We start from the raw sequence: 68,212 nt of genomic DNA on the forward strand, positions 1-68,212 counted from the left end.
CTTACACTGTGTCCCGCTCTGCCTGCTGTGTCTTCAGCCTTCAGGGGGTCTGAGAGAGCTCGCGCGTGCAAGGGAAGAGACGATGCATGAGGAAGAATGCAACAGTGGCTGACAATGAGACACTCCCTATAGGAGGAAATTGTTCATGTTCAGAGCAATTTTATCAAAACTCAACAATTCTCTCTAAATAGCAAGCTCAAGGATGTACAAATACCACTCTCATAAAATCAGTCTGAGTGACTTCAGAGAACTGTGCCTCTCATAAAGTCTCAATTTGTCTTATCTGTGGGCTAATAAATTTCCATCCCCATTAGAGGACCATCAGGTGTGGAGAATGTTTACTGTAACATGTCCCCATAAAAGCCTTGGTAAAAATCCCTGCTGACTCACCCCGGCTCTTTAGGAGCACTCAAAATTCACTTTTTACCTTTAGAAAAATAAATGTTAAAAGTCGCCTCCAGAGAGCAGTTCTTTTAGCTGTTGAGTCAACCGGTTCTGTTGGGGCATGTGGAACATTTTATTCTTGAAAGCAATCTGAGGTGCAAGCAGCATTCCCAGTTCATCTTGTGCTGGGGACACAAAGGGTGTATCCCGGGGCGTTGTTCCTTCACTCATGCCTGAAGACAGCCTGCTCTTCACTGAAGTACCAGGTGGCCAAAGACAAGAGCGAGGCCTGCAGAGCCATCCTGACCCCTGGGAGCCAAGGGCCACAGGCAAGCTGGCCTAGCTAGAGAGGCAAGCCTGCTGAGGACAGTCCTGGGTGCCTAGAGAGAATCGGGGTGTCAGAAATGGATTCGGTACCCACATTCTTTCCTTTCTTCCTTCTCTCCTCAAATTCACTTTAAAATCATTCTAGTTGTTAACGCTTCACAGAGCATTTACAACAGGCAGTGCATCCGTCAGGATGGGAGTAGTTAGTTACTCAGCAACTCTTAAAGGAGATGAGGTATGTTTTAAAAAAAATCTTTAGACAATTAAATTTAACAGAGTTTAGTTGAGCAAAGAACAATTTATGAATCAGGCAGCCCCCCAGAACCAGAATAAGTTCAGGGTGACTCCGGGGCTGCCGCACAGTTGGGTAACATTTATGAACAGAACAAGAAAAGCGACATACAGAGAATGGAAGTGAGGGACAGAAACTGCGGATTGGTTAAAGCTCCCACATTTTGAACAGTCAGCAGCTGGGATTGGCTGAGACTCCGTTCCTTGTTCCAAGAGTAGGTCACCATCTGTTTACACATCCAGTTGGGTTACAGTTCACTCTGTACAGAGAAACCTTTAGGCCAAGCTTAAAATATGTAAGGAGGCAGCTTTAAGCTAAACAATTTAACAGGTGGATCAATATGAAACAATGGCCAAATATATTATGTGAAATGAGCCATTTTCAGTGTGAAGAACTTGATACAATTTTTGTAAAAACAAATTCTGTGTATATTTACATATATTTGTAGGCACAGGGAATTGCAAATGGCTTCATCCCCAATTATTTATATTAGTTATTACCCGTAGGAGGTAGGGCTAAGGGTGGGCGAAGAATGTAGGACTTTTATTTTTTCACTTATACATGTCTAGATGAATTTTTACATCAGATTTACAATATTGAAAAGAAGGCACTGCAGAGCAGAGAGTGAAAGGATGGTCTTTACCATATGTGCTGCTGAGACAACTGCATATCCGTATGGAAAAAGTTAACCTTGACCTCACCTCACCCCACGTACAAAAATAAACTGCAGGTGGATTATAGATCTAAACATTAAAGGCAAAACAATAAAGCTGCTACAAGGTATTATTTTCATAACTTTGGGGTCATAGTTACATGGGTGTTTATTTTATAATATTTTGTTAAGCTATAAATTGTTTTACAAACTTTTGTGTATATTTCACACTTAAAAAGGACAGTTTAAAAAAAAGAGGAAGAGAGCCTGGTAGAAATCTGTAGAATGGAGAGTGGGAGGGAAATGTGGTCAGAAGATGTCACAAAATCAAATAGCCATTGGCTGTCATGATGACTCATAGGCTTCTCAGTGCTTTCCAGTATGGTTAGGAATCATTTTCTTCACTGAGACCCCACAGGAAACACAAAACCAAAACAGAACACAGGTATGGGAGACTATTCCAGTTAACCCCCTTTAAACTTCCAAGCCACTTTGTATGTTGGTAATCCTGAACTTGGTGAGAAGTGAGAGGATGCAGTAAATCTAAGGTTGGGTTTGTTTCTCTCCCCTTTGCAGAAAACAAAGGGGGGCCAGAGCTTCAAAAGGCACCAAGGGTCTAACAGACAAGAGTGCTCGGATGAGGCAGCACTTCAGAGCCAGCGGTGTGGGGACAGCGCCTCCTGCTCCATTTCTCAGCTCTCCCACTGACCTAGAAAAAGGCTCATCTGAAGCCAGGAGGGAAAAAGACATGATTAATTCAAACACAAAGTAGATCAAGGCTAACAGGATCGTTTGCTGCCTCTTGGAGGCTTCCTGATGCCAGCCCTAGAGGTGGAAATCAACCAGGGTCACTCAGGAAACAGGACACCACTTAGTGACCCTGGTGAGGGGAGGCAGAGACAAGCTCCATGGACCAGGGGGGGATTTTAGTAAGGTCCTTTAAGGGTACAATTGATGGCAGGGATGAAAGTGGGACGAGATTGGCCCAGTGTTTCTTCATTTCAACTGTCACTTCAGAAAACACAGTTCTGGAGGTCTGGACTGAGCTATTAAATGTAGGAGAAAAAGGAGTTAGTGTGGAAATCCTTCTGTAAACCTAAAGGTATTCACTCTCTATGTAAATAAGTCCAAGTGTCTTTTGCTAAATTACACTGAAATGGCTAGGTGGCTTTTAACAAATTTCAGAGGTCTAACTTAAAATATATAGGCTGCATGGTGTAAATAAAATGTGCCTTGGAGGACCTCAGGGACATCTCAGAGAGTGAGTTTTTCTCCATAACAGCTGAAACCGAGGTTCAACTAGAGGCCCCAGATGAAGGCTCAACAGGCCATATTCACTAAGACTACAGAAGAATAGTGGTCTCAAATATGAGCACCAAATTGCAAGGAATGAGAACAAGCCCTTCCATGGCAGCCACAGATCTGGCTCCTTGCAGTATCCCAAGGGCCGATCTGTGCAGCAGGTCCCAAGGTGAATGCAGCAGGGATTTAGTAATTTAACAATAAGTAGTGATTTTCCTGTGCAACACTGGGTATGTATGTCTCTAACATCACCTACACACTTTACTTTGAGTTTTGAAGCATAACCATTATGTCCTAACTACATTCCTGGAGTAAGAAGAAACTACTGATAGAAGTAAGGGAATGAGATCCTGAGAGATAAAGAACTTGACCCAAATCCAGAGGTGCCCGTAGAAGAGCTGCACTAAAACTTCTCTGGTGGGGGCTGAGTGACCAGCAGGCAGTGGAAGCGTCCCTAGAGACATCTGCAGGATCACGGAGTGGGGCTCCTGAATGTTTCTCAAGCCATGAGATCTAATTACATAGAGCAGAGGCCATGGATAGGCACTGGGGCAGGCGAGGGAGAAATGCTCCTTTCTAAACTTTTCTCAAAATCTGACTGTGATCCAAAAACCTTTCTGTTCCTGGGCCTTAACTCATTCCAAAGGTTTTTCCCTAATGAAATGACTGTGCTGTTTCCATTAATGAGCCCCTAAGACTGCAGAAATCCATGCAAGCATCATACGGGAAAAATTCACATACAATTTTAGCATTTCTTTTCATATAGGTTCTGTCTGCATTGGGCCACCTCTGACCAGGCCACCCAAGCCATGAATGACTGTCCTTCATAGCTGCATTGATTGCAGGGCCCATTGCAGATTACAAACCTCCAAGGGTAACAGCCATGAAGCAATGTACAGTCATGCGTCACTTAACAACCAGGGTACATTCTGAGAAATGCCTTGTTAGGCAATTTTGTCGTCATGTGGACATCGCAGAGTGTACTTACACAAATGTAGATGGACAGCCTACTACACACCTAGGCTATGTGGTATAGTGTATTGCTCCTGGGCTACAAACCTGTACAGCCTGTAGCTGTACTGAATACTGTAGGCAACTGTAATATAATTTTGTTATTAAATTTGTGTATGAAATGTAGGAAAAGTAACATGTTGTGCTACAACGTTACAATGACTATGACAACACTAGGTGATAGTGACAGAAATTTTTTAGCTCCATCATAATCTTATAGAACCGTCCATCATTGACTGGAAGTTGTGGTGTGGCACACGACTGTCATTGGCTTTGCAGAGCAACCACTCACAAGGGGACTTACTAATAGTATAGCTTATTGATGAAACCGCAGCCATTGCTTTGTTAATTGCTCGTAGAAAACTATTTAAACTAAGTGCTTGTTTTGGACAACATTATAGTAAAATTTAGATGGACCTAACACTTGTCCTCTGGAAGCTTCCAGCAAGACACAAGTCACTATTGTAGACAAAGATGTCAAACTGGTGTATCTAACAAAATTAAAAACAGAGAGCTAGGAGTGAGAAGATACAGGACAATTCAGGTGGCCCAAAGGAAAGGCCAGACAAGGAAGGTGTTCTCCCCAGCCTTCCGCCCTGGACCAGGAAGGTGTTGAGGAGACCAAAGGCCTAGTCATTAATGAGAACTGTAGGCACAGCAGAGCTCCTCATGGCAGGGTAAGCTGCAGGCTTAACTGCTAACCTCCACCATCCTTCTCAGGAAGCTGAGAGAAGCAACCGATGCTGCTTAGACTCGGGTATCCAGGCTGCACCTTTAGGAAGAGCTGCGTCCCGAGGAGCTGCTGGCAGCTCAACTCAGTGACCAGCTAGAAGCATGGCAGCCACACACCAGGCAACAGGGTGATCCTCTGCAGGTTATTTCCTGAGGCCAGGGCCTGACACAGGACATGGGTCCCCCAGTCCAGACTGTGCTGAGCTTCCAGGAAGCCTGCCCTCTCAGCCCCCAAACAACAGTGAGCGGGGTTGAGTGGCCCTCAAAGATATATTCCCTCAACTGGAACTGTGTGGAGGCCCAGGAAAGGGACTAAGAGGAACAGGAAAGTGGTGCATTCCAGGGTCTTCCTGTTCTAGAGTTTGTTGCAGAGAGCCAGGCAGCGGGCTGCAGAGAGGTCAGTGCAGGCTTACAGCCAGGGCTGAGCCCTTCTGGAAGGGAGCCAGGTACCAATCTCAGCTAATGGATGGGGTGGCCTGGCTGCAGGTCCTGCTCCGTCACTTCTCACCTGGACTCGACCAATCCACAACATTACTCAGCTCAATTTCTCCCTCTGTGCAATGAAAATTTTACTACCTTCTTCTAAGACGGGGTTGAATGTGTTAATATACCTAAGGTGCTTAGCCTAGTGCCTGGCACCTGGTAAATAGTGCCAAAGTGAAAACTATTTTAAGTCTAACAAACAAATCCACACAGTATCACACCAGACCAATTAAGCATCTTTCATTGCTGGCATGAAAATTGGGCTAACTCTAAACTCTAGCTTATATCTTGCCCACTGTCTTCCTATAATACCAATCAAAGTGGCAACTCCTTCCTTTTTGAAATACTTTTTAAAAATCCCCTTCCTGGACACCCTTTCTGTTTTTTTTTCCCTTTTTTACATTCCTGCTTGATCATCTGCTGTGAATGTTGGAGTGTTCTGGGGGTCCATCAGAGATGCTTTTCTTCTGAGCCACCCTTGTCCCCTAGGTCAGCGGTCCCCAACCTTTTTGGGACCAGGGGTCAGTTTCATGGGAGACAATTTTTCCACTGATGGTGGTGGGAGGGAGCTCAGGCAGTGATGCCAGCGATGGGAAGCAGCTATAAATACAGATGAAGCTTTGCTTGCTAACCTCCTGCTGTGTGGCCCAACAATTTTTCCACAGTGGGGTGGGAGGGGGTGCGGAAAGGTGGGAGGGGGCAGAGCTCAGGCAGTGATGTGTAGCTCGGTTCCTAACAGGCCACAGACTGGTACTGGGCTGAGGTCTGGGGTTGGGGACCACAGCCCTAGGTGATCTCATTCAGCCCCATGACAATAAACACCATTTATACCTGGTCAGGCAGAATCCACAGCTCTAGTTCTGACCTTTCCCCAATCTGGACTCACATATCTGACTGTCTACAGAACATCTCCACTTGGATCTTGCCAGAGGTTGGGTTTTCCAGAGGCAGACACCAAGACAGTTTGGGGCACAAGATGTTTATCAGGGATCAATGTCTGTGAGAGGAGGAGGAGGAGGCACACTGGGCAGGGGAAGGCAAACTGTGATGCAGGTCTGCAGGAGCCTCGGGCAATCCTGAGTGGGGAGCTCTGCAGCTAATAACGCCCACCAGAGGTGACCTGCATCCAGCCAAAATGGTCCAGCCTCCATGCCATCTTGCCCGGTCATGGCTTTCTGCAAACTAAGACAAACCTGGCAGTTGTGGCCAGGTGCAGCCACCTGCAAAGTGCACTCCCTGCAGCTGGGCAAGTCTCTCCTGAAAAAGGAACTGGGTGGAGTGTCCCTGAGTCTACTACAGATTGATCCCCGCCACCTCAAACCGAACAAGTCCATGACCAAACCCTCAATTTCACCCTGCCCCCAGCCTTCCCTTCCCCATCTTTCTGATTTATCTCTTACCATTTTGCTCAGGCAAAAACCTAGGTCCCAGCCTCTTTCTCAAATGCCCCATGGTCAATCCATCTTCTAATCCTTTCAGTGCTCCCTTCAAAATACATCCAGAATCTGACCACTTCTCACCTCCTCCACACTGCGACCCACACTCAGCCACACCTCAGCACCCCGCCACAGATGGCTGTGATGGCCCAACAGCTTCCTGCCTAATCGTTCCCTCTGCCCATCCTTCCTGGTCTACTTTCTACACATGCGTCAGTGTGAAATATTTTTTACCTTTAGGAAATATAATCAGATCGCCTCATACCCCTGCTCAAAACCAGTCGGTGGCTTCCATTTATACTCAGAATTAAACCCAGATTTCTTACCACGATCTGTGAGCTCCCCATCCTCTGGCTCCCGTGTCTGCAGCGTTATCACCATCGCTGTTCCCTGCATGACGTTCTACTCCCTCGTCACTGTCCACACCTGAGCTGTACAACATAGGAGCCACCAGCCACCGTGGCTACCGAGCACTTGCAGTGCTGAGATGCTGCTAGTATCAAATACACAGTATTTCAAACTCAGCACAAAAAACAGAATGTAAAATTTCTCATTAATAATTTTTAATATTGTTTATAAGTTAAAATGATTGACTATATTGGATTAAATAAATTATTAATCTTTTAAAATTTTTTAAAATGTTCTATTAGAAAAATTAAAATCACATATCCAGCTTGGCCATGCTACTGTAAACCAGGGATTGGTAAACTATGGACAATGGGCAAACTCTAGCCCAAGTCTGTTTCTGTACCGCTGGTGAGCTAGGAGTGGTTTTCACATTTTTAAATGGCTGGAAAAAGAATCAAAAGAATAATGTGTGACACATGAAAGTTAATGAATTTCAAATTTGTGTCCAAAAAAAGAGTTTTATTGGAAGACACAGCTTATAACCATTGCTTCTCCCCCTGTATAAGCTCTGCAAAGGCTCATACTTTTTCTCTTTTGTTCAGTGAATTATTGCTGGCACCTAGGACAGTGTCTGGCACATATTAGGTGCTCTATAAATACGTTATTACATTAAAAAAAAACCTAGATTTCAGGGATTGTGTAGGAAGCACATTATTTAAATAAAGAATGTGAATTACCCACTACTACAATTTGCTGTCTCCGTTTCTAAGCCAGAAGAGCCTAGGTTAAGCAAGATCCCCAAGCAAGGCCACACATACACATAATACAGTGGCCTGGGATCCCACCGATCCTGGAGACACACACAGGCACTGCTGCAATGACAAGAGAAGCACAGGGCTTAAAAATAAAATACCTTAATTTATTTATTAATCCCATGATTATTATTATTATTATTGCTGTTATTATTTTACCCCTTTTACAGGGGAGAGGTAAAGCTGTCCCAATTATCAAAAAATTCAAATCTTCTTTTCTTTGGTGGACTGGCTGTCAGTGTGCTTTCATCCATGGTGTCCTCTGTGTCCTGGGAACTACTTCCTGGGTCAAAGGACTCTGCTGCCTCAAGGAGCTCCGCATCACTTCCGTCTTCCTCAAAGGACTTCTGGAATAAGTCATAGATCTTCTTCTGCTTTGGGTCCTTCATTAGAGAAAGAAAAGAAAAGATAAAAGGAAGAACTCAGGCTCCATCACTGACTCTCCTCCACGGTGGCTGGCAGGAGAACAGGAAGGTGAGAGATCGCACATTTTAAGTTATCAGGGAGCTACATGCTGGTGAGTGCAGGTCATCTCAGCAAACTATCACTAAAGCAGCCTTGCTGCTTTAGTGTCTGACATCTTATCTTCTCTGTAGTTCACTGGGTTAGTAAGAAAAAAAGAGAAATGGTTGTGAAAGCAACAACAAAGCTGTTCGTATGCTATTAATTTATGCTGGAAATGTTTTCTCCCTTATAACTTTCCAAATCAGTATTTCAATACTGAACTAGCTCCCAAGATCTCACTTCCTCCAAAGCCCTTCTCTACTGCAGGGTCAGTTAACTGTAATTCGACTCCCAAAGCATGTGTTCAGCTACCACTTTTGCCTAATTGTCACCAACTGCAGCTATCCATTGTGACAATGGTGCAGTGCTAAACCCAAGCCCAGAGGTTATAACCACAACACAGGATGGGCTCACCATCACCCCTGTGCTGATCTCTCCTAGGTCTTAATTCCCAGCCCTGATCATTTTTCAATCCAGAGGTACATTTTCAATTTTCCACTGACATTCCAGTTTCATAAAACTAAACTTATTTAAAATCAAACCATTTCTCATCTTACTCCTATACCCCAAACCAGCTTCTCTTCCCATAAGCCTGGTTTTGACAGTCTATGAACATTCTTGCAGCCTCCCTGCTTGCAATCACCAGGCACCCTGAGTCCTTAGTTCATGTGAGTTTGTTCCTCCCATCTGTTCCTTTTTCTACTTCCAGGCACCCTCTTTACTAGGGCCACACACTTTGTACCATGTGGATTTGTGGTAGCTCTACTGCACTTCCTGCCGCAGGCTTCCTTCCATCTCAATCAGCCACCGGTCTTTGCCAGGCTGATTCCCAATCCCCCAACCCCATCCTTTAATAAGAGTTTCTTTGTCAGGTCATTGGGCTCCCCTGTGTCTACCTCATCAAGTTTACACTTGCTTTCCTGGCTTTTCAGGCTTTTATAATTAGGTCTCAACCTAACTGGCCACAATTCCATCACTATTGCTTAGCAGAATCCCTCCACATTGGTGAAGTTCCTTGAAAACTGATCATGGGAGCATGTCAAGTAAGAACTCCAGATTATTCAGTTAACCTACACCCCACATATCCTAGCCTTTCAGGATCCCAGCCTTCTAGAAGTGATGTTAAAGATCAAGGCTGACCCCCCAAACACTGCACATGTCTTCCTCTAGGACACCCTCATCAGTCTGTTTTTCAACAACTGCCAGTCAAGGAAATGCCGTCCTGCAGGGCAGCCTGTTCTGAGGAGACATAGCTGTTAATGTGCAATTATGAGGGCAATAGTATATGCTAACTTGGAGCATGTATCATTAACTGGAAGCAAGTTCCAAGATCAGATTAATATTTCATTTCCCTTCTCAGAAAGCTATCTTAGTGAGACATAACCTCTTCTGCTTTTGTTTTCTACATAGGAAGCAACATTTTTGTGTTCTAGTAGTTAATAAAATTTTTAGCCCTATCTTAATAAAAAAACAAATTGGTATAGGTATTAATCAAAATATTAATAAATCTCACTTATATTATCTTGCACTTGTATTTTAGACAGAAATTGTTAACTAACTCACAGTAACTGAAGGAAAGGCCAGGATGAATAAATGAGTTCAAGTGAGAATCCTTTAAAAATAAGGCTCTTTCTTTTCAAAAGTCATTAGGCTCTGTTAACATATTTACATTCAACTGAATTGGAAAGGTCTTTAAAAAGCTTAAAAATATGGTTGTCTTAAAATTGGCTTATTAACTGTTTATGTCTAAAAGGTAATTTATCCTCTGCATTTAAAAAGATGATCTGAGTCTTATTTATCCCAATAATCACATTAAAAAGAAAGGATTTATTTGCTAAGTAAATGTAAAATGAACAATCAATCTCATTGTCAGCTACAAGACTTTGTTGGTTTAACTCAGCTTGTGATACTCAGCAACTCCATGGAAGGAGAAGGCACCTCAGTTTCTTGATGAGCTACACTGGACAGCTGCCTTTCGGCATGAGGCTCAGACCTCGTCCAGACTCCCGTCAGAAACAATCCACCCACAATTCTCCACACTCCGGGAGGTAGTTGTCGCCTTCGTTGCCAAGCACCTGAGCTGGTGAAGGAAGACAAGCCTCGTAAGTCTCTGCGTTTCACTGACACAGAGGAAAGAGGCCGTGGATACGACGGGGCCTGAATGCTGAGGCCAGGGCAGATACGGTGGGCCCAGGGCACGTGAGCCTTCCTCTCAGCACCTCCGACAAGGCCCGCCTGGTCATGGAGGGATGCTTGGCAGCCTCTTACACTCCTTTGTAATGAGGGGCTGATGTCACAGGAGGGCTGGGCCAAGTCGGGAAGCCTGCTCCCTTGGGGCTTCACATGCCCTGCAAATCTGTGCAGGTCCTTTTGCCCTGCCTGGTCTCAGTTTACCCCTCTATAAAATAGAGAGACACTGAGAATAAAATGAAACGACAGAGGGGAAAATACGCTATCTAAACCCAGTACCCTATTTGAAATACTCCCCCTTCTGTGCTGGGGACATGTTCCTGTGGTGGCCCTGCCGTGTGGTGGTTGCTATGTACTTTTCACAACAACTCAACAGTTGCCACAGGGAGTTTTCTGTCAGTTCCTAACGGCCTGATGGAAGAGGCAGCATTCAGCATCCATGAGGGAATGTCAGAAGCTGTGGGAGTTGGTGCCCTCGTCTCCCCATGAAGGGACGCACACGTGGACCTGAGTGACTGCAGGCCTGTCGTTTACAGCTCCAGGGCTGAGGGAGGTCCCAGGAGTGACTCACGCCCTCCCACTCAGGACCCAAGGGCTTGGCAGGCAGCTTAACGCCTCCCCCTGCTCCAGGGGCGAGGTGCCATTGCTGGTGTTACCTTGTAGAGGTAATCAGTGGCTTCTGTTATTTCTGAGAAATTGGTCTCAGAAAGCCCGGCTTCCCCCAGAACTTTAATCTTCTCTTGAATCAGGGGCCTGTTGGGAGAAATGAGCTGCAATGAATACGACCTGCACAGAACCAGCAGACTGATGAAAATGAGGCCACCCTCCATGTTCTTATGGGACTGCAACTTGTTTACTGTTTCACATCTTTGTTCTCTCAAGGCACAAACACCCATCCTGAAATACCTGCCCCCTCCCAACTGTAAAGCAACCTCCAATTTAGGCCTAAGAATATCATCAGGTTCAAACTTTGAATCTGGTGATGTTATGAGCTGCCCAATTAACAAATCCACTAAACAAACAGAGGGAGGTAGGGGTGACCCACATATATTGCAAAGGTGAGACTCCTTGGTCATAAGGTAGGAAACAGAGACAAGTAGTGGAAACTCATGAGGTGATGAAGAAACTTACTATCAGGAAGGGGGAAATGGGATTGCAAAGGAGCATTTACTGACACAAATCCCTGTGGCTGAAAAGTGACCCAGCTCTGCTGATGAAGCACTACATGGTGCAGGGTAAGACACTTTCTCCCTGTGGTCCAGCAGCAGCACTGTGAGGTGTGGCACACCACACCAATGCACATTACAAGGAAGCTGTCACCCTGTCCTAAAAAGTGCCTTCACAGCTGGGAGCAGAGTGTTTTACAAACTAAACTCCATCTTCATGTTACCAGTCCGTTCCTCACCCTGTCTCAGACCAGTGGGAAAGGAGCCACATCTCCTTATTCCTCCTGTGCCCTGCAAGCCACCAGTGAACGCTAGTGAAGGAGGCCAGATATGGTCATGATGACAGTGAGAGGGCATTACTGAGTCTTCTATGTGGATCCCTGAAGCCCTCAGCAAAAGCAGAAGCACTTAGGGAGCAAAGAAAACACATCATCGGTGGCCACCCTTGCTCAACTCCAATGCCAGGCCACCCAGCCAAGCCATACCAAAGGTAGTCGTCAGCCGTGCCTCTCGCCACGAGGTAGTGAATGCCCACGGAGCTTGTCTGTCCTATGCGGTGCACCCGGTCCTCAGCCTGGATCAGCACCTGCGTGCCAAAGGATCAGAACTGCTCGACAAGGCCTGCTGCAGTTGCAGCCACCATGACAGGCAGACTCTGGCCCGAGCCCCACTGCAACCCTCCCTCCTTAAAGCATTGACTGTCTCTTAGACCTACAAATGACAGAGAATCAAACAAAACTCTGACTGAGGGAATAGAATCTCAGGCGGGAGGTCTGTGGCTGGCCTTTGAGTGTCGGGCACTGTGCTGGGCACTGGAAAAGGACAGCGAGCCCAGGCTCCGCTCCTGGTGTGCAGGGAGGACCAATGAGGGTCCGTGAAGTCAAAACAGTCACCTTCTGAATAACTAAAATGATCACATCCAAGGTAGACGCGCACTGTATAATCAGGGGCAGGGTGGTGTCTTTATACAGTGGCAAGCCCTAAAGTCATGAGCATCGTTTCTATTGTAGAATGGTCACTGATGCATGGCCAACGACAGCCACACTGTATGAGAACAACCAGTGGGGAAACACGTTCTTTCTGCAGCTTAGTAGAAAATTTTATGAGTTCAAGCAAATGTCTTCTATCTGCTGTCACAGCCCTCAGTTGGTCAGGTAAGGCCAGCGGGCACAAAGGTGATGCTCGGGGAACACCTACTGCTGTCACTCTGTGGGAGGCCCGGTTGGCATCCAGCTCAGGATGACGGGCACTACACAGGGCACAGGCTGGAAAGCCCAGGGCCTTGGCTGGCACCTGGTGCTCCACCTGCTCCTCTTAAGGCATCGCTGTGCAGTCCTGGCTCATGACTTTAGCTCTCTGTGTTTCAATTTCCTCCTATCAGAGATGAAGCCTAAGATTCCTTCTGGCCCTCTAAAGCTTCAATCTTCCCATTAATAAAATGAAGTCGAAAGTCCTACAGGTTGCCGTGAAGACCTAGAAACTAGCCAATAGATGTGCAGTGCTTAAAAGAAGTGAAAACTGACATATGGAAAATATAATGAATGGAAGAAAATGAAACCATGTCTCTCTGCCAACACTCGCTCCCTCCTGCCTCCAGCCATGAACATGTCCAGGGGAGTCCAAGTCTCTGGTGTCCCTTACCCCTGGGTTCCAAAACAGCTCGGCAAACACCACCAGGTCAGCAGAGGAGAAGGTGAGGCCCATGTTGGCGGCAGTGATGGACAGCACCGCTACGGCGTGCCTCTCGGACAGCTGGAACTGCTGGCACAGGTCTTCCCGGTCCGCGGAGGGGGTGGAGCCATCGATGCGGATGTGCTGCACGTGCTACGGGAAAAGGGAGGGAACCAAGGTGGGCTGCAACAGCGCCAGGGGCTTCCGAGCAAGCTGCACCCAGCGCGGCTCCGAGTGCAGAACCAGGCTGCAACCCAGCCCACTGCCTTCAGAACCTGTCTTTTCTTTCTTATTAAACTGAAATTTGTATTGAGATAGTTGTATATGCTCACATGCCATTGTAAAAAATAATACAAAGAGATCCCTTATACACTCTGCACAGTTTCCCCGATGGTAACATTTTACAAAACTATAGTTTAATACCACAACCTGGATATTGACTTTGATACAAGCCACTGATCTTCAGCTTTCTCATTTTACTTGTGTGTGTGTGTTCTACACAATTTTATCCCCTGTGTATATTTTCATGTATTCACCTCCATAGTCAATTTACTGAACAGCTCCCACATCACCAGGATCCTGTAGCAGTCCTTTCATAATCACACTCACCTCCCTCCCCTCCCCCCAGGCCCAAGCCTAGGCAGCCACTAATCTGTCCAGGATTTCTAAATTGTTTCAAGTATGGTATATAAATGTTCTATAAAATCTATAATGTATAACTTTTTGGAATGGGCTTGTTCACTCAGCATCATTCTCTTGAGATCCATCCAAACTGTTTCCCGTTTCAGTGGCTCACGGCTTTGCATTGCTGAGAAACTGCATGGTATGGATGCAGCACAGCTTAACCATCCATCTGCTGAAAGACAGCTGGGTTGATTCCAATTTGGGGCTACTACAAATAATGCTGCTATGAACATTTGTGTACATGTTTTTGTTTGAGCTTAAGTTTTCATTTCTCTGAGGCAAATGCCCAGGAGTCAATTGCTGGGTTATATGGTAACTGCATGCTTACTTTAGCTATTTTCTTTTAAGGGGAATTTATTTATTTTTGCTAATCATAAAGGTAAATATTATAAGAAAACTAAAAATTTTAATAATCTAACCAATCTATTTTTCCTGTCACTCTTTTCTCAGTGTGTATATCTTTTAAATAAAAAAGTTGTATATCCTTTTTTCTCACAATAAACACTGTAAATAAATGAAGTTATTAAAAACTTTTCTAAAACATCCTTTTTAATGGTTCTATAATATTTCATTATGTGGCAATAGTATAATTTAACCATTCTATTTCTGCAGATTCAAGGAGTTTCAAATTTTCCCTATAAAGGATGAGTTGGCAAATGTTCATCAATAGGCAAATGGATTTAAAAAAACCCTTATAGTACATCCAGTCAATGGGATGTCACTCAGCTCTAAAAAGGAGCAAACTATCAATATACACACAACAACATGGAAGACTGAAAAAAAAAAAAAGAGTGCATAACATACTGAATGATTCTATATTTATCTAAAACTCTAAGAAATGCAAACTAGTCCACAGCAAAAGGTTGCCTGGAGACGGGAGAGCATGAAGGGGCAGCAGGGACACAAGGAAGCTCTAGGAGCTGATGGATATGTTCACTACCTTGATTCTTAACAAACTGTTCACTTTATGTACAGTTTATTATATGGCAATTATACCTCAGTAATGCTATAAAAATAAAAAAAATTTTAAAGGATGAGAACATTTGGTTATTTCCTTAGACTAGATTCAAAATCAAAGTACTATGGCAAAAGGAAAAAACTAAATTAAGGCTGCTGTTATTGCCAAATTGCTTTCCAATTTGGAAATCGCATGTCCATCTAAGCGCACTTTTATCAACAGTGAGCAGTACACATTCTTGAAACCTCTGCTGATTTGATGGGGTAAAAAAAATTCTTATTCATTTCTCACTTATTTGATTACAAGTGGAATTGAATCTTTTCATATTTTTTAGTTGGCTATCAGTGTTACTTCTTTGATGAACTAACTATCTGTTCATATACTTTTTCCATTTTTTTTCTACTGGGAGTTAGTATCACCTTTACAGGTAAAGGCTATTATTTGCATGTCATATAGGTTGCTAACAGTCTCTCTGGCTTATTTCCTTATATTAATATACCTGTCGTTTTCCAAATGTTCCTTTATTTTATTTTAAAAAATATCTTAAAATTTTTCTGATTATAAAGATAATACTACTCATTGCAAAAGTACAGAAAGACTAAAAAGATAATGAAGACCACTTAGAGATGATCATCATTAATGTTTTGGTGTATATTAGTTAGGCTTTTTTTCTATGCATGACAATTTTAAAAAATTATTCTGTGAATAGCTTTTTAACAATATATCATGGACATCTTCTCATACTAATATATACTAACCAGATACCAATAGCTTCAATTTTAGAGCTTCCTCAGATTCTTAAAGGGTCCAATGAGCTCCAAAGTTAAGAACCACTGATTCACATTATTATTTTTTATGGCTAAATAAACTACAATTTATTTAATGGTACATCTGCTGATGCACATTTAGGTTTCTAATCACTGAGTATTATAAACAACATGACTAATATTCATGTACATAAATCTTTCTGCACTAGTCTGAATATTTCCTTAGGACAAATTCCTAGAAGTGAAGTATAGAAAAGTGAGTGCATACATTAAGTTACTGGCAAATTGTCCTGCAAAAAGATACCAAATATACAAAAAAACCATGACTTTACCACTTGGTAAGTGTGTGACAGAATGAATCAAAATTTTAAGCAATTTCTTTGCTTTTATGCCTAGAAAGTCATTTCCCATCCAGTGATCAGCTGTATTTTCTTCTAGTACTTTATGGTTGCAAAGATCTTTGATTCACCTGGAACTTAATATACTAAACAGTGAGGTAAAGTTTCACTTAAATCCTCCCTCTTTCCCAGTTACTTAGCCAATTACTCAAACTTTATCTGTTGAAGAAATTAAGCCTGATTTGTGTTGCTTCTTTGATCACTTATTTGTTTTTCATTCACAGTAAAAAGCTATCCATTCTATTCCACTCCTCTGGCCACCAGTTTTAGGACCAGCATGACTGAGTTTTAATTTCTGGTGCTTTATATTAGATTTTAATATCTGGAGGAACAAGTCTTCCAATATAGCTCTTCTTTCTCAAACAGCTTATTTTTTGAGATATCCTTTGGAATAATGGCATAAAGTTCCCTTAAAATCCAACTGGGGTTTTTATTAGAACTGAATTAAACCTACAAATTAATTTGGGAAGGACTGGCATTTTTGTATTATACTTTTTGGCCTTTTCACAGAGAAGCATGGCACAAGTCTCTCCAATTCTTCATTAATTTCTATACTCTTCTCGGTGAGATTATTGGGTACTCTGTATTTTTTGTTGCTGTGAACTTGATCTTTCCCCCATTACTTTTATTAATTGGTTATGGCTAGTACATAAAAAAGGCAATTTATTGTAGTATATTAATTTGGGATCCAGGTACCCTACTAAACTCATGCATTCTAATAGTTTTCTAATTAATTGTCCTAGGTTTCTTGAAAATAAAGATAGCTCTGGTTTTCCCCCAGGGATTTCAGCTTTTAATTTTATTGGCTGGCTTCCTGCATCATTTTGTAAGCAAAAATCAAGCCTATGCAGATTAAAGATCCACCTCTAAAATTTTCAGACAAAAAATCATACAAGGCCAAGTGCAGTGGCTCATGCCTGTAATCCTAGTGCTTTGGGAGGCTGAGGCAGGAGGATTGCTTGAGTCCTGGAGTTTGAGGTTGCAGTGAGCTACGATCACACCACTGCACTCTAGCCCTGACAACAGAGTGAGACTTTGTCTCACAAAAAAAAAAAAAAGAAAAAAAAGAAGGAGAAAAATCTTCTTGACCTCAGGTAGGGAAAGATTTCTTAAATCAGTCACAAAAAGCACAAACCATACAGGAAAATACAGATAAACTTGAAATATAATTAAAAATTAAAGTAAAAATTTAAAACCTGTTTGGTAGAAACAAAGTGAAAAGATAGAAGCATACTGATAAAAGATTAATATCCAGAAATTGATAAAGAAATTTTTCTAAATAAGAAAAAGACAATCCAACAGAAAAACAGGTCAAAGGATACACAGAGAATATTCACAGAAGAGAGCTACAGTGGTCAATAAACACATAAAAGAATACATATTTTACTGGTAGTCAGAGAAAGCAAATTAAAGCGAGAATAAGATGAAATTTCATTTCATTGGATAGGCAAAAGTAAAAAGTCTGATAATAACGTATTGATGAGCACTTAAAACAGCAGGAGTTCTTATATGCTGCTGGTGGGACTATAAACATGAATAACCACCTTGGAGAGCAATTTGAAAATACCTAGAAAAGCTGAAGATGAGCCTATTCAATGACTGTGCAAGATCACACCTGCACATAACTGGACACACCAGGCACATACACAAAACATGCAGAAATACTGAGACACAAATATATACACATATACAAAAATATGAACACTAATAGCAAAAGCTGTAAATAAAACACAGTGTCCTTCAGCAGGAGAATGGACAAACACAGTTATCCAATGAGATACGATTCAGCAGAGTGAATGAACTACAAATGAAACGCTGGATGGAGAAGTCTCAAAAACAATGTTGAGCGAAAAAGTAAACTGCACGATGCTTACACTATGCTACCATTTATTGAAGTTAGACAAAAGGCAATTTATGGTTTTAAATTTAACCAAAAATGAAAAGGGAGTGAAAATATGATGTGTTTAGTTTTAATGAACATCCTTGGAAATCCTTCTAGATATTTTTCACTCAATTTCATGAGCGCCAGAAAACACTGTACTGAAGTCTGCACACTGCCATGTGCAATTAATAAAGGCGCTTTGGCAGTAATGAGGAATAAAAGGAAGGAAAAGCAGAGGGCACTCATACAAACACTTGTCTCCACACAAGAGAACAATTTGGCTATCTCCTCTCTTGCCAATTTTGTAATTAATTGTGCAGAATAATGGAAGAGCCACTGGGAGATGTCCCTAAAGCAAGACTCCTGGGACATCTGTTTAGAGCATGAAGTTAAAATGACACAGCTGGGGAAATATTTTGACCCCACTGTGGTTCTACAAGTAAGAACTCTTCTTCAGAAAGTCTTCAGCAATATTTCCAGAAACCATCACTTCGCTTTGCTTAGATCTGACCCAAGCCTACTCAGAACAACTGGCCTCTAACAACAAAAGCACCCTGTGTTGAATTTCAAAGGGAGCTTACCTTTCTCTCAAGCTCTTTAGTAATTGCATCCAGAACCACCTTATGGTGTGCAAACACTAGAAACTTTTCTCTTCCACTTTCTAGTAGGTCCAGGATATATTCGCTGCAATTGAAAAAGACAACAAAATAGATTAAAGATATACTCATCCAGCTGAGGTCAATTACTTAAAAATGACCACATCTGTAGCAAACTCATTTAGGGCACCTGCCCTCGCCCCCCTTCCCTCACATCAGGTCGTGCGACTAGAACATGCCACGGCAGGAGCTGTGGGGAAGCCCTCTGCTGCCAGGCGAGGAGAGAGTAGTTCCATACTTTTTAGTCATCTCACATACACAAACAAATCAAAGTATTCTTATGTTTTATGTGTCTCTGGTATGTTACTGAAACATTCTCATTATCTGGGATCACAGAAGATAATTAACAGTTTTCACTTTAGCGGCTAGTATCACTATAATGTATTTTCAATACAACTGAAGTGTCTCCTGTAGATGTGAACACACCTACGGAGGTTAAGGGATTCTTCACAGTACACAGATTTCTAAAAGCTCAACACTGAGAAGTAAGTGATTACACTGAAGAGACATTCAGGAAGCTCTCCAGCTCCCGCCCACTGTAGACTTCAAACGGCAGGGCCAGCGAACCGTTCAGTCAGTGCTAACCCAATTCCTTTCCAAGGCAGAGGAACATGGAGAGGGAAGCATCTCGTTTGCTTGGTCTCCCTTTAATTTACTTCTTCTCCATCCACTGTGTTTTTCCTTAACTTCCCACAGCGTATCTTTAGCCCTGGCCTTAAAGGTAGGCAGCCACCCCCAGGGAGCTGTGGGGTGGGGTGGGGAGTCCCACCTGACCTGCCGGATTAGTACCCTGCAGAGGGTGCACAATCCCAAAGAAGCAGTAAACTGAAACAGGCAAGTGCTGGACACAGGGTAGGGGAAGTGAGCTCCCTGGCTCTGCCTGAGGCCACCCCCAGACATGGGTGTGTCTGGGCAGAGAGCAGACTCTGCCTTTTTTTTTTTCTTTTGAGACAAGAGTCTAGCTCTCTTGCTAGGGCTAGAGAGCCTTCCTTAAAGAGGACAAATCTCAGGTCGGGGAAAGGTTAACCCGACTGTCCTCTAAACATCTAAGAATCATTTTCAAACAACACTGTGACTAACCACGGTACCAGATTTGAGTTCAATTTGTGAATTGCTGATACTAATAGAATTGACTTTAATTATTTCGAGAGACATAAAATTTGCCATGATATAAGCAAAAAAGTTTATTGCCATGGCATCAAAAAGTCACAAGGCTACAAAATCAACTTGGTGGTCTCATTAAAGCCACTGGCCCCCATTTTCCTCAGGTCTCTTCCCCTCTACATCTCAGACACAGCTTTGCTGCTCTACACCCTTCTATAAGGCCCTAAGTTCCCAGGCTGGAAATATGTGCCTACCACAATAACCTTGCCTTTTATGTTAAAAGATGCCCATTAAAATAAAAACAAACAACAGCAAAAAGAGGAAGAAAAATAACAAGCAGAGGAAAGGGGTTTTTAAGATTTACAATCTAATTTCCACTTACTGGCTGTGTGACTCTGAGGTCCAGAGATTTACTCAGTTGTCTACATTTTTAAAATGGAGCCAGTATGACTTATATGATCTCACAAGGATGCTTGTAAATGCGAAATGAGTTAACAGACGTAAAAACTGTTTGGAAACTATAAAGCACTATACAATTTATCATAGAATTTTGAAAAAGTATCTATGAGGTACGACCAAAGCTTATTTATGAGGTGGTAAAATGGTTAGTTTTAAAATTTCTAAGGGAAATGGATGGTTCTGGGCCAACACCCGATGAGAGGCACCCCACAGACCCTGAATTTTGTAAGGAGCGAGGGAAGGAACGAACGCACACCCTCGCCATCTGTCCTTAGCAGCACATGAGAAATGGGTCGGGGGCTGGGGAGCAATTCAGGTTCATTTCTGAAAGAGAAGTTTCCAGGCCATAAAAACCACATCTGGAGTTCATCAGTCCCGTAACAGTACCATAAATGAAAAGGGCAGTGCCCAGGGGTGAAGGAGAGCCGGCCGGTATTCAGCAGTCTTTTTATGGGGCATCGTAGATTTGAGTGATGCCGGGAACCCTGTCTCCCCACAGTGCAGGGTATGGAGGGGAGGTCAGTGGGCCGAGCGAAGGGGTGGGGCGGGCTGTGTTTTTTAACTTAGCCCCAGATCTCAGTCCCCACAGCCAGCCTGGCTCCGCTCAGCCCACACGGAATCCATTTTCATTGTAATTCCATCACTTGGACTGTTATCCTGCCAGAATCTCACATGAATGTTAAACAATAAAGAATTAGGCAAACTGCACATCATTAGAATTGCCTCAAGTTTCTACCACAATGATATCTGAACATGAGTGAGTTTTTCTTTAAGAAAGGCAAACAATTGAAATTTTTAAAAGTCAATGAATAATTCTAAGAATAGAAATCATTGCTATACCTTTAGTTTATTAGGTGGAGAGAACTAAGTGTGACAATGTCTACTTGCTCGCATCTTTTGAACAAACTTTGACATTTGCCTTTTTATTTTTTAACTAAAATTTTTTTTTTATTACTTTTTAAAATTTTGTTTGTTTTTTTTGAGATAGGGTCTCACTCTATCACCCGGGCTAGAGTGTAGTTAGTGGCTCATCACAGCTCACTGTAACCTCAAACTCCTCGGCTCAAATGATTCTTCTGCCTCAGCCTCCCCAGTAGCTGTGACTATAGGCATGTGTCACCACACCTGGCTAATTTTTTTTTATTTTTGGTAGAGACAGGCTCTTGGTCTTGCTCAGGCTGGTCTTGAACTCCTGACCTCAAGTAATCCTCCTGCCTCAACCTCTGAGAGTGCTAAGATTACAGGCGTGAACCATCGCCTCCAGCCAAATTTGATATTTGTCTTTTAGGTAAATAAAGGATGAAACCTCATGTCTTTGGGGAAGTCCAGAGTGACCCCACAAGGCAGCTTCTCCCTTTAATTTTCTTCCTAAAGGCAAATTACCACAGTTGTAACAAGAGGAAAACTCTCCTTTTAGTGTTAGTGACAACCCCACCCCCACCTTTTAAGTAGCAGCAGCTCCAGCCTACTTGGGGGAGGACAGGATCTCTTAGGAGCCCAAGCACATCCTGGCAGTGGCTCTAGTTACAGGATAACTTATGCCTTGTGGGTAACGAGCCCACAGTGCCCTAAACTTTATTTTCAAGGCAGCTATAATTCTAATCTCCGATCACTTCTTAGAGAGCAGTAAAACCATTCTGGCAGACTAAAGTAATAATTATTTTTTTGGTTTTTTCCCAAAGAGAGAGAGAGAGACAGACAGAAAGATAACGACACTTAGTGACCACTTACATGACAGATGGGATTTTAGCTTCAGCTGTTCTGTTGAAGAAGAGAATGAGGGCTTCTTTCTGCTCCTGTTTCTGTTGAAAGAGAAGTTGCAAGTTTAAAGTCCCCCCACTCTGAAATAGGCTGACCGAATTATCGCTACTATGAGCTTTACAAATCTAACTACCAATCGCCAGAGTCAGGAGACCCTGGCACTGACGGTGACTTATCCTTCTGCTTTGGCCAAGTCCTAGGAACTGCCTGGTCTCTGCTTTTGTCCTCAGAGACAGAATTACAGCTCCTCTGTCACTCTCCAAGAACTGTTGTAAGGATCCAACAGGCAAGCAACACAAAAGCTCTTTGGTAAAGCATTTTAGGTAGGGCTTCACCATACACAGCAAACCCACGTGACCCACTGAAATGCTGCCTTGGCTAGGCACACCTATTTACTTCAGGCTGGTGATGACGTACATGTGACATCTGCCCAGCTTGCTTTCTGCCTCCCCCTTTTCTTCCCCAAGTTGTGTCTGTACCCGACTGACCAAATTTACCTCTTCCCAAGACTTACTGAATCAATTCCAACTAACCCCAACTAGTCTATCCTAGTATCATTTCAAAACCATTATTCATGATTTTGGTCTGTCTCCCACGTAAGGTAATTAACTTCTCAGAAGAAGAAACAATGTTTTCTTTAAGGTTTGCATCTAAATTATTCCTAATAAAGAATGCTAACACAGGAAGTGCTCAAATAGTTTCATACTGGTATGAGATAACACACTATTGCTCTGGCCTCCCAGAGGTGATACTCTTACCCTCATTGGTAGGATAGTGCTATGGTCTAAATGTTTGTATCTCCCCAAGATTCATATGTTGAAACTTAATCTTCATACAGCGGTGTTGGGAAATGGGGCATCTGGGAGGTGCATAGGTCATGAGGGAAGAGCTCTCATGAGTGGGATTATTGTCCTTATAAAAGAGGCCTGAGAGAGCTTGTTTGTTCCTTCTGCCACGAGACAATGCAGTGAGAAGACGCCACCTTTGAAGCAGAGACTAGGCCCTCACCACACACTGAATCTGCTGGCACCTTGACCTTGGATTTTCCAGCCTTCAGAACTGTGAGCAATAAATTTCTCGTGTTTATAAATTATCCAATCTAAGGTGAATGGACTTAGATTGAATGGACTGAGACAGGCGGCCATCTCCTTCCACCATCAAGCATGGGTTTATAGCTGCACCCGTCTTCTCGTGCCTGGGCTCTGTGAGACCAGTGACTGACAGGACAGCTGCCTCACAGAACAAAGAAGTGGTTCATCAGCAATACTACCCACGGCCCTGGACTTGTTCTTCCTGGGTTCTCAATAACTCAGGAAAGCAGCCACACCCAGACTGTACTTAAAATTACTGACACGATGGATGGTAGAAAAAGCTGCCTGGTCCAAACAGCTCTTGGCTTTAAACAGTGTCTTTCCTCTAGGACTTCCCAGGAAAGAAGAAAAATACCCAGGACCACAGGAAGCGGTGAGGGCACTGACTGGACAGTAGATCCCATTGGTATCTTACATGTGTCGTGGCAGCAGCAGCCACCAACCTTCCTACTTTGTGACAGGCTCTGGACACACATAACAACTCTTCACCTCTGGCAAATGAGCTCACAGACTTCATGAGTCCACTCATGGACCTCTAGGGGTCCCCAGCAGCAGGTTAGACCCTCTAACACAATGTGGTCCCTAGCAGAGTACGGTGACCTCATGCACAGAGTGTGCATGTCATTTGGGATGTACGCCAGCCGGCCTCAGTCTGTGAATTTACACCCTCGTCCTTCAGAGCCTGTCCACTCCCCCTACCCACACTCACTCCACGCTTCCTAAGAAAGCAAAGGGCAAAACAGATGGAGACACGATGGGAAGCACTTTCAGAAACCTTGCCCCAAGAGTCAGCACCTAGAGCTGAGGAGGGTGTAAAGAAACAAGCACCTTTATCACACACGGTTGGTGGGAGGGTACACTGGGCCAACGCTTTTGGGGATGACATGGCAATATGGACCAAACACCTATAAAATATGCCCATATCCTACATCCCAGCAACTTACTCCTGAAAATTTACTCTCGTGATATAATCAGATGTGCACAAATTCGTATGTTAGCTACTTTTATAGTATAGTATTACTCACAATAGTGAGCAATTGAAAATATCTTCAAGGTCCAACTAAAAATGATTGGCAAAATTATAGTCATGTGAGAAAACACTATGCAGTCTTTACTATCTTTTAAGAGAACCTTTAACAACATGGAAACATCTTCATGAGACAGTTTTGTAAGCTGTTTTCCTCCTATTTGATGTATGTTTGTATGATCCCAATTCTGCTTTTAAAATATATATTATTGCTTATTATACAAATAATACATATTTATATATGTATTTATATACAGATATATTTTAAAGCAAAATATATATAACTATAGAAAAATACCCAAGTGATATATGCCAAAATTATGTAACATAAAACATGATTCTTTTTTATAGTAAAGTAATAAAAATAACAACACACTCATATAATATTAATACTTATTATGGGCCAGGCAGTGTTCTAAGAATTGTATCTGCATTAACTCACTGAAAAATCAACATTGCTGAGGAAGGTACTACTATCCTCATTGTTAAAGATGAGGAAACTGAGGCAAAAAAGTCAAGTGACCTTTCCTGTCACGCTGCTACTAAATGGCAGAAGCAGAATTTGCAGCACGTGTGTCAGCTCTGAGGCCCTAAATCTGGGCAGAGAGTGAGAATTACATGCACCTAATATAAAGCATCATGCCTGGCATGTAGCATGTGTTCAATAAATATTACTTATTATAAGTACTTTTATTTTTCAAATTTTATATAGTAGACATCTATTATATTTTTAATGTGGGAAGACTCAATAGTTAAAAAAAAAAAAAACTCCCTCAAACTGTGTAGACATAATACTATCCATTAATGATCTCACTTTTTTCAGCCAGGAAATTTTAAATAACCTGCCTTCTTTGTTCCTGCCTAGACTCTTATTAAATTAGATCCACTGGAGTTTTTGCATTTTTCTATGTTGGAAATTTGAATGGATTGTCAAGTGGCAAGGGGAACTAATATCGTCACCAGGAAATCTGCATGGACTTGTTCCATTTTTCTGCTCCTGGTCTTGCTGCTGAAAAAATGGCTTTAGACAAAAGATGATTACAGTCTGCTTTCCTCAGCCTCTGAAGCGATGTCTATTATTTCAGCTGCAAAATAAAAAAAGCTTTCATTATATGTTATATTTTATAAATTGGCTGCTTCACCAATTTTTTATAAAGCTTTTTAAAAAATGTCTTCCCCTAGATGGAAAGGTGTGAAGGAACAAAGAAAAGAATGAATTCTTTACAGAAAGGTCAGAACTACTTGGCTGGAGCCAAGTGGTGCAAAACCGCAGGGAAACTTGGGGCTAAAAAGTAACTGTAAAAACTAGGGGTGGGGGCTTTCTGTAGATTCCTTATTTGACTAAAACCATCCCTATTTTAACTCTTTCAGTGCAGGATCTCATGGCCAGGCCGGTTTGGAAGGGATGTCTACAGGCTCCAGTGCAGCCCCCAGGTAATGCTGACTCCTCGTCCTGAATTAAGTTAGAACGATGATCCTGATCAGATCCTTGGCTTAGAGACGCACCAAATCAGTGACTTTCGATGTAGAAAGGTTGTGATAGTCCAAAAAGCACAACACACACAAATTCATTCTCTACTTGAATTTTCCATTACATTAAAACACAAAAGGGCATCAAGTTCTCAAGGACTTATCTCATGATCGAAAAGAATGTGGTATCTGGCTTCAGTGTCATACTGAAGGTAGTCTGTACCAACTCCATTTCTGTCTTTCAGGGATAAATGCTTAATTTTCCTGACTCAAGGAAGCAGATAGCAACTCTCAAGTGCTGGAGACTGAGAAGAGCTCTGTGCTCTTTCTCAGCTGGATCCTTGAGGAAGTACACTGCAATTGAGGCTTCACTGTCATAATCTGCAAAACAGAGTTAAGACTCTGGGGCGTTTACGAAGCAAAGATGATAATCACACAACAGGTAGGACTCTGGGCAACTGGCATTATCCTTATGTACTTTTCTAGCACCAAAAGGGAGTTGTGGCTCCGTTTTCTTGATAAGAAAATATTAAAATATCCCAAAGAATTTAAGGAAAGTTATAAAACATCCAACATTCCTAATTCCCATGGCTCATCCTAGTCAATTTCTTATCATCACCAATAAATTAAGAAATCAACTTCTAGGTTGAATCTGAAATCACCTTTGAAGAGAGCTGCTCATCTAACTTGAAGAACTACTCAAGTTGGTAGAACCTTAAGAAGTATTTTTAGTTTAAAACATACTTTCAGACTTTGCTGCACTAAGTGCAAAATCCTCACTGCTTCTATTTCTTTGTTTCTCTTTTTGGCCGTATTATATAATTCAAAGTCAATGTGACTTCTCTCCTCAATACAATTGCCCAATAATTGCTTTTTCAGTTGTCTACATTAGCTGTTCTCAAACTGGTTCAGGAGGTAGACCAGTATAGGCCAGAAAGTTCTCTGGGGAATCCCATGAAACGCTAATAGATTTACTTCCATCTCGAACACACAAGGAACAACATCTCTAGCAAAAAATATAACATGATATAAATATTCAGATCTTTCATCTAAAAATACTGCATGTCTGTTTTCCATTAATATTTGCTATACATGTTCACTGGTTTTCTTGTCTGATGGAGTTCACTAGTAGATAAAAGTCAGCAGACATTAAAGGTTCCACTAATTAAATTTTATCTGTAGAAATCAGAAAAAGACCAAGATTGGTTTCAGCGAAAAAGCTCCCTGGTTCTGCTCATGGTTCCACTGACATATAATTTAAGATGCTGGTCTATATGTCCATATCAGTGTTGCTGAACTTTGTTTCAAAACGCAACAGCAAAGAGATTATGCCTGCTCATTTCTCCCAGACCATCCAGATTATCATATGTAATATAGCATAATACAGCTTAACAATTTGCCAGTGCATTCTCTATCCTACCTGTTTGTTAAAAGTTTTCAGCTAATTTTGCTCGTCACAAGGTAAAATAACACTAAAAACATCATGCATTCTGCCTTTTGTCATTCTTATTTATTTTGTAATCTCTCAGAAGGCTGAGATCTCATCTATATCTAAGTTTCTTTATATGGGGTCATATCAAGCCCAGATAATGCTTTATGATAATGTCAAAAAATATCAACAATCACTGTTATTTTCTTGACAATGAAAATTACAAGGTTTTATCCAAAGAGGATAGAAATGGAGCTGTTACAGATTACTTTATGGCACTTAGCACAGGACGACACTAAAGAAAGGAATGAAATATTATAATAAAAGTGTTTTGAAAAGAAAAAACTACCATAATGGAAAGAACCCTAAAATATGAGGCTTGGTTCTAGCCACAGCTCTGCCATAGAGCAGCCATGAGACCCTGGGCAAACCGCAATCTCTGTGAGCCTCAGTTTCTCTTTCTGTAAAAGGAGAATGCCAACTTCCTGCCAGGCATAAACGGCTGTGATAGGGATTTAAAAGGTTAAGAGTTTGAAAACTCTTATTTTGTTGTATGTGTTCGCTTGTTATTTTAACTAATGCAAATGATGTGGTATGGTCAGAGGGTTAACATATATATTAGATACATGCAGGACTAATTTTCAAACAACTGTTCGTTCCTACACTGAGACATTCTCAAAATACACTGAACATAATTTCAACTTTCTTTGAGATCAGAATAATATCACCATCCTGCTGCTGCTGTGTTTACCTTTACGACCATCCATCAACAGTGATACACACAAGCATAAAACTGCAAATTACTAAGAGATTTTCAAAACAGATTAGGTGGGCAGGCTCAGGAGTCAGATGGGCTCACTGTTTTTGCCCAGGGAATTGGGAAAAGGTTACAGGAAGGTGAGTTGAAAGAACTCTGGGTCATTTCCGCAGGGCCCCTCCAGGGAAGGGATGCTTAAACAAGTCTGCTTCCAAATTCCCGCCTCCAGCCCCAGACTCACAGTTTTGAACTTGGTGGTCATTTCCTTGGCTGCAGCATCCAGGGCAGCTCTGGCCCTGGCACTGATCTGCCCTGGGGCGACCATCACCATCTTGCGCTGCTTGGCAGGCAGCTGGGAAAGGACGTCGGCCTTGAGGCGCCGCAGCATGATGGCCTCCTCCAGCAGCAGCTTCAGCTCTCCCAGGTTGGAGGAGCCCGAGTAATCCCACCCCCAAGTCATCTGCGGAGAAGGGGACACAGACCCATGAGACTCCTCACAGGCCGCTTCCAACAGGGCCGTGAGCTCCGGGCAGGTTTCTCTTCTCACAACCACCAGGGCTCAGCTCAGAGAACTTCAAGTGACTTTACAGGGACAAATAAACCCCAAATTAGACAAATGAGAAACAGAAAGGAAAACAGAAAAAAAAGTCAGGAATGAGATGAACAAAAAACACATATTGTAGCATTCTACAACTCTATACTAACCTTTCCAGCAGCGAATGCAAAAAGTCAAGTGACTGGGTGTCCATTTTGTTAAAAAACAAAAAACTCAGCTTGTCAGACTATTCCTGTACACTAAGCACAGAAAAAAATCTTCCCCAGGGCGTCCACTGCACAATGTAATAAATATGGCCAATAACATCTTTATTTGATGAGATTTACAGGGACTTAAAAAAACTGCTGTTCCTCAGTATGGACAACACCAACACAACCAAGTACAATGCAGTAAAAGCCACTGCAATGTTGCTGTTGATGGTGGTGGGGTTGGCAGGAGGGGCCCACAACACAGGCTCTGCCAGTCTGGCTGAGTCCCTGGGCAGTCCTTCATAAACACGGGTCCTCGCTTAGTAGCTTGTGGGAGGCCGAGGCAGGATAGGGTTAAAAACCATATCCTTAAAAAAAAAAACAAAAAAACCATATCCTTTACCAACAATCTCACTGGACTCAACAGGACTGATTTCTAGAGTCCTATAGAAAATCAGGGAGTCAGTGTCTGCAACCTTGTATCTTCGGGGGCTCATCTGCTCTCCTGCCTTACCCTCCGCTGGGCAGTGAGCTCCCTGAGGGTAGGGGCTGGGCTTATCCTTTTCAGAGGTCCAAGGAGCCCAGCATAATCGTGGGGACAGGGCACGTGTCCCATAAACCTCCGCTAAATTGAGAAGCGGAAGAGACGGTCAAAGGTGGAGAAATAAAATAATCAAAAGCTGTTTCTTCTTTTAAAAAAATACTCTAAAATTAACAGAAAGTTCTCAACAAATGACTTTAGATAGCTATGGGGTCACAAATGAGCTCAGCATGAGGTGCTCTCTTCGGTCCCTCCTCTTAATGCCTGAAGCTGGCAAGAAAAGAAAAAAAAGCAGCCCTGGTCTACGGGCTGCCTTAAATAAAAACCATGCTGGGAACAAGTAGATCATAATTAATCTGGATATTGCTATGGCTTAAATGTGTTCCCCAAATTTCAAATGTTGTAAACTTAATCCCCAAATTCATGTGTTGATTGAAGGTGGGGTCTTTGGGAGGCAATTAGGATTGGATAAGGTCATGAGGGTGGGGCCCCTATGACGGGACTGGTGGCTTTATATGCTCTTGTCCTCTTGCCATATGATGCTTTCTGCCATGTTTTGAAGCAGCAAGGCCCTCGCCAGAAGCCAGGCAGATGCTGATGCCATGCTCTTGGACTTCCCACCCTCCAGAACCATGAGCTAAATACACCTCTATTTTCAATAAATTACCCAGGCTGTGGTATTCAGTTACAGCAACAGAAAATGGACTAAGACAACTATCAAACCCCTAAGTTCTAACATTGTCAGCTCTTAATCTTGCAGGTTAAAACTCAGTAATACCAAAGATTTTAAACTGGACTTTGAAACAATCACAATCCAACAAGCTTTTATTGAGAACTTACCACGTACCAGGCACTGGGCTAGGCGGAAGGAAAGATGTGAAGAGAAAAAAGGCAATGGTTTATGTGTGATTTATTTGGGGTGGGAGGGCAGTGAGAAGGAAGGAAAAACAGAATTCAAGAATGTGCCTCAGTTTCTGATGTGAGAGATGACTAGGAGACAGTGGTCTCAGACTGGGAACACAGGAAGGGCCAGCACAGGGAGCAAAGGCAAGGAATTTGTCTTCAGCCCCTTCCTTTGCTACCTGAACATTATTACCCCATGGACTCAGACAGTCAAGGAAGAGAAGATCCTTTTCAGAAAGTGGATTGTTTGCAAATAGGACAGAGGTCCAAATCACACACATGAAGAGTTTTGAGGAACCATGAAAACTATGTACGATCAATCTAATCTGGATTGATCCACCGGGAAAGTGAATTACAGATTTGATTAAAGTATATGGCTTATAAATACACTCAATAATTGAGAAATTTCCTGCCTCAATAAAAATGGTTTGCAATTAACTTTGCTAAGCATTACAATTTACATTATACTTTTTTAATGTTAAGCAGGTATTTTAAAAATATTTGAAAATTTTTTTAAAGTCTTTTAAAAATAAGGCAGACAATCTTATGTACAGCATAAACTTGCATAGCAAGGCTTTTCCCGCATAGATGGCCTGCAGAGTAAGCCGCAGCCTTTTCTCCAAAGTGTCGGTATATTGTGACTTGACCACAAAACAAGAATCTCCAAGGTCTGAATCCACATGGATTTAGAAACTGAGGTTTGGAGTGCAATGCATTTGTGCTTATAGGGCTTCCCCAGACAGGTCTGGAGAGTTAAAGCTGTGCAGATTGTAGGTCCAGAGGCACCTGCTCTATTGGCACCACATTCATAAAAATAATTTGTGGGTTAGAGGCTTCTGGCCTCCTGACCAGGCACAAGTCACTATAACGAGTCAACGTTTAAGGGCAAGGGCTCGCTGAGGAGAGCCCTCCCAAGGCAGCCTGGGATCATGCTCCCACTACCTGTTCAGAGGCTCTCCTTTGTCTCTTTTGCACAGAAAGGATTTATTTTTTATTTTTATTTCATATTCCTCCCATGCAGAGTCCCTGACCTACCTCATCTACTTTCTTCCCTCTGCCTAGGGCCGCAGCCTCACCTCCAGCTTGCCTCGCTGCCACCACCTTCTCTCAGGCCAGTATCTGACATGGACTTTTCTTCTAAGGCCCCAGCACTGTGCGTCGTGGGGGAGCTATCACCTTGGGTAAGAGCAGTTGGCTCTCAAAGCTCCACGCACCTACACACCAGCCGCTGGCCCCGTCACTGAAAAACACTCACCTAGAATCACCACAACCATTAAAACTAAGAGGGACCATTTTCTTCTCACCCTTGAGGATACTCCAAGGTCACACTTAGGGGCACAGAAGAGCTAAAATCTTGGGCCAGTTTCCTGGCCAGTGCTCTTCTGATCACACCATGACCAGAGAGAAGGAGGAGAAAGGTAAGTGTCAAAATTGGGGTGAGGGACTGGTGGGCTAGGGAGGGAAGAAAGAGTAAATACCCGCTTGGCATCACAGTAGCGAAGTCCAAAGGTATGAAACTGAGGGAAGAAAGTTGGCTTGACTGCAATGATCTGTGTGTAGAGCTCTGCGGGCCGGGACATGGCTGGTGTGCCCGACAGTAGGATCACCCTCTTGGCAACCTAGAAGACAAACAGCCAAAGGTGTTCTGAACACAGGGAGGAAGGATCATATACGGAATGTTCAAAATGCCCCAGTGAGGGAGGAGGTGGATGCCTCCAGAGAGGAAGACCATGTGTGCTGAGAGAACCTAATGGCGTTACCAACGCAAGCAGTTAGATGGCATCTCCTTTCCTTTAAGTCCGTCCTGGCTGCCGTCACAGCCCTCCTCTGCTGAGCTCTATCCTAGCACTTAACACATTACACTGAATTGTATCTTTTCTGTCTCCCTCACTAAAACAAAAGCTTCTTGACATCAAGGACTGGGTGGTATTCACCTTTATTTTCTGTAGCACAGTGCCTAGCACAAAGGAATCAATAAATGTTCACTATATGCTGAAAAGAATTCAGAAGGCAGCTAGTCCGTGTCCTAGGAGCATGGAGTAAAACCGAAGAGTTCAGCATTCGGATAGGAGGAGGGGGAAGAGCAACAGGTCTGCACTTCCTCCAGAATGGATTCCTGACATCCAAGTTGAACTTACTGGATGTCATTACTGGATAACGACACACACATAGGACCGGCCTTTTCCCATTCCCATAGGTATCAGGGAATGCCTATGTATATGCTCCATTTGATTTCTGTAAAGGACAAATAAGGATTTCAGTAATTCAGCTTCACAACGCTTCGGGTCTAGAGATCCCTGACTTAGGCTCATTTTGCAGTTAATAAGGACTTCAAAAGGTAGGAACTGGATCCATTTTCTCTAAACTCATCCCAGGTCTGCAGCAGCCTGCTCAGCAGTGGCTAAGATGGGAATAAATAGCTGGCCAATTCCAAGGACAAACTCCAGGTTCCTCACCACCCTACCCTGACGCCAACCTGTTCGAGGAGATCAGACCCAAATATCTTACTTATTATTAAGATGGGAAAGAGGGTGAGAATAAAAAAGGAGACAGTTTCAACTATATTGGCACATGAATCACCACAAATCACCGGAGGTAAAATTCATTTCAGCTCCGGGAAGGGACCCTACTATAGAGCTCAGTTGTCTAGAAACAGCTTGTTAACCACTGTAACCTTGAGTTAATGACAGTAATATAAAGCAATCATATGCAATAAATCACCTAGGGAAGGAAATTAGGTTTTCAAATGGATACACTGCCTCATAAAAATAAATAAATAAAGGTGCAACACTGGGAAGAAAAATGATTCTTTATAAATATACAATACATACAATTCTCAAAATGCACTTTTGCCCTCTCAGCAACTGCCAATATCTAATTCTATTATGATGGGAGGGCTATGAATTTCTCCAGCTATAATTTTCCACAGTTCAATTACCTAAGCCTTCTAATTTCCTGCACGGTTTAATGCAGACTCATTAGAATAACAATGAGTTCCTTCAATGATGTTTGTAACATCTCTTGCTTTGGCTTAAGACCATTTCAATGAAAGGGGGAAAATGAAAAGTTTTATCAGTAAGAGAAAATCTCTCCATCATTCTAAACTCATTCCCCACATGGCTGTGCTGGCCTGGGGATGGAGCCTGGGCAAAAACAGCTCACGGACCAGAAGATGAAAATGAATTCCAGGGTCTCCTGTTGGACATCCATCGGGGGCAGTTACTACTGAGTCAGTTCTCCCATCCAGTCCCCAGACTAGAGCGATGGGAGTGTTGCAAATGGACGTTTGTGCGTGTCAAAAAGCAGAGGCAGCATGATGGAAAAAGAAAAGGCCAGCTTTGAAAAGAACCCAGAGGGCATCTCATCTGTAATGGAGCGATCTGGCCTGCTTCCAGCTCAACCCCAACATGAGTGTACCGCACCTCTGTCACCTGTCTATCAGGCTTTAATCCACACCCAGCTGCAAAAGATTTATTTGTTGCCCTCCACTTCTGAGAACTTTCAATCTAGGAAAACATAAATGCATAAAACTACATAAATCAACGCTAAATTAGACACTTTACAGTTAACTCCCCTGGCTAAGGAAAGAAAGCAGCACCCAAGAAACCTACAATGGAACAATGTAAAAAAATAATTTCTCTTTGGTTTTGGAAAGATAATGTGATTTACACGTACAGACACTGTTGGGGACACATGACCTCCAAAAACAGGCTTAGTTTTCCCTTGGGTTGGGGTGAGAAAGCCCTGCAGAACAGGGTGACAGCAAGACAAGTTGGTACATATAATTTGCCAAGGAGAATTCAATGTAGTAATTCAAAGTAGATAACCTGCACGTTGATGTTAAATTACGAGCCAAGAGAATGTTCTACTGTGGAGAAGAGAGCTGAAGTTGTTTTAAGTTCATACAAGAAAGAGTCCAGCAATTCTCCATCATTTCCTGTTGTTATCTTTTTTCCCCCCACTGAGCTAATGACTTGCTTTACTGATTTATTCTGATTGGCTATAACGCATTTCACCAAAACCCCAGACTAAGAAAAAAATCATCTTTCTATACAATGGAATACTATTCGCAAGAATTAGGTAGAGTCATGTGGAATGATGTGGAATGATTTTCAAGATATATTAAGGGGAAAAGTAAGTGTAAAGCAGTTGAGAAGCACTTTCAGGAGGGAGAAAGGAAACACACATTTGTAGTCACAAGGGTGCAGGCTATTTTACTGAAAGAAACCTGAAAATCTGGTAACTCCAGCTGCCTTTGGGGAGAGATAGAGAGACTGGGGATGCAGAGAGACACTTATTTTTCACTGTCCACCCTTTGGTGTCATTAGAATTTATCATCTATTTAAACTACTTTGAAGAAAATCTCAGACATTTTAGCCAATATCTCATTTAGCCAATCCACGGAGACATAAAAAGTACTCTACTCACAGAAAAAGAGAAACAGCTACTTATTAGAAAGGATTGTGGGATTCTGGGGGCCTTTTCCCGTCAAAAAAATTTAATTTTACTATTATATCATTTGAACAATAAAAATCAACATAAACAAAATGCAACTAAACAAAAAAATCCAAACGTGGATTTCACTGTTCAAAGGAGTGTTGACAATCCTCAGGGTTGGAGTCAGGTGGAGAAAAAGAACCTCTGAATCAGACTGGATGGGAGTGCAGACTGTTACGCCCGCCAGACTGGACTTCAGAGGCCTCCACCAAGAGGTAAAATGAAAACTGACCCAGCAATTCTGGTCACAGGAATTTGTCCTAATAGGATAAGTATGCAAGGTACATATACATGGTTACGTTCACTTACAGAATTATTTATAATAGCAAAAAAAAGGAAACAACCAAGTGTTTGATACTAAGGGTTAAATTATGGGATGTGTCTATATAATGGAATGTTCCATAACCATTGAAAATGATGATCTTGCCCTACAACTGACATGCTGGAAAAATAACCAAACTGTTAACAGTGGTTGTTTTTTCTGTTGGAGGGAGTAAAGGTGATTTTAACTTTTTTCTTTACTGTTTTCTGTCTTGCCTACTTCCATACATTTATATATTAAAATAGAACTACCTTGTTAAGGATTAGTAGCCCAGGAAAATAGTGCTGGGGGAAAAAAAAAGATGTTCCTTTTTCCAGGGGAGGATGACACCGGTTTCTTATAACCTAACATGTCCTCTATCTGCTGACTGCTGTCGCCATTTACAAAACCCACATTTTCTGGATGTGATCTGGCCCTGCTATCTCACAGATTGCACAATATAATCTAATTACCTCATTAAGCACATTTGCTGAAAATATCTTGTGATATTATCAGAATATAGTTTTAGGAGATGTACACATTAGAGGAACAATAAAGTGGTATTAAATTAGGCCCCTATGTGGCTCTTCAAAGACATACTTTATTTTCTCTCAATTATCTTCTTATTCCAAAAACATTTAGATTCATTTCCTTAGAGTATTTAGATCAGTGGTTCTCAATGGGGGTGGGGGAGTAGGAAGTGGGTGAGAAGTAATTTATTCACCCCCAGGGGACATTTGGCAACATCTGGAGATAATTTTGGTTGTCACAATGGGGGGGGGGTACTGCTGGCATCTAGTGGGCAGAGGCCAAGGATGCTGTTAAATAGCCTACAACACACAGAACAGTCCCCTACAAAAAAACCATCAACCAGTCCAAAATTTCAATAGTGCCAAGGTTGAGAAACTCTGATCTAGAAAAAATATAACAGAGAGATGAAAGGTTTGGTCAAGAGAATAGCACAGAACGCCCCCCTCCTCCACTCCTCCACCCCAGTCCTGCCCAGTCCAGCATTATGTGAAGTCAACGTTGCAGAAGAGAGTGACTTCAATATACCTTCGTAAATAGTAGGCCACGCTCATGGGTCCTATTTTAAAATATTAACTCACCCAAGTCCTATAGCAAATGCAGAACAATATATACTAGCAGTTTAAAGATTTGTTTTAAATGTCACTTTGAAATACACCCAAGATATTAAAGACGTATCTGCTGCTTCCAAAGGTCCCACTTGGAAGCACACATTTCAGAAACCAGTATGTGGTTCAGCTTGCCCAACCAGGCAACAGCTGCATTAACAAGGTGGTTGCTAAGAAGCTTTCATATTATAACTTTAATGATATAATCTATCTATTGTGCAATTTCTTTTGTCTAAACCATCAGCGGTACAGATTTAATTTTAGTTATGGCTATAATATTGGAACCAGAGTACCAAAGCCTATTAACATTTTTTTAAGGAAAACATATTAAAGTCTCCCAAAAGAAGGGTTACCACCCTAGAAAAAACATTTCATTTAAGTGTGTCCATAAATGGCTATCAGCATATACATATTTATAGGAAATATTAGCAGAGGATCAAGCTTTTTAAGTAAAGGACTTTTATTTTTAGGTTTGGAGCATATGACATAACCCTGCCTTGGAATATGTGTATTGTCTGTTATTCCTAAAAAAAAATAAAAACTTGAAATGAGGAGATACTTAGTGTGTTTTGTGGGAAGTTGGTAAAATTAAGTTAATTTTCAAATACTAAGCTTCAACAACATTTAGCATATTTGTTTTCCCTAGTTTAGGTAAAAGTTAAAGCTTTTAAGCAATAAAAACTGCAGTTTTATTTTTTATTTTTTGAGACAGAGTCTTACTCTGTTGCCCAGGCTAGAGTGTCGTGGTGTCAGCCTAGCTCACAGTAACCTCAAACTCCTGGGCTTAAGCGATCCTCCTGCCTCAGCCTCCCAAGTAGCTGGGACTACAGGCCTGTACCACCACACCCGGCTAATTTTTCCCATTTTTAGTTGTCTGGCTAATTTCTTTCTATTTTTAGTAGAGATGGGGTCTCGCTCTTGCTCAGGCTGGTCTCAAACTCCTGACCTCAAGTGATCCTTCCACCTCGGCCTCCCAGAGTATTAGGATTACAGGCGTGAGCCACCACGCCCAGCCAAAAACTGCAGTTTTAAAATGCTGGTGCAATACAAAGGGTGCTTTAATTAGAGCACAGGATAAACACACAGTTTCATTTGTTCAGTCTACAGAAACCAAAGTGGGTCCCTCTAAAATCATCTATGAGAGATTTCTAACTTGTCATCAGAGAAAAAGCTACTTTTCTAATTGTACTTCCCCTCCCTCTCCCCCAATATTAGGAAAAAACTCACTCCAAAGAGATGGCAAGAAATCTGGGGGCTTACCCTCTGTCAGGGGTATGGGACCAGGACACCAAATACAGACACAGAAGAAAGTACCCAATAAAGCATGGAGCCTGGCTGGGAGCAGTGGCTCAATGCCTGTAATCCTAGTAGCACTTTGGGAGGTAGAGGCGGGAGGATTGCTTGAGCTCAGGGGTTCAAGATCAGCCTGAGCAAGAGCAAGACACCATCTCTACCAAAAACAGAAAAAATCAGGCAAGTGTGGTGGCACATGCCTGTAGTCCCAGCTCCTCGGGAGGCTGTGGCAAGAGGATTGCTTAAGCCCAGGAGTTTGAGGTTGCTGTGATCTGTGATGACACTACTGCACTCTACCTGGGTGCACAGAGACTCTGTCTCAAAAAAGAAAAAAGAAAAAAAAACCCAACGTGGAGCCTATGATGTTGCATGTCAGAGCACATTTAGATAGAGACTTGAACCTACACCACATGCCTGTGTCTGCTGCTCTGAAGGCAGAACTCATACCAGCCAAAGCACTCAGGGACAAGTTCAGACCTAAAGAGAGGAATGCGGATGGCTGGCCCTCCTGTTAGCCAAACAGGCTTAGGGGAGCCACAGGAAGGAGTATCAGTTTAGAGACATGTCTCAGCGTTGCCAGCACATCCTGCTGACATATAGGCTCTAGCCCAGTTCTAAGTTTGTCTAACTCAGCTCCCCTGGTTTCTAGCACCTTGATAGCTTTGCCACTACAAGTGATTTAGACGATATACAGTTTTTTTCTGAGCTGTTTAGTGGACAAGCTGCTAAAGGCTCCCCTTGCCCAGGTAAGAAGCCAGAGGAGGGTTCTGGAATCTAGTTCCCACCCAGCCTGTGACTCCCAACAGATCTTCATCTTTGAGAGACAAAAACAACAGTACTGATTACTTGCTCCTTAGCAGGATGTTAGGAAGAAAAACAAAATTGGCACCAAAGCCCTCAGGAGAGATGCCGTAAGTCAATGCTAAGTCACGACCATGGCCCGCAGGCCTGGACTTGCAGCCCTTCCTCTACTAGGACCCTCACAAGACCAAGCAAAATACTGTGAGATCTCAATGCCGGGGGGGCTCGGGCTTGGAGTCTGTTCTCAGCAGTACTTACCTTTAGGAGGGGCAGAGCTGCTCGGCAGCGGCCAGTCTTACTGTTTTTGAGGAAGTGAGATTCATCCTGAAAAGAAACAGCCACGTAGGTGAACAAGGCCCCATCCTGAGTGGCAGAGATAGAGCCTACCTTCAGGACGACCCTGGCAAGCCACGTGCAATGTGGATGCCTCCCTTAGCACTTTCATGGGCCTAGGTAAGGACGCAGCTTCTCTACTACATTCTCGGCAAGTTGCTCCCTCTCTCTGGGGACAGTTTTCCGCCTGTAAAGTAAGGTTAGTGAATCCCTGGCCCGCCCAACATCAGAGGCTGCTTGGATGAACAAACCACTGAAAGGAAGTTTGCTGCTGTGCAGGAGGCACCTTGCACCCATGTGGCACTGGGGTCAAGTGCGCTGAAGACCCGTGGTGGGCTCTGCACCAGTGTGAGGCCTGGGGGTCCAGCCCCTGCGCTCAGGGGCTCGTAGTGTGGGAAGGATGTCAGACACGCTGACAACCTAGCAGACAGTGTTATTAACATGTCACTGAAGACGGTGCAAACAAAGTTCTGTGGGAACTGAGAAATGGAAAGATGATGATGTGATGATTCTTATTCTCAAGGGACTATTATATTTAGAACAGAGTCTGATTATTTACAGTCTGCATTCTGTGCATAAGCACACACAAAATTTCTCATATTTTCTAAAGCCAAATGAGTAAATAATACATTATTAGTATTTTGGGGGGAATACAGTTTGGTACACATTCAGATTCCTGTCTATGTGACTCTGAGCGACTAGTTGACCTTTCTACAGTGCCAGTTTCTCCTAATGGGTATAATTTTCACATTTTACAGTTCCCAGTGTATTGAGTTGCTGTGGGCCTTAAATGGGCTAACACACACAAAGTCCTCAGAACAGTCCTGCTGCGTAGGAAGCACTCCTGGCACGTGGCACCCTATACCTGAGGGATACCAGTGAGATCCCGCCTCTGTCCCTGAAGATGATCTGGAAGAAATCCCGTTCCCTTCCAGCTATGATGAACAAAAAGGGCCTCGAGACCACAACAAAGGGGAGTGTGAGATAATCCCCAAAATGTTAAGACGGTACCTACTCCCAGAAACCCGGGTGTTATATTCGTATGCTTATCTGACGATGTGCCCTCAAGACAGTCCAGAAAAAGGTGTCAGATGTGGAAGGGAATAGACTCTTTCAACCACTGAAAAATGTGCCAATATTGGAGCAAATCACAAAGAATAGCTTGGTAACTGAAGCATTAAGAAGTGTGACACCTCAGATTCCTTCCTGTAACGTTTCTTTGAAAACAGGAGGACAGGGCTCTTATTTAACTGAAGAACAAACCAACACTGGTAGTAAGGGGCTTGCCAAAAATCATATGGCAGGTTAAGTGATGGGTCAGAAAGAGAAAAACATGAATTCTGAAGGCAGATGCAACCTAGTTTTAATCAATAACTCTCCAACTTGCTAGCTTTCTGCCTGTGACAAATTATGTACCCACTCTCATTGTCAGTTTTATCAGCTGTGAAATGGATAATTTACAAGGATAAAGGATCATACCTGCTCAGGGGCCACTGGGAAGATCAGCGATTATATGTAAGTACCTAACACAAGGTAACACTCAAGAAATGAAGGCATTACTCTTCCCACACACTCTAGAGCAATCACTATCATCCTGGGAAACTTCTTTTAATGTTTTCATTTCACATGTATGCTGACATCTTTTCAAAGCTATACTTGAATTTGTGCCAAACCAGAAACGACTCCCCCAAAGACTCATTACCTATATAGCTTTGAAAAACTATAAACACTTAAGTCTGCTTACGCTAAGAACACAGTGTGGTTCTTAGTCCAAAACATAATAGTAGATCCCCTGAGGTCAGTAACTGTATCTTCTCCTTCCCTTCTCCAAGCTCCTACAATATTTTTGTGAACCATGTTGACACACTCAGTACTGACAGGAAACCAAGTTTGTCTAGACTTTCCTTAGGAAGTATATGAGGAGTTAAAAGGAAAGCCAGTAATTGAAAGCTGTGCTGTCAAATCTGGCAGCAGGACTCCAGTAAAGCCTTCTTTAAAAAAGCAACTAGAATAAAAAGTCGTTTTTGGGGGGAAGGGGGGAGGTATCTTCATATTGCCTAAAAGAAAGCTTAATTATTTGAACTGCATGTCTCAGCCATCCTGGCAAGACGGCACCAGAGGCAGGCACACCCCCTTGCCGTCCAGGTTGTAGAAGCCCTAGGTGGTCTGGGGTCCACGAGATGGTCCCACCCATGACCCCACACCGGCGAAGAGATGGGCTAGAAACTCCCAGCACAGACCCTGCTAAATCACATTTTTTACAAAGCTCCCCAGGAGATTCTAATATGCAGCCCCGATTGCAAATGGCTATTTGAGACATGTGAAATGCCAGTTCCCCATAAAATAAAGAAAGTGATTTCTATTCTCCTAGGAACTGAGTGAGGCTCAGGGAGATTATGGATATTCAAGTTCTCGGAGTTTTTGAGAAGAAAGTTTCCAGAGAGATAAAATACTTAAGAGATTTTGCCAAGTCACTTACAATGATGACAACTTTAAAAGGGGTTTGTAGCTTTAGCTGTTTTTCCAACTTGCTAAGCAGGTCAAAACTGACAATGTTGACCAAGCCAGCTCTCAAGCGGTCCTTCCCAGTCACCACGACGTTGACATCTTCTGGGCTCAGAGATGGCAGCCACCGAAGAAAGGCCTGCGGATGACAGGAGAGAACAAAACCACAATGACGACCTGGCACAGCAGCTGTGGCCATGACCCCAGCCAACCTGACACCACACTCTCAGTGCGGACCAATTTTCATGCTCCCTAAACAACAAACGCGGTCTGTCTCTCCCACCATGTCCTCCTGTATCCACAGTAGTCCTCGTGGCCATGAACAGTCATCACCTATACCTTCCTCTCACCCACCCACCCCTTTCATGTGCCCCTGACAGGACACTCCCTTCCTTGGTCAGCAGTCACTTCATGGCGTCTGTGGGTCTCAGTGCTGTGATCTCTAACTAGACAGCAAGTTTCTACAGGGAAAGAATGGACTGTCTTCAAGAGGAATGTTATAAAGAACTCAGCAAAGCCTGGTACACTGAAGGCAACCGTGTTTATTGATGATGATGATGATGATGATAAAAACATTCATGTCACTATTTCTACAAATCCAAATCCACCTTCTGTCTCCAGCAATCTTACCCCTTCTAGCCAAACCCAGTGCCTGCAGCCAGTAGAAGGCCACCAGGGTGGCTCCATGGCAGTGCCCGGGCATCTGGGTGCTGCCCCATCCTGCCCAGGCTGACACTGTTCTGACACAGGGAACACTGGTAACCGTCTGACTATCTGACTCTTGCCTACAATTTCTGAGGGTGTTGTAGGAATCTAACATACACAAAATATGTATTAAATGACTACTTTCCACAGGCACTGGCAGAATTCAGATCTCAAGGACAGGAAATGAACAAGGTATTGTTGCGATGCACATTTTTTAGGTTTTCCACCTTCTCTTTGGTTACAACAGCACGTCTGGGCATCAGGCTGACCAGAAGCAGGTGGAGCTGCCTCTTCCCCACAGCGGCTCATGGAGGCCATAGGAAGAAGCCCAGCTGTTGTGAGGCCAAAGGCCAACCTCAGTAGCATAAAGCTAGAAAAAGCTATGGAAGATGGATTAGGTCTTCCTTCTTCTGAGTTTGCTCACAAGGATTTTTATTCATTTCACAAAACCACTCTGATTCCTGGATTTATAGTAGAAAAAGCTCAAGGGTGAGTGATAATACAGTGTTCAGGACGGGTTCTTCACCCATGAAGTTACCTGGCAGCCAGTGAACATCCTACACACACCACCCTCTACAGAGTGCAAAACCTCGGAGCCAGGACGTCAGGAGAGGCAACTTCAAGGTCCTGTACGGCTCCTCATTAGCACGAAGCATGGCCTTAACCTCTGGGAGATGCAGTTTTCTCATCTATAAATCAGGTAACTATCTATTGCGTCTACTGCACATGGCTGTTATGGGATTAAGGAAAATAAAGGAGGTGAAAATACTGTGAAAATTAAGTATGCTACAGATGAAAGGTATTATTAGCAGGGACACAGAGGTACCGGCAGTGTCTGCTGACAGGGGGAGAGAAGTCTGCATGCTGGCAACTACTTGGCTTTCTTCCCCAAAGGTATAGCCTGATTCTAACTCAGAAAACCATGAGCCTGCCTCAGGGGGCTACCTCATCTCCCCTGACCTGAGACAGATGCTTAGAGATGCCCAGGCCCTGTCTTCAATTATTTCATTACCCTGACACTGAGGAAAACCTTCTCTGAGAAAATCACAGTACAAGAGAATTAACCTGCTCCCAGGTGAAGCGCACAGAGGAAGGTACCACCACCAGGAGCGGCCACTCCTTCCGGTAGAAGGCTGCTATGCAGATAGCTTGGATGGTCTTCCCCAGGCCCATGTCATCGGCAAGCAGCAGGCGGCCTCCTTTTGCTACGGCAAAACTGAAAGCAGACAACGTGAGGACGACAGCGCAGGCAACAGCACGGCACAGTTCCCAGGGGCTCTGCTCGGCCCTCCCGCGCAGCAGGTGGGCCCCGCACTGGCCCGCGCAGGCCTGCCCACCACGAGACTGGAGACTCGCTCCCCGAAGAGGAAGGAGCAGGAGCCAGTTAGGACGCAAACAAAACAAGAAAAAGAGCAGGTCAAAACAGAGAAAATGTGGAATGGTGGCCAACATGTGGGGAGAAGATCTAGAAGATCTTTAGGTTATGGAAGCCAAAGGAGGACACTTCCAGTAAGAGGAGTCAGTGTCAGCCTCAGCCTAAGGCAGGCAAGGCCCAGGGGGTGTGGACAGAGCAGCGTGGGGGGCAGCCCATGGCCAGGGCTGCGGAGGGGGGCGCCCACTCACTGAGAGTCCGCCTGGAAAGGAAGGAAGGAAAGAAGAGTTGGTGGGGTGAAAACAAGGCTTTCTGAAGATCAGAGAGTGCTCAGCACACATAAAGGCAAAGGGACAGAGCTGGCAGAGACAGAAAATGCTGGAGAAGAGGACAGAGGAAGAAGGGGAGCAAGGGTGTGTGTCTGAGAGGGAGCCCCAACCTCAGCATCAAGTTCTTCACTCCCTAGAGGCCTCAGGATCCTAAAGCCCTTAAAGTGCAACAACCCGGGGTGACAGCTGTGGTGGGTGTAGTACACTATTTTGGAGTCCCAGCTCCCCACTCGGCAGCTGCACACCTTCCTGCCTGTTACCTCACCTCGCTCTGCCTCAGTCCCTCAGCAGTCAGCAGGCACCTGCCTCGCAGCATTGTGGGAAGATTAACAAAGTTAATACATAAAGCACTGAAAACAATGCTTGGCACCATCATAAGTGCCAAGGAAGTGTTTCTATCCTATCATTCCACAAAAAGAAAAATAATCAAGACACAAACAGTAAAAACAAACAGTAAAAACAACTTGCTCGAGTCGCATGAGGAATCAGTGGAAAAAAGCAAAAAGGACCCCGAATGCCAGATGTCTGGTGCCCTGTGCCAAACACTAGTCCTCTTTCCATGAATTCCTGAAAAACTGAACATTTGCTCAGGAACCTGCTAATAAGCCAGTTGCATAGCTCTTTTTCTTTTCCATCTGGCACAGTGAAAACAGAATGTAACCTCTTCTAATCAGCAGGTGTGGTGATAAGAACTAAACCACCCTGAGCCTGGCTAAAACAAGGTACAAAGGACATCTCAACAGATGAAGAGGGTGACATTTTGTAAAGTGCACTCTCTAGGGAGATCGGAGAGAAATGAAGACGAGAGTGGCAGGCAGGGCTGGGGCCACGGGGACACAGTACAGCATGCTGTGCCCCGACGGCACACAGACCAGAATCCTGCCTGAGACAGCAGCCTAACTGCTGCCAAATACCACAGACAGGACTCGGGCAGGCAGGCCGTCTCAGTTTGTCAGCTCCATTGATATTAATAACTCAGGTTCCACCCCTCGCAGAGGACTCTGTCTCCGACCACACTGCCTAATAACAGCTCTAACACACATTATCTCTAGACAGACCATCAAGACTTCCTCTTTCCTCTTCTTGAACTTTCAAGAGAAGCCAACTTCAAACCTGGCATTTTGCTTCTCCCAAGAAACTCTGGTAAACAAGGACAGGTCAGGACAAGGGTTTATCTTTTTTCTTTCTCTAATAAGAGCACCCTGAGTTTCTTTTGGAGAGCCACCACCTCCCACTCTGAACTGAAGTATTTTGGGGGGCAGGCCCTACCCACTGGCTTCAGGGATGGGCTTATCACCCAGTCTAACCAATATGACTTTAAGCCTCCAAGGCCACAGTGACTGGCTCCAGTGCCAGCACCAGACTTAAGCCCTTGCAGTGTCAAACCCATCAGGAAAAAAGTGCTTCTGTAGTTGCTAAGCTGATGGACCGAAAGCTGGAAGCCCCTGGCAGCCTTAGTTGCCACACTTCAGGAGCACCTGGCTGAGAACAAACTAAGAAGAGCTGAGTGAAGGAGAGTCCTCATGAGATCTTTAGAGATGCTGGATTTTCTCCTACATGCACTGAGAAACTCCTCTTTCATTAAGCTAGTTTAAATGGAGTTTCCGCATGCCTGCAATCAGAGTCCTGCTTAACCCACAGAATTTGAAATCAATGGTTACAATGAGGCTTTGGTAACAGCACACCTGGCTGTTTAATGCTTAGATTTTTCTAGGTATTTGTGGAAGATGAGAGTTCATAAAAGGGGAAGCACCTGAACCCAGCTTGGGGGGGAGTAATGAAATTCATGCAAGAGAAGGGAAGGCGAGAGGAAGATCAAGAACCTACTTGACTCCAGCTCTCTGAAAGGGCATCAGATTAAGCACGAGCTTGGGGTCCACTTCAGAAAGGTCTGCCTCTGGGACATCTGCCGTGGGATGAAGAGACGTCTTCTCCAGCTGAGAAGCAAAAGCCAGGGTGAGCGTTTTGGGCAGGGGATCCAGCTGAACTTGTGGAAGGTCGCGTACCATTTTAACTGGAAAGAACAGAAGTGTATGAGCTGGAGTGTTCACTCCCAAAAGATCTGGGGAAAGAGTAGGGGCTTCGAGACATACAGTTCAATAACTGAAATTCTGCTTCACCCCATCTTCTCAAAGGTTAACTAGAAAGAAAATCAGGGGCTGACAACTAATTTCCCTCTCCATTCCTTAATTTCTGCAAATAAGAGGCAAGAATTAATCCCAAATCGATTTGCTGTACTACACAAACACTGGAAAGAACTGTAAAGTATTTTTGTGACTGATTTTTTTTTTTTACCCTAAAGAAATTTAAAAAGTTATCTCAGTATTCCCATTCAAAAAATAAGGACCCATATTCTTTAAAAAAATCAGTCCAGAAAGACCCATGAAAAAGTGAAAAAGCAAGTCTTAGAATAAATTTTGTCTTGTTTTCATTCTCCTTATGTTTTATTTTGATGGTTTTGATGTTTGAGGAGGCAGAGAACTCCAAGTTACCAACTATCAAAAGGCAAGGAAACACTCTGGTCTGTATGGAGAAGCTGTTAGGTGTTTCCAAGAAGACTGATAGAATAGTAGTGCTGTTTAAAAACAACAAAAGGCAGACTCTATGCAAAGGCCACAAACTGATAAAAAAGTACATTTCTGGCCCTTTCCAGAAGAGAATAAATATCTCCCCTCAAGAGAAGTGAGTTTTATAGTACTGATTTCTGTGGTAAAGAAGCTAAAATATTCTGTATCTGGATGTTTCCTGCTAGGTCCTTACCTCTTCTCTAATGCAGAGATCAGCTATCTAAGGCTTGTGGGCCAGAATGGCCTTCTGCTTGTTTTTCAGTAAAGTTTTACTGGAGCACAGCTATGTCATTCATTTACAGATTCTGTCTGGCTGCTCTCATGTTACAGTGGCAGAGCTGAGCCACTGGGATAGAGACTGCATGGCCCACAAAGCCTAAAATATTTATTAATACTATTTGGCCTTTTGCAAAAAACGTTTACCAATCCCTGCTGAGCTTAGAGTCTAAACTATTACTTAGAGTGACCATTACTCAGATTCTTTCAATTTACATGTAGCAGCCTTTACTTTCCTTCCAAGTATGCTGGTCCTATATCCCTACATAATGTATGGAGAAATCTGTTTTAGTCAGGGCCACTCACCCAAGTGGGAGAAATAAATTACTTGGGATATACATGGAAATGAAAACAAATTAGTTGCACTGACCTTGCTTTTTGAAAGAACTTAGTCTCACATGACTTGAAAATTTAAAAAAGAAAAAAAAAACCTGTACTCAATAGAGAGAATTAATAAAACATAATTTTCAGGGATGAGGGAGATAGTTAAAAATAAAAAACTTAGAGAAAAGATGACAGACCTAGAGATCCCTGGCAGTAGAATTATTAAATTACTAATCACAGCCTTCTGTCCTGTGGGCTGTAACTTTCAAGATGTTCTTCCCTTTTATCATTTTCCTTCGAAAACCTATTTAGAAGAGCAACTATTATTTACAGATCTTCAATTGCTCTTTATCCTTTTCCTTTTCAATAGCACTCTGGGGAGTCAGAGTAACGCACCAAGAGGCTAACTGTCTTCAGGTATCCAGTAAAAAAAAAAAAAAAGGAAAAACTGGGTGTATTTATTTCTACCCAATATTATTTGAAATTCTAAGGTGGTTGGCTCTCTATTCCATATGGCCATGCGTGATTCTACATTTTCTTAACATCCTCACAAGGTCTTCCAAAAATCTTTTGCTACAACCATCAGTTGGTTACCATTGCAAATACTGATGTGCATACGCAGGACTGAGCTATCTACTGCTACCTCCAATTGCTTTGTATTTTCAATATATTTAAATCAATTTCTGCCCTTCACTAAATATAAGTACCAGTTATTTCTGGAAACAGTTTCTATGAACAGAATCACCATGAGAGGAAATTAGGTAAGGCTGACGGCTTTAATGTAAAATAGACTATCCATATTGATGCAGAAATACATTTTATACCTCCAAATTAAATCTGAGCATGCTGATTTCTGCACACTTCAGGAGACTGAGCACTCTATGTGCTTTCAGAAACCATTTTCATTTTAATCCTAGTGATTTTCAGAACTCAAATACCTGATGAAAGCTAAGAAAGGGCTGATGATCTGGCTGGTGTAAAATGCAGTGCTTTGTAAGCATTATGCTCTTTCAGCCATTTAGGAGGAATAAAACCAACATCCACCATGTCTCCTACCAACTATCTCCAAGATCCTAGGCTGCTAGTTGAGCCAACTGTGTGTTTGAGAAAGCCACCATTCCCTGTCAACATCTGTCTCTACTGTCATTTCCCTGCTACTGGGAGATGACAGGCATGCTGTCTGGCTTCATGAGTCATCGAGAAGTCATTTCTGTAAAACAGCTCTTTGGCAGAATGCTACTAGCCACACAGCAGAGATGCTAATGTTTTCAAATAGCAGCTGACAAGACAAGATTGTTGAGAGCCCTTCTGGACTGTGACAGCCAGGGGAAAACAAAAGGCCTTATGCCAATTTCACTGGGACAAAAGGCCCCACAACACTTAGAAAAGAGAGGGGAGGAAAGTCCTTAGATTCGCCTTACTAGAGAAAACGATTCTCACTACTTGATCAATGAGGATTCATGTACTCAGGTCTCACTGACATTCTCGTATGTACGCATTCACTAGCTTAGGGTCAATAACCTAATTTCACACATGAGGAAGGAGACCTCGGGGTGAAGCAAGAGGGGCCCATTGCCCAGGAAACGGTGCTGTATTCCACAGTGCCCTCCCTCTTTGGCTTCTTACTTCATGGAGCTGCTTCTAAATTTGATAATGGGTCAGGTTACAAACACAGATGGCAATTTTATTCTTATTTCTGTCACTGACTTTACTGTGACCCTGCAAAGCTCCCAATAAGGAAAGCTTTGGGCTCAAGCTTTTTCCAATCTATAAAATGGGGGAGGGGGGGATCAGTCTTACCTTACACGAGACACGGTAAAGACAAGATAGCATGTAAAAACTAAATCTATTAATAAAACTCTTCACTCAGGATCTGTGGAATCATTAATACCAAGTGCAAAATTTTATGTATGGCCATTATGTGCATGTTTTTCTGGGTGAAGAATCCATTGTTTTCATGCAATATTTCAAGGAGTCTATGGTCCACAAAAGATTAGGAACCGTTACATAATGCTGTATGAGTCACAAGTCATAGATTTTCAACATTGCATTCATCTGTTAATGCTGTAAGTATCCTGCTTTTTGTTGTTCCGTAAAAGTCAACACCTTTATACCTGACATATTTATGTGTTTCCTGGTTGAAAGGCAAAGAAGCGAGAAGGAAAGAACTCACTCCTATTTCTCATCAAAAATTCAGCTTTGGCCAAATAGTTCCTTCTAAATCACAAGTTCCAAATAGCAGCAGCCAGAGAGTCTCCAGATCAACTTGAGCTATCCTTTCTGCTTTAGCCAGCATTTACTGATACTCAGCATCATCTCATAGTCAAACCTAATCTTGCAGTTCACAGCAAGTCTCTGCTCAAGGAATCAAAAGCCCTTCCTTTTTATGGAATTCCTATGTCAACAGAGCAGATAGGGACTAAACATCTCATCCCCCCCCACCTCCGCTTTTTTTTTAACTGAAGGGACAAATGGGACCTGGGATGTTGAGTTACCTACCCAATGTCACACAGGAGGTCACATAAGGAGACAAAGGGAAAGAACCCAGCTTTTCAACCTCTTCCTTAAAGCCCTAGCCTGATGGGCAGGACAGCCAATGACTCGGAGCTCCCAAGGTTGGATCATGTCTCTCCTGGCCTGACTGGTACCAACAAATGACACCTCCCTCCATCTGGGAGGCCCAATAAGTCCTCAGCCGTCAAGCAGGAGGAACCTAAGTTGTGCCAGCCTCATACCCAATGCAGAATTGTTACAGCCAGATGGATGAGGGACTGGCCTTCTGGGACAGGCTGAGATATGGCCACGTCCCCCTTTTCCCAGGCATATTAGAATAGATTGCCCCATCTAAGCAGAGCATACAGAAGAAAATGATCAACCAAAACTGACTACTTCTTCTTACAGTTGTCTGTACACATACCCCCTTCCCTTGGTCAGTCTCAAAGTGCTTGTTAAAATGCTTGAGTCCCCTGGCCTTGATCTCTGCACCTGACAGAACTCAGCCCATTATGAAGCCCATCACTAATGACTCTTACTAATGACTTTCTCTCTTTTTTTTTTTTTTTTTTTTTTGAGACAGAGTCTCACTCTGTTGCCTGGACTAGAGTGCCGTGGTGTCAGCCTAGCTCACAGCAACTTCAAACTCCTGGGCTTAAGTGATCCTCCTGCCTCAGCCTCCCGGGTAGCTTGGGACTACAGGCACGTGCCACCATGCCTGGCTAATATTTTCTATTTTTAGTTGTTTGGCTAATTTCTTTCTATTTTTAGTAGAGATGGGATCTCGCTCTTGCTCAGGCTGGTCTCGAACTCCTGAGCTCAAGGGATCCTCCTGCCCCGGCCTCCCAGAGTGCTAGGATTACAGGTGTGAGCCACACCGCACCCGGCCACTAATGACTTTCTTGATCATCTAGTTCTAGAAGTAAACTGAGAGCCTGCTCTCAGAAGTCATCTTAGGAGAATGGGCAGCTTCCATCTAAGCTAAGCAATCCCAGCTCATCTCTGATTCCCAAAGTCCACAAACCCTCACTTCTAACACTTCTATCAAGGCAGGATTACTAGTACTGCCTCACCCTTGTGGAAGAAGAGGTCCTGCGCTCAAGTGGGTTGTCACAAAGCCACTGTCTCAGTGGACACGAATGAGGCTACCCAAGAATATCCCCACCTTTGCTTACCCTGTACTCAAGCATCTGAAGTTACCACAGGAGAGGAAGGAGGAGATTCTTTTACAATACATTAAATTTAAGGCAGATTATTAAAACTTAAGCATGATATAAAACAGGCAAGGAAGGCTTCTTACTTAGTTTATTGTGCTCTTCTAAGAGAAAGCTCCACTTCCTGGTCTTGACATCTGCAATGAGAAGAAATACGTAAGCAAATGGGACACCCTGCCCTCTTGCTATGTCATCACACTGACTCCTTTATTCCCTGGCTTCATGAACCTCCATTAAGCCTGGACAACGTGGCAGGTCCTGTACTTGGCACCAGGGATACAGTAATAACATTGAGTACTTGCCTCTTGAAGTTTCCTGGTATACCAGGAGGAGAAACAAGCAGAGATGGTGAAAACACACTGGGTCGTAAAGGTTGTGGTAAAAAGTGTTACAGGGGACATGACTAGAATGGCACAGCAGGTCAGCAACGCCCTGAATGTCCAAGACAGGGATGATAACTGTAGCTTCCATGATCACCTGGCACTCACTCTATGTCAGGCACTGCCAGGAGAGTCACTCACACCACCTCATCTGCGCCCCCCACCTCTGTAATATGGGCTGTGATAATAGTTCCCTGATATACGTGGGAAACAAGCTGCGTGTGGTCAGAGTGGTCAAACTGCCTTGTTCAAATCCCAGCTCTGCCTCTCACTGGCTGTGTGACCGCAGGCAAGTTATGTAACATCTTTGTACCTCAGTTTCACATCTGAAAAATAAGGGTACTACAGCCCCTACCTCACAGGGTTACTGTGAGGATTACATGAAAATTGAAGGTAAGATGTCTATAAAAGTATATCTGGAAAACAAGGAGCATTCAAAAAAAGCTAGTTATTATGACTACTGTTGTTATAATTATGTCATCTGCTAATTAGTACAATGCAGTAGAAATTACATACAATATTAACTTAAGAAAGTGGAGCAACTTACTACCCACCAGTGGCTCATTATTTAAACAGAGGAGTTTCTCTATTAATCTACCTTTTGAGAAAATCAAGAAAGTTTGGTCTGGATAAACGCTATCTGGGCAGCAAAAGTTAATTCTGTGTTGTGTGGTCAAAATTGAGACGGCTGGAAAGAAGCACTATGGACACAGGAGTCGGTTTTGGGAGAAAGTGAGGAAGTCCAGGGTTAACCTGATGGAGGAACAAAAGCAGGCTAATCTCGAATGTAGGACTGGCACTGAGACTCTTCCTGCCAACAGCTTGATTCTGACACTGGCAGGGTGGTCAATGGGAAAACTACAAATGTGAGGGGAGGCAAAGAATCCAGGCGTGGTTTGTGGGCAGCTGGGTGTGCACAGGATCAGGGATCAGTATTTTCACTGTACCTGCTCCCAAAATAGCAGACCATGTCAGGAGTGTGATCTCAAAGCCTGGTGATAGACACAGATCATCGTAATTACCTTTAAGGGCCAGTCCAAGCTTCAGCCGGACAGAAGAGGGGGCCGGGAGCAAAGGATCCTGGCCCTCGTGTGCGCAGCTCAGCTCATGCCCAGGCTGGCCCAGCATGGCTCCCCCACACCCTGCTCTTATCAGTTACAACTGTGTCCACCTAAGGGATGGTCACATAAGAGCATCACCCTCATCCTAAAGGGGCCAAACCCTGAGGACAGCTCTTGTTGAACAAGTAATTCTGGGGGCTTCCTCCATGATGTTGTCTGAATGTGATGTCTCAAAGGCATGAGGTTTTAACGGTTTGATTTCTACTTGCCTAAGGAAAAGACTAAAACCATTTCAAGAACGGGAAAACATCCACCCACAAAAGCCAGGTAGTTTTTAACAACAATGTGGCCCCAGCTAAAAATGAAACCCAGGAGCCCAGAATTCTAAAGCTGTTTCTCACCGGGGAGCTTTTGAAGATCCTCATTAAAAAAAAATCCAAACTATCACTTTGGCCAGTGGTTTTCAAGCCTGGTTAATAATTAGGGTCACGTGAAGATTTTTTAAAATACCAATGCCTAGGCCCCACCTGGGACCAAATAAACCAGCCTTTCTGGGTGAGAACCAGGCATCAGTGCTTTTGCAGTAGCCAGTGCTGCCCAGGAGCAGCCAGAGTGGGGAACCACCAGCGTTTTCAGACCCTGGGCCTGTGACCAGCAGCAGCAGCACCAGAGAACTTGTGAGAAATGCAAATTTTGGGCCCCACCCTAGAGCTCCTGAATCCCAAGCTCTGCCAGTGGGGCCCAGCAGTCTGCCTTTAACAAGCCCTCCAGGAGGTTCCCACGAACCCTCAGAGTTTGAAAACCACTGTCTAAAGTTATTTATTTTCATGACAACAACCTGTTTTTCTGCTCTGCTAAGGCCAAAATAAAAACAGATGGGTTTAAATAACTGAAGGAGGAATTTACCTGCTTCTACCAAGACATGGACCAAGTGAATGGGGAAAATTGTGGGGCCTTCTCTTTAGGAGGCCTTAACAACCAAACAGCCCCACTATGTGTTTGCTGTCTGGGACAAGGGAAGAGAAGCAGACCAGGAAGTCATTTTGGAATATTCAAAGATAAAGTAAAACACCCTACGCTGAGATCACTGACCACTATACATCCTGGGAATCAGACAGAGACCAATTACTTACCATATTTTCTGGAATCCATTTGTTTAAATAGTGCGATCAGGTCCTTTGAATAACCAATGTCTGCCTCAAAGCGGGCCCGTGAGATGAGCATGCATTGCCCCTTGACAAAGGCAAGGGACGGAGCTGAAGGAAGGCTGGCCTGTCCCTCGATGCTGGTGGAGGGTGACTCCCTGCTGCCATCAGCCCCTTTCAAAGGCTCCAGGGTGACCATGGAGAGACGCTGGACTGCTTTCACTGCCAAAGAAGAGGAAAAGGACAGAAGTTGACAAAGCAGAGGGCTCTGGCATGGCCCTGGGACACTCAGGCAAGAAGGGAGGAGGGAGAAAGGAGGAGGCAGACAAGGTCACCAGGGACTGGCAGGTGGGTGAGAAAAGGACCGACAGAAAGGCTTGCAAGTGTCCTTTAACTGGGGCTTTGGGAATGTCAATTTTTATTGAATATAACTCTTCTCCTTAAGTTTTTCAAATTAGGAAACTTAGAATTCAGAAATTAACAAGGGGAAGAGGAAGCTCACCAGGATGAATAAACTTATTAGGTAATTTATGTTGTTGTGTTGGAGAAGCCACTGAAGTCAACACACCACAAATCACCCACTTAACCCTATTCTCAGGTCACTACTCTGTCTACTGCTCAGAGGACAAGGGAATGAGAAGCAGAACCACCAGGACACAAACGTGCAGTTTTGAACATTATTTCACTTATTACTGATGGCTTTTATAGATTAACAGATTTGGCTACATAAAAGTAAATTGTCAAAAAACACAAACTGAAGTGCAAGGCAAAAGCTACTGAGTAATTGTATCTGCAAAAAATATAAAAAGAGGTCATGCTCACAAAAAATATTAAGACCACAAACTAAGTATAGAGATGCAGCCAATTCAAAACAGGGGGCAAAAGACTAATGTTTATTAGTCTAGTTTATTTCTAGAGAAATGTTCGACTTCACAAATAATTAAAGAAATAAAAAATGTTTTCTACTTTTCAAACTTGCAGGGTAAAAAAAGAATTAGACATCCATATTGCTAATTAGGACTAAAACCCCTTGGAAAATAATTTGGCAATATATATAGCAAGGGCTCTAAGAAGTGATCATAATGATTCAACTTCTCGGAATCTATCCCAATTAACAAATGAAAATACAGACAAAAACTTATGCACAAACATGTTCCTTACAGCTTTAAAACTGGAAAAACTGGGAGCAAATTAAACAGTAAAAAAATGATTTAAGCAATTTATGACACATTCATAAAATAGAATGTTATGCAGCCATTAATTTTTTTTTTTTACTAAGAAATTTGGAAAAGACAGAAGTACAAAAGACAGTATTATGTTCAAGAATATGAAATCATTTTTTTGTTTTAAGACAAGGTCTCACTCGCCACCCAGGCTGGTGTGCAGTGGCATTATCACAGCACCTCAAACTCCTGGGCTTAAGCAATCCTCCTGCCTCAGCCTCCCAGGTAGCTAGGACTACAGGCATGTGCCAGTAAGCCTGGTTAATTTTTCTATTTTTTGTAGAGATGGGGTCTCGGTCTTGCTCAGGCTGGTCTGGAACTCCTGACCTCAAGCAATCCTTCAGCCACAGCCTCCCAGAGTGCTAGGATTACAGGCATCAGCCACCGCGCCCAGCCCTGAAATCATTTCTTGAAGGTCAAAATGATACGTTATAATAATGACACCCACATTTTCATCTCTTAGAATTAACTGTTAACATTCATTAAAGTACAAATGCTTATGCTGGAGCACTAAATGAAAATGGCAAGATAAAAATTACATGCATATATAAAATCTGTATATTTGATTTATTTATTTATTTATTTTTGGAGTTCGTGACCAGCCCTGTATATTTTAATGCATAGAAAAAAGGCTGGAAGGAACAAAACCAAAATGTTAATAGTGATTAACTGAGCACGAGATTATGGGAGATATTTTTTCTTCCTTACACATTAATGTACTTTCTGGATGTTGTACAATGAGTATGTGGTGGGGTTAAAAAGAAAAATCCAGAGATATACCTAAAGTAAAATGACAGAAGCCCAACATAGAGACAATCTTTATATGTTATATTGACACAAAGCCAATCATGACACAACGATCATGAACCTATCTGAAACTTAGAAATACAAGGACAAATTCACAAATCCAAAATTACTGTGAGACATTTCAAGGTCTCAGTAGATAACAGACCAAGTTTGCAACGCATTGGGAAGGATAAAGAGGAGCCAAACACTTAATTAGTAAAATTCACTTAAAAGTTACATGGAGAATTTTGTGCCCAATAAACACTGTTTTCAAAAAGCACATGGAGCATTACAAAAAGGAACCATATGGCACAGAAAACCTAAATAAATTCGCAAAAGCAGTTGTCATCTAAGTTACCATATATTGTGGTCCGAGAGCAGGAGTAAAAAGATGACAAAACAAATACACAACAGTGGAAGTCACTGGTCTAAAAATGACTAGCAATGAGAACACCAGGTGTTAAAATGTGCAACCTTAACCCACAGCACTGGGTCTCCCCTTCCTACATTGACAAATGTTTTAAAAAATGAGTCCCTCAAAAAGGTGCTGAGTTCACTAGTGTTATGGGTTGAAACGTGTCCTTCCAAAATTTGTATGTTGAAGCCCTGGTGCCCAGTACAGTACCTGAGGATGTGACTGTATTTGGATACAGGGCCTTTAAAGAGGTTAGTAAGTTAAATGAGGTCATTAGGGTGGGCCCTGATCCAACATGACTGGTGTCCTTATAAGAAGAGGGAGAGACAGCAGCGTTGTGCACACACAGGAAAGGCCATGTGAGGACACAGAGAGAAGGAAGCCATCTGCAGGTCAAGGAGAGAGCCCTCTGAAGAGACCACCCTGCCAGCACCTCATCTCAGACTTCCTGCCTCCAGGACTGCGAGAAAACGAATTTCTATCGTTTAAGCCACCCAGTCAGTGGTACTCCATCACGGCAGGCCTGGCAGCTAATGCAGAAAGAATTTCACCCAACACCATACCTTTCAAGAAGTGCAGGCCAAGGAGAAAACCAGGAAATTCTGCAGGGACTGTCCCATCACCCCCATTGCCCTACCCCAGAAACTGTACTGGTGACTCCAGGAAATTCTACCTTATGCCCAGATGTGCAGAGAAGTGATCTGAAAACGTAGCCTTACCTTCTCCCCTTTTTGCACTGGGCTGGGGGGATGAGCGAAATGGGAGATGAAAACACCAGGGGCTGACTCTGACAGAGCGGTAGGTTCCGGGCATCAGAATGAGGGGAAGAAAGCCTTCATGTAGGACAGTTAACAAAATCTCAGAAGACAGAGTGGTGCACCCAGGGGACAATAACCAAACACTGCATTAACTGGAACATGCTGGGGGCAGCGCCCCCTCCCTGCACTCTCGAGTTAGCTAGCTGCATGGAGAGTGCTGTGAGGATTTGTGCTTTTGCTGAACTGTTATCTTCCAGGGAGCAGGGGCTGGCACAACTGCCTGTCACCGCTGGAGCTAGCACAGTCCGGTGGAAACATGCACTCTAAAGTCAGACTGTCTGGGTTCAAATCGCAGTTGCACAACTTATTGGCTATGTGACCCTGTGTTAGTTACTCAGCCTCCCTAGGCCTCAGTTTCCCTATCTGTAAAATGGTTGTTATAAGGAATAAAGAAGAGTTAGCATAAGGGGCTTAGAATAGCCTAGTACAAGGCAGGCATCATTAAGTACTAGCTTTTGTTAATGTTACCAATGACCTTTGGCCAAAGAGCCACCCTATTAGGCTAGCTAGTGGGAAGGTATGTGGGGGTGGTACCCTGAAAACTTTCACCACCCATGAAGCCATGCACACCATAAGCTAGACCACATTTGCCACTGCAAAGAAGCTTCAATGTCAGTATCTCCCTCTATGAGGGACGATGATATGTCTACTTACTAAGGGCACTGTAGTCCTTCATGCTGAAGTCCCACATCTTGGTATCAGGATCTGAAATACAACAGAGGGCTGATGATTATAGTTATAATTTGTACTTGGGTTCTCAATAAAAGCTTGTCTTCCATACAAATGAATGAATGGATGCCAAGTTCCAAACAGCTGATTGGCAAGCCCCCACTGATTTTACAAAATTTCTGTAAAGGACAAATAGCAAATGTAGACAATTCTTTTATTCCATATAGTGGAGCTCAGTTCAGATCCTGAGAAGTTATGGACTTTATCTAAGAGGGCTGAGGGCAGAGTTAGGACTGGAGTCCATGTTTTCTTGATCCTAGTGTAGTCAGGCAAAGAGGTCTGAGGAACGTTGGTGCTGAGAACTAGTCACACCCTGACCCCGCCTTTCCAGACCAATCAAACTGAGCATGTCACTTCCCCTTACTGAACCAGTGCCACTGCCTTAAAAACTGAAATAACATCTACTTATTTCAAAAAACTGTTGTTAGGCTTAAGTGCTACCATGCATATAAAGCACCTGGCAGAGGAACTGGCTTCTCAGTAAATATTCCACTGTTCTCCATACGGCCATGTGGCAACCCTCAAGTTTGGCAGCTGTTTGAGGGAACAACTATTATAAAGGGAAACAGAAGCTAAAATGGAAAATTTTTAAACAACTGGATGACAGAATGTGCCAATGCATTCTCTTGATATTCATGAGAAACTGTTAGATTAAAAAGAGACTTTATTTCAACCACAATAGAGTCCAGAAAAAGACAGAGAGAAAGAGAGAGAGAGAGAGAGAGAGAGAGAGACTCTAAAAATAATTAAAAAACCAAAACCACCTAAAGAACAAAAGACTGATTACCATAACTTCTGCTGGGCAGACTCTTAAACACCGCAACAAGTCCCGCATTGTACCCTATCTTCACCTGGAACCGATCTCCTTTCCTTATGCATGTTCCCTTCTGGGAGATTCCTGCTTTTTGGAGTGAGGATTCAAATATCGGTTGGAGTGCTCCTTCTGTCCTGGGCGTTACACTCCCTGAGCCACAATGGACGTCAGAAATGTTTTGCCCCATGGTAGCAAAAGGTGTCAATCTCATCTCATGTGAAGACTGAGGATGACCTTGACCTAACTCATAACCCGAGAGCTGTGAGTTTGGGACCTCTGGAGGACTTTGTGCCAAGGGAAGGGAGATTCCAGTGAGAGTCACTTGACTTGGTGGGCCGCGGCTTGGGCAAGCTGTGGACATTTCTTCTTGCCTCTTCCATATCCCTTTTGTCTGCTCTGGTAGGTTGAGATGAAAACTGTGGGAATTATGAGGTCTTTGGTCACTATGAGATGAACTACTGAGATTCTGTTGCTTGACAATGACACCATGGCTTACTGGCTTAGAAGGCTCCCTCGGGAGATTTTGGCAAGGAACCTGCTTGGACTGGGAAGGGTTGGAAGCAAAGGAGGAGCCCGAGCCTGTGCTCTGACGCTGTTCTGCTAATAACTTCTCTGCTCTACGGGCCAGAGCCTTTTGTCGATTCTCTTCAATCTTTTTCCTCTGCTCCTCTGTAAGAGGCAAGGACATTTTAACACGGAAATGCTTACGCAGGAATGTCAACCTTTAATCGGAAAGTTGGCAAAAGCTGTGGAAGAAAAAAGAGAAGACAAAAACAAATGCATAAGGCGTACAACGAGAGGATATATTAAAGTTTCTTTTATAATTAAAAAAGTGCACACACACAGGGATAGTAGGTAATGTGTGCTAAAATAATGATCCTGATGAAAAAGCAAAAAGCAAATCCAAAGCTAAAAAGGTATTTCAGCAGCAATATTTTTCTCCTTCCCATCCCCCAGCCAAGGTGAGTTCTCAGATCCCCAAGAAAGTTATACAGTGCAACTTAAATTCATCAGATAATAAGAACGGTAACATTTCAAACTAGAAAGGATAATGGATTAGACTGAAATAGACCAACCAACCACATACCATGGCACAACGCTTGCTAAAACAGCCTCTGTCCAACCTGGAAAAAGAAAAAAGTATTAGCCTCACATAGACTGCACACTAAATTCCCCCCTTGCATTCAATAGTCTTATTGTTCCTGGCAAATCAATCTGCATGTGGCCCCCCCAGTGCAAGCCACAGCAGCAGGTCTTAGTACTTGACTTCCAAAACACAACACTACGGAGAAACTAAGTGACTTTTTTTGAAAACTAAGGAAAACAAAGCAACACAAGCTCACTGTACAAATTCAGATGCTACATAAACATGTAAAAAGGAAAGAATAAAATTAATCTGTAATCTCACCAGCCATCAATAACCATTGTTTATAGGGTACATTTATAGTTCTAATTTTTTTTCTATCCATAACCACGTGCCACAAATTTAGCAGATATAGGTATTTATTATAAACATAGGATCACTGTATGCATTCTGTTTTATACTCTGGTTATTTTTTTCCAATGAATTTGCCCTTAAGATTTTCCTGTGTTGAGCCACTTTTATGATATTCTAGAGCCAGGGGGGTGGGACACCAATTTCTCTGGCTTGGTTCAGACTAAACAGTCTCCACCCAAGGTAATGCCGCGTGATGCATTGTTTAGGCCTCTAGAGGAGTTCCAAGGTTCAAAAGTTTCCCTCCCCGCTGGGGCTCCCATTGGCCAGACCCTCCCCTCACCACCCCCAAACGTTTATTCCAGAAGACTTTCCATCTCCTCCAACCACCAGCAGTTAGGAAGGAGTCAGGGAAAGGTGTTGTTTCCCAGGCACAGCAGAAGCCCTCAATCTCCCCGGGTAACACACTCCTGCCAAAGTTTCCGGTAAAGGCTCTCCTGCACCCCCAAACTCCCCCGGTCCAAGGCCTGGTGCGCTGTCTCCACTAGCCAGAGGAGATAAGGCCACAGGGCGAGGAAGACTCACTGACCAGCCCCCAACCACAAAGCCATCCCACCATATGGACGCCCATCTTCCTGCGCTTGCTCGAACCTCTGCTCCCCCCCATTTCGGGGCGAGCCTCACGGCGGCCCCAAGATAAGGGGCACCACGCCCTATTCCCACTCTAACTATCCCTTAGCCCACTCCCTGCTCCAGCTGGCATTTGGTCTCGTCCGCCTCCGCTGTCTTCCTTCTAGTTTGCCTTCTCACCCGGTGAGGCCTAGAAGCCAAGCCGCATTCGCAGCCGACCCCGAACCCAGGAATGTCTCCCGAGCCCTCCCAAGACAGATTACCAAGGCATCCGGTATTCAAGCGCTCCCAGTTTGCCCGCCTTCCTGTAGCGCCCGGGCCTGGTGGGCTTGGTCACCACTGAACTACATTTCCCAGCGGGCAACGCGGCCGCAGTTTTGCTTCGAAAAGTGGGAGGGGAGCCGGAGCGCTGCCGCATTGTCTTCTGGGATTTGTAGTTTGGACCAGGAGCCTGGGGAGCATTAAGGGAGACGTAACGTCGTAGGCGGAGCGGGAGGGATGCACTCTGGGAGCTTTAGTCCTTGGTTTCCCAGAAGGTTTAGCTAAGTGCCGGACCTTGAAAGCATGAGACATTGAAGTTTCCAAATCCGGAAGTTCACTGTCAGAGCTATCTCCGGAGCACCCTAGGCAGCCAGACTGACTTGATAGCTCTTAATGAAATGTCTCCCCCGGGGCATCCATTGCTGGTATTGTGCTTGCAATTTAAGCTCCACCCGCTGCCCCAATGCTCCACCCCCATTGTCACCATCATTGTCGTCATCAGTCGTTGCGCTGAGCATTAGTGTGAATTATCTCATTTAATCCTTACTACAACCCGTGGGTCACATATTATTCTTATCCCCATTTTACAGATGGGAAAACTGAGACAGGTATTTGATAATAACTTTTCAAGGCTTTATTAGGACAGTTTGTGATTCTGATTCCATAGCCCCTGCTCTTGAGAAAAAATTAGTAGTCTGACACTTTCAGAGTCGGTTTACCCCATTTCTGAGCACCAACACCCTTTCCCCTACACAATCAACTCCATTATTACATGTTGGTGGTAAATATAATGTCTCTTTCATCAGTGTACACGTGAATGTTGCTGTTATTCAATTTGCAAAGGTGGCTCATTTAAAAACAGTAGATGTCTACTAATATTTGGAAAAGTAAGACATTAAGAAAAAGGAAGTGCAGCAATGTGTGTAGTTTGATCCGTTTTTTAAAAAAGAAATCCTTCCCTATAAACTCAGAAAAAGGTCTGAGGAGGAAACTTGAAAACTCAACCAAACTGTTCAGGAGCAGATTAGGGTGAAATGTACTTTTCAACTTTTTAATCTATATTATTCAGAATCATTTGAATTTTCTTATAATTATATAGAACTTGTGTAACTTTTGAAACAATCATGTTTTTAAATGACAAAGACATTGGCCTGTCTTACAGAATTTGAGTGAGGTTTAGCAGTAGACAGTGTTCAAATCTCAGTCCTACCCCTTTTATTGACCCTGCAAATACAGCGACTGTGCCTCCATTTTTCCATCTGTAAAAACAGAGAACAATACCACCTTGGCAAATCTCCTTGTCAATAGGATCAAAGCAAGATAATATGGTGGGAAGTGCTTGGCGAACTGTGAAATCCTAGAACAGGTAAGAGAGGGTATTGCTACTGTTTGAAGTAAATCCAAGACAGCACAGGAAATCTTAGGTCTTTTATTTTTCTGTACCCCGCTCTCATTTCCTACTACATGGTGTAAACAGAAAATAATTAATGAACACCTGTCTCTACCCTTCCTGTCCCCCAACAAAGTCAGTGAATTTGCTAAGAAATCTGGTTACTGTGCACTTCACCCATGTCAATCACCAATTCACGTGACCATCATTTCACTCTCCTGGGCTTCAGTCATCTCACCTGTAAAATGATATCCTGCTTTGATATACACTAAGAGGGCATGTGGACCAGATCCCAGTTTTGAATCCTAGAATTTTATAGATTTGTGGATATTACCCCTCAAGAAATCCCAATTTGGTAAGTCTGGAATTCGACAAGAAGATATTATTACCTTTCCAGCTCTAACATTCTAAAACTCTAAGAATAGGAAATTAAAATAAGGATTCAGTAGAAAAAAAATCATCTTCAGAAAGTAAGCTAATCAGTTCCTACTCAATAGTTGCATCTTTTGCTTTGTCAACATCATTTATTGAGGCCTTACTGTATGCAAGGCTTTTTTAAAAATTTCTGTATTTCAGAAGTTCTTAAGGAAGCTTTTAATGAAAATTAATTCATTAAAAATGTTTTAAAGCCTGAAAGAAAGCACAGGAGTCAAGGAATGAAAGAAGAGGGGAGGACAGTTGTAGCAGTCAAGCTCCAATTTAACTCTGAGCTTCCTAGCAGCCAAAGTGAAAAAGTCAAGAAGGCTTTTAAGACCTTCAACTAAACATAGCACAACTGAAGCTCCCAAACGCCAGTCAGCTGAGTAGTGTCAAACTGGTCTGAAGCTTCACCTGGTTGCCTTAGAAACAAACAAAAGGACAATGTAATGAATATTTTGTAAAGCTAAATTTTTATAATTAAAGTGATGATTATAAATGCCTTTATTTGGCAAAATGAAAAGTTGTTTTTCCCTCCAAACGAAGTCCAATAATATTTAGTCAGTGAAATCCAAAAAGCTGGCAGACACTGTAGTAAGGCAGTAGTTCCCAATCTTTTTGGCACCAGGGACAGTCTTCATGGAAGACAGTTTTTCCATGGACTGGAGGAAGGGGTATGATGAGTGATGGAGAGTGGCTGTAAATACAGATGAAGCTGTGTGGCTGGGTTCCTAACAGGCCATGGACGGGTACTCATCCATGGCCCCAGGGCTGGGGACCACAGTTGTAAGGTAATCCAGAGAGGAGTAAAGTCCAATTTTTCTCCGTGTAAAAGGTTAAAGTATTTATAAAAGACAAATAGCTAGAATTGCCAGATTTAGCAGATGTCCCAAATATTTGTCCCAAATATTGCATGGGACATACTTATACCAAAAAAGGATTCATTGTTTATCTGAAATTCAAATTTAACTCAGTATCCTGTATTTTATTTGACAACCTCCTATTATCAGTGCCTCAGGACTTAGTTGAGCAGCAAACAAATATATATTGATAGATGACTCACAGATATATTGATACATTGAATTTTAAAGCTAAAAGGAGCTTTAGAGACCATCTGGTTTCATAGGTGAGGGAATAGAGGCCAGATCAGCTGCTAATCCATATGGCACCTGTGAGAGAGAGCGAGCGAGACAGCGAGAGTTCTCCGTTGTCTCTTCTGATAGGTCACTAATCCTATCCCACCCTTATGACCTCATTTAATCTTAATTACCTCCCTATGTGCCCTGCCCAGTCACAATGGGGGTTAGGGCTTCAACACATGAATTAGCGGCGCACAGTTCAGTCCATCCAGAACCTTCATGTGCTGTAAACACCCCCTCCCAGCAGACTTGCCTCCAGACTCACTGCAAGCAGAGCACTACCAGACCCCAGCAGGTTGCCCTGGACAAATGTGAGTGGCAGTCTCGATGCCACCCCAGAGGAATGATGTGATTTCACCAAAGTTGCTTCCTTAGGTGGAAAGACATCTATTTTCCCTCTCTTTTTGGAGTAACTATCTGTCCCCGTTTTATATAGTCCTGGGAGAGCATTAACCAAGGGGCTCTACCCGCTGGCAAAGCAGTGGGTGCAGGATACAAGTGGACACAACCAGACTCTCTTGGGAATTTAATCTTGAGGGATATGATACAAGGGGGTAAAAACAACTGAACTGATGTCACAGTGGCTTTGAGTGGAGACCATCCCTTAGTTCCTGCCACCAGCTTTCCAGAACTGCCCTGACCCAGTTATTTCTGAGCCCTGATTCTGCTGTTCTATGACTGTCTTAGCCTTCTAGTGAATTCTTTATTTGGAGAGAGGGAGATCGGGAGCATAATGTAACTAAAGTCAGTCTCTGTTGCTTGCATCCAAAGAACCTGATTTCTAACTCTCAGGTCAGAGATTTTTCCTCCCTCCTTCCCTTTCTTCCTTCTTTCTTTCCTTCCTCCTTGGAATATGCTAAACTCAGGCACAAAAGGGCAGAGTTTACAAAAGCATCCAAATGGTGTGAATTCATCATTCTCAGGTTCAACCAAGTCCCTTGGGATTCCACAGCGTCATCTCTAGGTTATCTTGGACTCTGGGTCCCTTGAGGACAAAGGCTGCATCTAAGACATATTTCTTCCAATCTATAACTCTTAATTCTCCGCCATGTGTACTGTGGGGTCCTCAAAGTGTAACAGCCGCATTATGAATGCTTTTCCAGAGAATCTCTCTCATTTCCGTTTCTTAACTCATAAAGTGAAATTTGGAAGGGACCTTAGAGAGCATTAATCTCCCCCATTTAGAGCTGAGGAAACGGGAGCCCAGAGGCATTAGCTGCGCCTGATGTCACAGAGCAGGCAGAGGCCAGGCTGGAGTGGGAAACCTCAGTCCCATAGTAGGGCTCTTTCCAGACATTAATTAAATGTACAAATGGTGATCGCATGCTCGCCCTTGCCTGGCAGCGTGTCTGGGCGCCTAAAGCAGTTTAAAGTCCCCCTCTCTGGAGCTTACCTCCTGCTGATGTAAGTGCTGGGCTTCCCTCTTCCTTTGCTGTTCCCTAGAAAGGGCTTGACAGCCCTCCCTTTAGGGAGGAGTTTTTTGACAGCCACCTCAAGGGCATGTCATTGGCTCAGGTTAATTACACCTAGAGCGCTGTGATAAGATTCCAGAGCAGATGCCAGACTTTGGGTGGATAAGGAGGCTGTTCCCTCCTCAGACGCTGCCAGTCGGCAAACACATTTGCATATCCAAAGCACAGAGGAGCAATGTGAAGGTTTATAAGCCAAGAAATTCACCTTCCTTAGCGGTTGTTCCGTTCTGATGGATTTAATTGCTCAGAGTCTGACAGTTTGGTTTTTCTCCCTCCTGTCTGCCTCCGCCAACTCCCTTCCCCCCCAAACTCCAAACGTCTTATAAAGACAGAACATCCAGGATAATTTCTGCACCATGCATTCCATGGTTTGGTGTGCGGGTTCTCCAAGTGTCTTAATTTCTCTAGCTGTTTGGTCTTGATGGCTGTGATTACTTCACAGGCTTCTCTCGAACCTGGCACATTTTCCGCTGGGTTAGCTCGGTACGTCCTTTGCCAAAAGCATCCCCCTCAACACCCTGCTCCAGTTTTCTTACATTTGTACAATTTCACTTTTTCTATTCCTCCAATATCATAAATTCCTCCAATATCATAAATTCCTCTTCAGTCATCCATTCATTCTTGGTTTTTTTTTTCTTTTGAGACAGGGTGTCGCTCTGTCACCCAGCCTGGAGTGCAATGGCGTCATTATAGTTCACTGCAACCTCCAACTGCTGGACTCAAGCCATCCTCCTGCCTCAGCCTCCCCAGTAGAGGGGACTACAGGTGCACCACCATGCCTGGCCTCCATTCATTCTTATATTCACTTAACAAAAATGCAAGGACCTACTAGGGGCCACACACCGTGCAAAGGCATGGTGGCTGCAACAGTCATGTCAGAAAGCTTTTGATATAAAAACCATGTCAATAGCTTTTCTGCATAAAGCACATGGTCTTGTGGTCTCGTTGGGGAGGCAGACAAAAAAAAAAAAAAAGAAAGAAAGAAGCAGAAAGAATGCTGTGAAGGCCCTACACAGAGGGCCCAGGCAGAGACTGAAGAGGGAGCTGTTTCAGAGTGGTCAGGAAAGGCGTCCCTCGGGGGGGACAAGAAGGAGAGGAGGCAGCCGGGCAGATCTCAGAGGGAAGAGGGATCCAAACTAGAGGCAAACACCACTGTCTCCAGCCAAAGAAGAGCTGGGCCTGTTTGAAAAGCAGAAGGGAGGCCTTCTTAGCTGGAGGAGATGTGAGAGGAGGGGCGGGCACAAGGTGGAGCTGGGGAAATAAACAGGACAGATAACCCCTGGGTCCTGCAGGCCACACAAAGAAATTGGGGTTTTGTTCAGAAAGCCACTGAAAGGATTCACACCAGAACGGTGTGGTTTGATGTGTGTCTCAAGAAGACTGCTCTTGCTGCTAAGTGCAGAATGCCCTGGAAGATGGCCAAGTGCCAACAGGAAGACCTTTTAGGAAGCCATTGCAGGAGGGTGGAGACAACATGATGGTGTCAGGGACAGGTGGTCAGATTGGAAAGCAGTTTAGAGGGAGACCCCAGCTCCATCTTTCTATCTCGGGAACCTGAGAGTCTGAGTCCAGCACATGCACATGCAAAGTGCCACCGGTCACCTCCCCATTGGCGGCAGTGGACATGAAGTTGGCTTGGAACACTGAGATCGTATGCTGAACTTTCTTACGGGCCATTATTATTTCCCATATATAAGGCAGCTTCTTTATGGAAATGCGAATTGGAAAAATTATGTTCTTTCATGATTATTAAGGAAAAATGAAGGCAAAGGGAAGCTGAGCAGCTTGTTCTAGGATAGAGATAACATTGGAGACCAAATTTGCTCTCAGGTGTCCCAGTTCCTACTACTCATCTAGTGGGCTGCTCTGTGTAAAACAAGGGAAGAACCACAAGTCTTTGCTCAACAGTCTATTCATATGTAATTTTCTTCATCCCCATGGGAAATTGCCTAAGTGGTGTTACCCCATTTTTGTCTACAGATGTGAAAATTTAACGTTGGATTGGTCACTGGCTGACTGCAATACCCCTAGAGACCACAAGGGGACGAATGACATCCCCTGAGAGCCCGCCTGTGTTCCTCTGTGCCTCTGTCCCTTTCTCCTGTCCCTCTCTCTGGGCCCCTCTGTACTCCTTAGTTCTGTAGTTTATGCTTTGTCTCCCTGTATCTTTCTTTTTCACTTCATATTATACTTATTTACTTTTTATCCTTCCTTTTCTCTTCTCCTCTAACCCCCACATCCAGCCGTTCCACAGCATGGAGCTAAAGCTTATTTTGAACAGTTTGCTGTATGTATTGAATTACTTCTGGCTTTAAGTTCTCAAAGGGTTCAAGTAAACACTTCATTTTTCCCTCCTCTAGCCTTTTCTCACACTAATTTGTTTGATTTTTACTTATATGGCCACCCATTGCCTTCCTCCTTATAGCTGAGTAGTCTTCAATAGAAAACTAAGGGGGACCAACTCCTGACCAAAATAAAACGGCACACACACACAAACAAAAGCCCGCTCAGTAAATAAGGAATTTCAAGAGTAAGGGAAAAGGTAAGAGGCTTTGAGGCCTGCATCCTGTCTCTGCTGTGACTAAGACAGAATCTGCATAACCACCCAAAGTGTGGGGTTCCTACGGATCTGGGCAAAATGGAACTCCTTCCTTCCCTTTCTCAGTATTTCACATTTATTACCGTTAGAAGATTCCTCTAGGCCAGGCGAGGTGGTTCATGCCTGTAATCCTAGTACTCTGGGAAGCCAAGGTGGGAGGATTGCTTGAGTGAGGCCAGTAGTTGGAGATCAGTCTGAGCAAGAACAAGATCCCGTCTGTACAAAAAATAGAAAACTTAGCCAGGCATGGTAGTGTGTGCCTGTAGTTCCAGCTACTGGGGAAGGATTGCTTGAGCCCAGGTTGCACTGAGCTACGATGAGGCCACTATACTCCAGCCTGGGCAACAGAGCAATACCCTGTCTCAAAAAAAAAAAAAAAAAAAAAAAGACTCCTCTTAATGTCCACTCCAAATTCTCTGCAAGTTTGGGTTTGTTCTGCCCATGGGAGAAAGATATATGGAGGGAGCTGCTAGCTATTTTATGTCCCTGTTGATCTGGGAGGCTTCTGATCAGTCTCTTGTGTAGAGCCAGGCTACAAGCTGCAGGTTGAGACCTCAGGGTGGAGAGGACACAAGGCCGTCTTTCTGCTGCAAACAGAACTACTTACATCTGCATTCGACGTAGGCAGGGCTCAGACTGAGTCAGGGAGAAGGAACAGTCCCATTCATCACAAGGGTAAATTATCCTAATTGAGTGGTTAAGAGCATGAATGCTTTCTAGGTAGTTGATAGTAAGGGACCTCCTACTTCTGGATGCAATAATAGAAAACCACGGGCCAGCAGATCCATTTGGGAAAGACCATTAGCATCCCATCTGCCCACCTCCTTGGTCCTCAGCCCTGGTTTCCAGGAAATCAGCTCTCTCTTAGCAATCAGTTCAATATTATTTGAGTTTTTATTTTATTTTTCTCTTGTAAGCTTCTGAAAAAGCAGGGTCTCTCTTAACCCCACATGTATAGCATGGGATCTCTGTAGTGCAGTAAGTATTACATACTCAAGCTTTTTAGACTCTGACACAAATATCTACTTATCTAAATTAGGGAGCTAACCCCCCCCACTTCTGCTATCCTGCTTCCATTAAACAGGAAAACTCCAGAATTCCTCCTTAGTGCCCCCTCCAGCCTGCTGTAGGCACAGCATTCTCTGCTTGTAGACAAATGAAAACACTTGATTATTTGCTTTTTGAAAAATTTAAAAGGCCTGTTTCATGCTGTCAGTTGGAGAAGTGGACTTCAAAAATATTAATTTTTAAAAACTATATATTTTTGAATAAGAATACATCCACATGATTCAAACTCTACACACATATAAAAGGACATAAGGTGAAATGTCTCCTTCCCACTGGAGGCAGCTGTATAAGCAGCGGCTCCAGGAACCCTCACGTACGTATGGCCCTTCTAAGCTCTGTATCT

General features: G+C 43.4%; 1 protein-coding gene across 3 annotated transcripts; it reads right to left on the reverse strand.

Annotated features, from left to right (window-relative positions):
• Positions 1-7,865: 7,865 nt before the first annotated feature.
• SMARCAL1 (SWI/SNF related, matrix associated, actin dependent regulator of chromatin, subfamily a like 1) lies at positions 7,866-59,908 on the reverse strand. Of its 3 annotated transcripts, none has more exons than XM_045559038.1 (18): positions 59,787-59,908; positions 58,546-58,582; positions 58,167-58,204; positions 56,570-56,620; positions 52,662-52,895; positions 50,174-50,224; positions 45,041-45,227; positions 42,578-42,728; positions 40,782-40,946; positions 38,228-38,293; positions 31,420-31,560; positions 27,995-28,213; positions 21,950-22,020; positions 18,581-18,683; positions 13,281-13,463; positions 12,125-12,225; positions 11,130-11,226; positions 7,866-8,162 (listed from the first exon to the last, which is right to left on the reverse strand). In XM_045559038.1, the coding sequence occupies exons 4-18, from the start codon at positions 56,604-56,606 to the stop codon at positions 7,944-7,946; spliced, it is 2,025 nt and encodes a 674-aa protein (XP_045414994.1). In that variant the 5' UTR covers positions 56,607-56,620; positions 58,167-58,204; positions 58,546-58,582; positions 59,787-59,908; the 3' UTR covers positions 7,866-7,943. The 3 variants fall into 3 exon arrangements, with proteins under 3 accessions (XP_045414994.1, XP_045414992.1, XP_045414993.1); XM_045559036.1 differs by having other exon boundaries at positions 57,432-58,204; XM_045559037.1 differs by having other exon boundaries at positions 57,432-58,204; positions 59,704-59,788.
• Between the last annotated feature and the right edge of the window lie 8,304 nt (positions 59,909-68,212).

This window comes from Lemur catta, chromosome 8 (assembly GCF_020740605.2).
Source record: "Lemur catta isolate mLemCat1 chromosome 8, mLemCat1.pri, whole genome shotgun sequence".
Lineage (NCBI taxonomy): Eukaryota > Metazoa > Chordata > Mammalia > Primates > Lemuridae > Lemur > Lemur catta.

Excerpts from the sequence above, each read along its gene's own strand:
- SMARCAL1 (XM_045559036.1), bottom strand. The coding sequence starts at position 58,146 with ATGTCCTTGCCTCTTACAGAGGAGCAGAGGAAAAAGATTGAAGAGAAT. Across the intron at positions 45,228-50,173 it reads AGAAGAGCACAATAAACTAA|TTAAAATGGTACGCGACCTT; the intron begins GTAAGAAGCCTT and ends TGTTCTTTCCAG. Across the intron at positions 13,464-18,580 it reads CTAAAGAGCTTGAGAGAAAG|CACGTGCAGCACATCCGCAT; the intron begins GTAAGCTCCCTT and ends CTTTTCCCGTAG.